Source organism: Aristolochia californica, unplaced genomic scaffold, assembly GCF_029961685.1.
Source record: "Aristolochia californica isolate CCGP_79_NKW_82.1479 unplaced genomic scaffold, dmAriCali1.0.hap1 SCAF_2, whole genome shotgun sequence".
Classification (NCBI taxonomy): domain Eukaryota; kingdom Viridiplantae; phylum Streptophyta; class Magnoliopsida; order Piperales; family Aristolochiaceae; genus Aristolochia; species Aristolochia californica.
In genome coordinates this window covers 13131933-13204021 of record NW_027181881.1, presented here as the reverse complement: position 1 = coordinate 13204021, position 72089 = coordinate 13131933, and the positions used below count along the sequence as shown (strand labels likewise).

The window sequence follows — 72089 nt, the reverse complement described above, 5'->3', positions numbered from 1 at the left end:
TTTGTAGTGGAATGTGATGCTTTAGGGGGCGGTATTGGCGCAGTGTTGCACCAACAGGGCCACCCAATTGCTTATTTTAGCCGTCAACTGGGCCAACACCACCACAAGTTAGCAGCTTATGAGAGGGAATTGATTGGATTGGCGAAAGCTATACAGCATTGGCGCCCTTATCTTTGGGGACGTTGTTTTTTGATTCGCACTGATCATTGCAGCCTCAAGTATCTTCTTGAGCAGCGTCTCACTACTTCACCACAACAGCATTGGTTAAGTAAGCTTATGGGGTTTGACTTTTCTATCGAGTATAAACCGGGAAGTTTGAATGTAGGGGCTGATGCCTTATCTCACCGGGACGTTCCAGAGTCGCAATTAAACGCCATCAGTCAGCCCAGAGCTCTCTTGTTGGATTCTATACAGGAAGAGGCACAACAGTACCCAGATATTATCTCCTTATGCAAGGATATCCAGCAGGGCACAGCGGCACCACATTGGACGGTTCAGGACAATCTCGTCCTCTACAAAAACAGAATTTGTCTACACCACACATCCCCTCTGATTAACAGCATTTTGGCCTCCTTCCATGACAGTACACATGAGGGCCGACAGAAAACATATTTTTGAATCAGTAGGGAATTTTATTGGAGGGGCATGAAGCGCAGTATAGCTGATTATGTGGCCGCTTGTCATACTTGTCAACAAAATAAAGCTGAAACATTAAGTCCAGCGGGGTTGCTCCAACCACTTCAGCTTCCGTCATAGGTCTGGTCTGATATTTCTATGGACTTCATAGATGGACTTCCCTCTTTGTCAGGTAAATCTGTTATCCTGGTAGTGGTGGATCGTTTCTCTAAATATGGGCATTTCATTCCTCTGGCACATCCTTACACTGCAACGCAGGTAGCACAACTTTTTATGGATAACATTGTACGATTACATGGGATGCCTAATTCAATTACCAGTGATAGGGATGCAATCTTTACAAGTACCTTCTGGAAAGAACTCTTCAAGTTACAAGGCACAACATTAGCCTTTTCTTCAGCCTACCATCCATAGACTGATGGTCAGACAGAGGTCCAGAACCATTGAAATGTATCTCCGCTGTTTTGTGGGGGACTCACCTAAGAGGTGGGTTAAGTGGCTCGCCTAGGCTGAGTTCTATTACAACACCTCCTACCACAGTGCTCTCGGCACAACCCCATTCAAGGTGGTATATGGTAGAGAACCTCCCCGTCTTTTAGCCTATGAACCAGGGGCCTCTAAAGTCGCAACTTTGGACCAAGCATTGGCTGAAAGAGACACATTCATCACAGAGGTGCGCACTCATCTACAGAAGGCACAAAATTCTATGAAACAATATTATGACAAGAAGCACTGGGAAGTCTTCTTTTCTCCTGGAGATTATGTTTGGTTGCGTCTCCAACACTACAGGCAGCTGTCATTGACAGCCTCCAAACGTCACAAGCTCTCTCCAAAATATTATGATCCCTTTCAGGTGATGGACCGCATTGGGACAGTGGCCTACAGATTGCAACTTCCGCCAGAGGCCAGAATTCACAACGTCTTTCATGTCTCATAATTAAAGGCCTTCCACGGTGATTCGCCCATGCTGCACACCCCGCTGCCACCACTCCATGAGGGACGTGTACTTTCTACCCGGCACAGGTATTACAAACTCGTCATATTCACAGTGATTGGGAGATCTTGGTGCAATGGGCTGATGCTGACCCCAGTGACACGACATGGGAGCCATTAGCGGCCTTTCGCACCCTCTACCCATACTTTGAGCTTGAGGACAAGCTCTTTATCCAAGGGGGGGTGATGTTATGGACTCCATAGCATCACGAGTTATCCATAGGCATAGGAATTAAATTATGTCAATTTACTTTTCATGTAATTTCAATTCGGTTTGGTTTACTTTATTTGGTTTGGTTTAATTTGGGTTGGTTCAGTGTAATGTGGCGTGAACCACTTGACCTAATGGGTCATCTTTGTATTTTCGTCCTCAACCCTATTTAGGGGGACGTGAAGGAAAAGAGAGGCAAGTATTGAGAAAATTATATTTTACAGGTCTGATTCTCCCTCAGAGGTCAAGGTCGGATTCTCCCTTTGAGGTCCAAGGTTGAGCTTCTTCCAAATCTCCTTCATTCTAAATTGAGTTCCACCATTACTCGTTCAAGAAACAAAGTTTCTCTTCCAACGTCAAGATCAACCATGGAGGGAAGAGAGGAAAGAAGGGTGACTCGATCCTTGGCAAGGGAAGAACCTAACAGGTCTTCCCAAGTTTTGCTATAAACCAAGATATCATCAAAGAAGACAAGTACATACTTACACTAGAAGTGGCTAAATACCTCATTCATGAGCACTTGAAATGTGGAAGGGGCGTTGGAAAGCCCAAATGGCATCACCAAGAACTCAAAGTAACCGTGATATGTCCGAAATGTTGTTTTCTCCACGTCATCCGAATGGACCCGAATCTGATGGTACCCAGATTTCAGGTCGAGCTTGGTAAATATTTGTGCCCCATGTAACTCATCCAATAATTCATCCACCACTGGAATAGGGAATTTATCCTTGACTATGTGAGCGTTGAGCTCACAGTAATCCACACAAAAGCTCCAAGAATGATCATGTTTATTCACCAACAAAATCGGGGAAGAAAAGGATGAATGGCTAGGCTAAATAATACCATGAGCTAACATCTATTGACAGTGCCATTCTATCTCATCTTTTTGTACATGTGGATAATAGTAGGGGCGCATGACAACTAGCTCGGTGCCCATCTTCAACCGAATACGATGATCACAAGCACATATGGGTGGAAGAGCAGCTGGGTCCTGAAATAAGTCTGCGAATTCAGCCAATAGTGAGGTCAAGTGATCGCGATCTGACTCACCAGCAGAGAGAGTCTGGAGAGTGCATGGTAGCTGAGTGTGGGTGCCATGGAGTGTGAGCAGTTGACAGGCCTGTGTAAAACTCATGGTAAGGAACTGGAAATCCCATAAAATCGGACCCAACCTCTACATCCATTTAATTCCCAAGACGAGATCGAAGCTAGCAAGTGGTATGACCAAGAAATCCGTGACAAAGGTGTGCCCCTCTATAACAAATGGAACTGCTGAACAGAACCCCACACCGGTAACCTTGTCCCCATTAGCCACAAAGACTGAAATGCCTGAATTATGTTAAAGTGGTAAGCCCAACTGCCGGGCTGCTGGTTGGCTGAGGAAATTATGGGTGCTGCCCGAGTCAACCAGTGCCAGTAACATGAGATGCTTGATGGTGGCATGGACGTGCATGGTGTTTGTGTTGTGCAACCAAGGCATGGCGTGGAGGGAAATGACTGGTTCCTCCACTTCAGTTTCCTCCTCCTCCACTGGTAAGACACTCTCTTCAGGATCGTCCACTTCTAACGAAAAGAGTCTTTTGTACAGATGGCCAGTCGTATATTTCTCATCACAATTGAAACACAACCCTTGAGGTCGTCTTTGGTCCATTTCGGCTTTAATAAGACGTTTGATAAATTGTGGTGGGGGAATGGGTGGGAAGGTTGTGATGGCGTAGATGGAGTGGTGGGCTGGCGTTGGGGAATGGAGAATTGAGATGGAACACTAGTGGGTGCTTGGCCTGGCCATGGGGGTCTCCAGCCCAGTGAGTCTTTGAAGATACGCTGCTTGGTATCCAGTATGCATGCGAAGTTCATGGTGTGGGCTAAAGAGGGGGGATCTTGCAATTCCACCTCGAGGTGAAGTGCCTCAACGAGTCCAGCAGTAAACAAGTGGACATATTGATTTGGGCGCACCAAATGACTGGCGCGGGCAAGCTTTCTCTGGAACGATTTCTGGTACTGTGCGATAGTCCCAGTTTGTTTGAGATTGACCAAATCTCCTAGGGGGTTGCTGCGTGCTGGAGGACCAAACCATAGCATGCAAGCATCTTTGAAAAATTCCAAATCATACACATGGTTCTCATTTTTAAACTGATGGTACCACAGAAGTGCTTCATCGAGCAAGTGGAAGGCACCTAATTGAACCCTGTCCTTGGGCTGGGTTCTTTGGTTGGAAAAGAAATGGTCACGCCTATGTAACCAAATCAAAGGGTCTGAAAACCCATCATAAGTTGGAAAGTCGAGCTTAGTGTACCTGGGTACCATCGGATGTGCTGGGCCCTGGAAGACCCCATGGGGAGGAGGTGTGTGGCACAAATGAAGAGATGGTGGAGGGGGCTGGTGGGGGGATTGTCGGCCGGCCGGGAGGAGGAACCCAGCTGCGCTGTGATCCTGGCAAACCCATCATATGAGGCATCATGTGTTGTAAATTTTCCTTGAGACCGAAAATCTCCTAGTTCATGGCGTCAACCTGAGATTGCATTTCAGCACATTTTTTTTTCCACATAATTTCGAAAATCAGCAGGGGAAGAGGAATCGCCTATGGTGGTCCTGTCTAATACCACGAGGTTGGGTTCTCTGGCCATGGATCGTGTCACCCAGTGATCTCCTTTGGCTTCCAGATTGGAGATTTTGGATGCTTCGAATGACCTAAGCTTGAGGAACGTGAGCTTTTGAAGGAGCTCCACCCTTAGGCCTCATGAGAGAGAGTACCTAATCTCATTTAGACTAAATTGGAGTAATGCTTACTCATTTCATTAATCTCACGTCCCTATATAGGGAATTAGGGAAGGACACACATGGTGTTAAGCACCTAACGACTACTACCCAAAAGACTGACCTGTTAGGAGCGGAAGGCATAGGTACTTAACCGAGGACCATAACATCACAGCAGGGTAACATGGGGGATACTCTTAGCAACGAAGAAATCCAAATCAGGATACAAAAGATAGAAGATAGCCTTTAAACAGCACAACCAGTGTTGGGGAAAGTTTGTGGTTTGGAAGAAGAGATGAGTCGAGTCATCAGCATGCTAATGGAGTTGAGGGCAGAGAGACATCAGAGTCCAGAGGTGAGAGAGGTTGCTCAACCATATCACAGAAGAGGGGAATAGTGACCTGGGCGCACTGCTATCCAAGGACCCCAGCATGGAGGCATAGTTCCAAGGCACACCAAGTTAGAGTTTCCCTTTTTCAATGGTTCAGTTGATCCCTTAATTTGGTTGCATAGATGTGAAAAAAAAAAAATTTGAACCAAGGGACTACTGAATCGGATAAGGTGCAACTAGCCTCTTTCCATATGACAGATGAAGTCATGTTATGGGTTACTCAAGTAGAGAAAGAGAGACCAGGGATGACTTGGGGAGAATTTAAAAATCTATGCACAGTTAGATTTGGCCCTCCCGCCAACAGCAACCCCCTGGGGGAGGTAGTCTTATTGCGACAAACTGGTTCGGTGGAACAATATCAAAAACTATTCTAGGAAAAGTTGGCTCATGTTGGTGAGAGGGTATTGGTTGACCAATAGGTCTTCTTAGTCACAGCTGGTCTCAATGAGTATCTACGACTAGAGGTAGAACTCCTTATGCCTACGGATTTAGCACATGCAATGAATATGGCCCGAGCAATGGAACAATGACAACAGTTGCGTAAGCCGGGTTGGTCGGGTGAGAGGAACACTTCCTCCACGTGGCAAGGGCGCCGCTATAATTCATCGCAGGGAGCATCTCCAACAGCACCATTCAGACACACTCCGACTACAACTTGGGTAGCCGATCCCTGCCCTGGTAATCCCCTACCGAACTTTATAAAAAAATTAATGAGTGCGGAGATGGCAGAAAGGCGGTCCAAAATTTTATGTTATAACTGTAATGAGCAGTATCAGGTAGGGCACCAATGTAAATGATTGTTTTGGCTCGAGGTGGAGGATTCAGATGATCCAGAGGAGCCAAAGGACATTATTGAGGAGGAACTGATAGATGCCATATTCTGACATGAGAACTAGGTTAATTATAATATAATAACCTTTATAATTGTGTTATAGGTGGTTATTTATCGGTTTTCAAATGAAACGTGCATTTATTGAATTTGGCATTAATCACTGTCTATATTGCATATTTTTCTCTCCTGAATTATATTTCATTGTTTTTAGGGTTTATTTCTTTCTGAAATGTTTTTTATGGATTCAATTATGGAATTTTAGGAGAATTTTGGTGGAGAAGGAGATATTTACCAAAATGCCCTTAGTTTAAGGGAGGTATTTTTTAGGGCAAATCATATTAAAGAAAAAGGGGAGCGTCGACTGAAAGGGAAGGAGTGTCGACCAAAATAGAGCACCGTGGACCGAAACAAGGGAAGACCCGAGAGGATTTTGCCACCGTCGTTCACCGTCGTCCGGCAACCGAGAACAGACACGAGGAGAGCTCGAGAGAGTCTCCATCGCAGCGAGTTTGACAGTGCCAGTTTATGCTTGCCAGGCCGAGAGGTGACCCGAGAGGGCTTCTCCGGTGCCAATACCGCATTCCGACCATCCTCCGGTGTACATTACCTATTTCCAACCATTCCCGGAGCTATTCCAACTCCGACCGAGACTCGAGAAAGCCGGTTAAAGGACTTCAGCTCCGTTTCGTTCTTTGCCGGACGTCACCTCCGTCCGTAGGCTTCTATCCTTCTTCGCCGGTGTCGTCTCTACCTCCGGCCACTCGCTCTTGCTACTCGAAGCCATCAATTTTGGGAAATTGCAGCACCCGTGAGAACGAGTCTGCTTCCCGAGCGAGAGGAAGGAGAAGGGGAGTAATCCGTCATTTTGGAATTTAATTTTTCTATAGTTTGAAGTTAGGTTTTGAATGTTTATTAAATGTGATTTGATAATTAATGTTTAATGAATATTTGTTTTTCGGATATTTGATTAAATTAGCTAGTTAGGGTAGGATTATAATTTAGGTTGGATTTTGGTATTTTAATCCGATTTCTGTCTTTCACTCTTTGCCCCCGAGAGGGGCTAGATGCAAGGATTGAGAAATCGGATCCGTGGTTACGTGGCGCTCGAGAGAGGCACGAATCACCGTAAAATCCAGAGTTGACGTTTCCTGCTGTGCAAGTAGTTAACCAGATGATTGCTTGATAATTTAGGATATAATTATTGTTTAGTTCAGATTAATTCATCATATTTGGTTAGGCTAGTTGACTAAAGAATACACAAAATTCAGTCCTCCTTGTGGATATGACCCTTGCTTCCCGCTAGATTATACGCTTGCGAGGTATAAAAGCCGATGTAATTAAATTTCACATCAATTTTTTGGCGCCGTTGCCGAGGAGGCACGTATTAAGTGTATTTCTTTGTTCTCCATGGTCTTAGGTTAGATTTATTTTTATTTTATTTTATTTTATTTTTTTGCTTACATAATTTTGTCTTGGTGATTTTGTATGAAATTATTTTTATTTCTTCTAGTTAGTTCGTATTTTCAGTAGTGAGTTTGTTAGCTTAATTTGATAGTTCATTTTGTTTTTTTTTGTGTTTTTATGCACGGGTGCCGCTCCCTAGGTGGACCATTAGCTCTCTTTGTTGAAGAGGTAGAACATATTTGTAGGAAAACACCCGAAGTCAAGTTAGGAGCTACCATGGCCAATCAGGGTGAACCATTACAGTTACCTGCAGCAGGTGACCGTAGAGCCCTGAGGGATTATTCTATCCCATCCCACTTCACATCACCTTCTTGCATTATATTGCCACCCACTACTGCCGCCAGTTATGAGTTGAAATCGGGTGTGATCCAACTCCTCCCTACATTCTATGGGTTGGAGAAGGAGGACCCTTATTACCACATCAAGGAATTCTTAGATATTTGTGCAACTTTCAAATTCCAGAATTTCTCAGATGACTCTATCCGGTTAAGACTTTTTCCATTTTCACTTAAGGATAAGGCCAAGTCTTGGCTTAATTCCTTAGAGGTGGGTAGCATTACTTCATGGGACACATTAGTCACGAAATTTTTGTCCAAGTACTTTCCCATTCAGAGAATTACAGCCCTCAGAAGAGAAATCTCCAACTTTATGCAGTAGGAGGGTGAACACTTTTATGAGGCTTGGGAGAAATGGAAGGATTTGATCCGTAGGTGTCCGCATCATGGGTTTGAGAAATGGCATTTAGTGCAATACTTTTATCAAGGTCTTACACCCCAGGTTAGATCCATGGTAGATTATTATGGACTCTATAGCATCACGAGTTACCAACAGGCGTAGGAATTAATGAATGTGTTTTTCAATTTCCATGTAATTGTTTCTTGGTTTGGTTTTGTCTTTGGTTTGGGTTGGTTTAGCATTTATTGGTTTGAACCATAAACCCAAGAGGTCTTTAGGGTTTTGGACGTCCTCCACTCTATTGAAGGGGACGGATAGGGTAATGAAGATTATGAATTGAGTTCACTTTAGTTAACGTAATTTAGATAAACAGGTCAAGAGCTCCTTCAAGCTCTCTTCCGTTTTTCCCCCAATTCTCCTTTCCAAAAATCAATTCCCTTCAACCCCTCATTCCATCTCAACGTCAAGCAAGGTAATGGAAGGAAGAGAAGAGAGGAGGGTGACAAGATCCATGGCTCGTGAGGATCCTAACAACGTGGTGTCAGACAGGTCCACCCTCGGTGATTCCTCTTCTCTAGAGGACATACGTCAAGTCCTTTCAGAACTTCAACAACGATCCACTCTTCAAGGTACTGAAATTTCTCACATCAATACTACCTTACAAAGTCTAGAATCATCTCTACAATCCATCCTCCGACAACTTGCTGCACTTCAAGCACCAACGCCACCACCAGCAACCAATTTTCAACCACAACCAGTTCCCCACCAACAATTCACACCACCACCAAATCCACCCCTGCACCAACCAATGGGTTCAATGACCACTCACGCACAAGCACCATCAATGGTTCCCAGGTACTTTAAACTTAACTTTCCTACATATGATGGCTCTAAAGATCCTTTATTGTGGTTCACGAAATGTGAACAATTCTTTTATCATCAACAAACGGTGGAAATGGACAAGGTTACTTTGGCCGCCTACCACATGCTCGATGAAGCGCTCATGTGGTTCCATCACTACCGAAATGTCCATTCCATTCAGGATTGGCTGCACTTTAAACATGCTTGCCAGTTGAGGTTCGGACCTCCAGCTAGCAGCAACCCAGTGGGGGAATTGATCAACTACAAACAGACCAGCACCTTAGAAGTTTACCAAAAAACGTTCCAAGAAAGGTTGGCCAGAGCTAGTGAATTTGTTCCTCCTCACCTACATGTTCAGATTTTTAATGCTGGATTGACAGAGGCAGTCAGATTGGAAGTGGAATTACTGGGTCCGAAAAATTTGGACTCAGCAATGAATTATGATAGGGCTGTGGAGCACAAACAGAGAATTCTAAAAGAGTCTTTACAAAGAAAACCATTTTGGCAAAACAGAATACAGGGTACTGCATCTGGTCCACGTGTTTGGGTCCTCTGCCCCTAACCGAGCAGATCAGGCTACTAGTGTGCCTCCACACTCTATGCCACGTAAATTTTTTACTAAACAGGAAATGGACGCTCGAAAGGCAAAGGGCCTATGTTTTAATTGTGACGAACAATTCCTGCCCGAACCTGCCTGTAAACGTTTATTCAGTATTGAATTGTTGGAAGAAGATTCATAAGAGCTTCTTGAAAATGAAATTGTTGAAGAGGTACAACAGGAAGCAGAGCTCTCCCTCCATGCCATGCATGGCCTGCGTAGTTCTAATACCATGCAGGTAAAGGCCAGGTTACATCATCTCATGCTGCTTGCTTTAGTTGATTCGGGCGGCACACATAATTTTATCAGTGAACCAGTCGTGCAACAATTGGGATTGGAAATTCAACAACAAAGGGGACTCTCAGTTTCAGTGGCCAATGGGGCCAAAATTGCTAGCGTGGGGTTATGTGCTAACACCCCTTTCACCATTGAGGGGCATTCCTTTCAGGCAGATTTACTAGTCATTCCATTGGCTGGATTTGATTTGGTGCTCGGGGTCAAATGGCTCCAGTTATTAGGACCGATATTATGGGACTTTCAGGCTCGGACTATGACATTTTCAGCACCACAGGGCCAGATTACATTACAAGGCATTGTGGCACAGGTCCCTAACGCACTTCACACTTTGCATATTCAACACACGGGTGATGATCAGTTAGCTCCTTTACTTACAGAATTTGTGGATTTATTTAATGACCCTACAAGTCTACCACCAGTGCATCATTACGATCACCGCATTCGTTTAAAGTTGGGAACTGATCCAGTAGTGGTGCGGCCTTATCGTTACCCGCATATCCAGAAAGATGAAATAGAACGACAGTGCATGCATATGCTCGCTCAGGGTGTGATCCAGCCCAGTCGATCTCCTTTCTCCTCACCAGTGTTACTTGTACGTAAAAAAGATAAATCTTGGAGATTTTGTGTCGACTATCGGCAACTCAACTTGCACACAGTTAAGGACAAGTTCCCCATTCCAGTCGTGGACGAGTTGCTGGATGAGTTACATGGTGCTACAATTTTTACCGAATTAGATTTGAAATCGGGCTATCATCAAATACGAGTTCACCAGGGGGATGTGGAGAAGACTGCCTTCCGCACACATCACGGTCATTTCGAGTTCCTCGTCATGCCCTTCGGTCTCTCCAATGTACCATCCACCTTTCAGGCCCTCATGAATGAGGTCTTTTCATCACTTCTGCGCCACTATGTGTTAGTCTTTTTTTATGACATTCTGTTCTACAGTAAAAATTGGGAAGAACATCTCCACCACCTCCACCAGGTATTTACCATTCTATGCTTCATGGGTCCTTTTCCTGTCTTGTTCGGTTATCAATACATCTTTGTTACTGTTGAATATGTCTCTAGATGGATTGAAGCTATGGCATGTAAGACAAATGATCACAAAGTGGTGGTAAATTTTTTGTACCCCGAGAGCGATCATCAGTGATGGGGGATCTCATTTTTGTAACAGAGCATTTAAGACCTTATTGAAGAAATATTCCATCACTCATCGGGTGTCCACTCCGTACCACCCGCAAACTTGTGGTCAAGTGGAAATCTCTAATAGGGAGATCAAACGGATTTTGGAGAAGTCGGTTCGCTTTGATAGGAAAGATTGGTCCACTCGATTGGACGATGCTTTATGGGCCTATCGAACCACTTATAAGACTCCTATTGGGATGTCTCCATTTTGCCTAGTGTTCGGCAAAGCATGTCATCTACCTGTTGAGCTTGAGCATAGAGCTTATTGGGCCATTAAGGCTTTGAATTTTGATTTGACTCAAGCGGGTGAGGAGAGAAAATTGCAATTGAATGAGTTGGAGGAGATACGTCATGATGCTTATGAGAATGCCAAACTGTATAAGGAGCGAACAAAGCTTTTACATGATAAATCTATTTTTCGTAAGTCTTTTACTGTTGGGCAGAATGTTTTACTTTATAACTCACGATTGCATTTGTTTCCAGGGAAGCTAAGATCCAGGTGGTCCGGTCCATTTGAAGTTACACTGTTAGTGGTTTTCAAATTACTCCTCCTAGTATGTGGTTAACGTTAGTAGAGTTAAAATAAGTTGCTCAAATGTGTTTCAAAAAATTTCGTAAAACTGTGTAGAATATGCCTATTAGAAATCTGATATCATTTGTTGTGATCCATGAAAATATTCAGTGGGATAACTTATTATTGCATTAGACTTGGAACTTAGTTTCAAAAGAGAACATGTAAATCTAGTGTTGATCTATGTTAGTCTGAATAGTCTTGTATGCCTGTTTAAACTCATTCCTTTTTATACCTCAGTGAAATTCCTTGTTGTAATGTATGAATGCAAATGAAAATGCTCTTGCTTGCAAAAGACAGATAATTTCAGAAATAGCCTGGGCAAACTCAGGGACATGCACCGGAATAGTCGGTTACTTACAAATAAGTGCATGTGCAGTGAAGACAAATAAAAAATGGTGGTAATACCAAAAGTATTCAGTGAAACAAAAATTACGCTGGTAATAGCAAAAGTGCGCTTGTAATAGCGTAAAATGGGTTTAAATCTGGAAGCAATGAGTTTCCTTAACTTTGATGATGAATTGTAATTTGAAAGAAGTTGCAGGTCAAGATTGAAATTGGTATATTTCTTTTGTGAGATTGTCAAACAACAGGCTTACTCTACTATTTTCTCTTAATTGTGATGTGACCAGGATTTTATTGTTATTTGTTGCCTCTTTGTTCTGTTGAAGTAATTGCTTATGGGTCACATTGGTTCAGATGGAGTAACAATAAGTGTATTTGGATTGATAATATGCTATATTTTACACAGGTTTTCAAATTGCGCAGGATCTCATATGATTTTCAGATATTTTACGACACTAAGTGTTAGTCATATGCTAATGAGGAGTAAATTTTCTTCACTTTTCTTTTTATATTATTGATTTAGATGAATTTTGTGGGTAAATTCCATGCAAACCCTCACAAGACATAACTCGTCCACTACTGCAAAGTAGGGGTTTAATGGCTTGTTGCATGCGCTAAATGCAATCGTGCTCCCTACGAAAGTGGCATTTTGTTTTCCTAGGCTTAATTTTGGTTCGATTGTTGTTTTGCTAGGGACTAGCAAAGATTTAGGTTTGGGGGTGTGATAGATGCCATATTCTGACATGAGAACTATGTTAATTATAATAGAATAACCTTTATAATTGTGTTATAGGTGGTTATTTATCAGTTTTCAAATGAAATGTGCATTTATTGAATTTGGCATTAATCACTGTCTATATTGCATATTTTTCTGTCCTGAATTATATTTCATTGCTTTTAGGGTTTATTTCTTCCTGAAATGTTTTTTATGGATTTAATTATGGAATTTTAGGAGAATTTTGGTGGAGAAGGAGATATTTACCAAAATGCCCTTAGTGAAAGGGAGGTATTTTTTAGGGCAAATCTTATTAAAGAAAAAGGGGAGCATCGACTGAAAGGGAAGGAGCGTTGACCAAAATAGAGCACCATGGACCAAAACAGGGGAAGACCCGAGAGGATTTTGCCACCATTGTTCGCTGCGCCACCGTCATTCGTCGTGCCACCGTCGTCCACCAACGTCCGGCAACCGAGAACAAACCCGAGGAGAGCTCGAGAGAGTCTCCGTCGCGACGAGTTCGACAGTGCCAGTTTCTGCTCGCCAGACCGAGAGGTGACCCGAGAGCGCTTCTCCGGTGCCAATTCCGCATTCCGACCATCCTCCGGCGTCGATTACCTATTTTTGACCATTCCCGGAACTATTCTGACTCCGACCAAGACTCGAGAGAGCCGGTTAGAGGACTTCAGCTCCATTTCGTTCTTCGCCGGACATCACCTCCGTCTGTGGACTTCTATCCTTCTTCGCCGGTGTCGTCTCTACCTCCGGACACTCACACTTGCTACCCGAAGCCATCAATTTCGGGAAATTGCAGCACCCGTGAGAACGCGTCTGCTGCCCGAGCAAGAGGAAGGAGAAGGGGAGTAATCCGTCATTTTGGAATTTAATTTTTCTATAGTTTGAACTTAGGTTTTGAATGTTTATTAAATGTGATTTGATAATTAATGTTTATTGAATATTTTTTTTCGGATATTTGATTAAATTAGCTAGTTAGGGTAGGATTATAATTTAGGTTGGATTTTGGTATTTTAATCCGATTTCTGTCTTTCACTCTATGCGCCCGAGAGGGGCTAGATGCAAGGATTGAGAAATCGGATCTGTGGTTACATGGCGATCGAGACAGGCACGAATCACCATAAAATCTAGAGTTGATGTTTCCAACTGTGCAAGTAGTTAACCAAATGATTGCTTGATAATTTAGGATATAATTAGTGTTTAGTTCAGATTAATTCATCATATTTGGTTAGGCTAGTTGACTGATGAATACACAAAATTCAGTCCTCCCTGTGGATATGACCCTCGCTTCCCGCTAGATTACATGAACGATCCGTACGCTTGCGAGGTATAAAAGCCGATATAATTAAATTTCACATCAAGAACCACCGAAGATATCCTTGCATGCTATTACTGGGCAGAAATCACCTAATACAATGCAAGTCTGAGCTCATGTCATCGACCTAGAACTGGTGGGACTAGTGGACTCGGGGAGTACACATAATGTTTTTGAGTTTGACAGCCGCACAACATCTCTAACTCTAGATACACACTCCTCCGACAGCCACCGTCTCAATGGCCAATGGCGAGAAGGTCCCTAGCTATGGGATTAGTAAGGCGGTAACTTTTTCCATTGGCTCTACTTCATTTAATGCTGAATTTTTTGTTATTTCCCTGGCGGGATTTGATATGGTATTAGGCATTAAATGGTTACAAACGTTGGGGCCCATTCTGTGGGACTTTTATGCTTTAACCATGAGCTTTGATTCGGGTGCTCTTACAGGCCTGTCAGGTGGATAGGGCCCATCGCATGCACACTTTGCAGACACAGGATCAGCCTGACAGTACTAGTGATGGTCTAGTTGAGGAGTTCTCTGACCTCTTCCAGGAGCCTTCGGGTTTGCCTCCCCTGAGGCACTATGACCACAGGATCTGTATGAAACCAGGCTCTGAGGTAGTGGTCGTGTGACCGTACCGTTACCCACACCTTCAGAAGGACGAGATAGAGCATCAATGCCAGGAGATGTTGAAACAGGGTCTTATTCGTTCCAGTCGCTCCCTGTTCTCTTCACTCGTCTTACTTGTGAAGAAACGTGATGGGACATGGAGGTTCTGCGTGGATTATCGGGAGTTGAACGTGCAGACAGTAAAAGACAAGTTTCCGATTCTGGTAGTGGATGAGCTATTGGATAAGTTACATGGGGCGTGGTTATTCACTAAACTCGACCTTCCTTCAGGATACCATCAGGTCCGAATGCACCCCTCTGATATCGAGAAGACGGTGTTCCACACACACTATGGCAACTTTGAGTTCGTCGTCATGCCGTTTGGGTTATCCAATGCACCCTCCACTTTTCAAGGTTTGATGAACGAGGTATTTAGCCCCTATCTTTGAAAATTTGTTTTTGTATTTTTCGATGATATTCTTATATATAGCAAGTCAGTTGAGGAGCACTTGGCACACTTGAGGATTGTTTTCGACTTGTTACGAGCACATCAGCTCTATTTGAAACATTCCAAGTGTTCTTTTGCGGCTTCACATGTGGGATATCTAGGACACATTATCTCACATGCGGGGGTTACGGTGGATCCTGAGAAGATCCGAGTTATTCACGAGTGGCGCAGCCACAGTCTTGTTCTGTATTACGGGGTTTTTTGGGTCTTGCGGGCTACTACCGCAAATTTATTCAGAACTATAGGCCGGTGGCAGCACCATCGACTAGTCTACTCAAGAAAAATTCCTTTATTTGGAATGAGGAGGCCACCAAGTCGTTTACCGTACTCAAAGTTGCCCTTGCATCCGTGCCAGTTTTACAACTTCTCAACTTTGACGAATTGTTCGTAGTAGAGTGTGACGCTTTGAGCGTGGGCATTGGGGCCGTTTTACAGCAATTGGGCCATCCTATTGCATATTTTAGCAGACAGTTAGCAGTCCGTCCTCACAAGCTGGCTGCCTATGAGCGCAAATTAATTGGGTTGGCCAAGGCGGTCCAACATTGGAGGCCTTATCTCTGGGGCCGGGCTTTTCTCATACGCACGGATCACTACAACCTTAAATTCCTACTAGAACAGCGTTTGACAATGTCGCCACAGTAGCACTGGATCAGTAAGTTGTTGGGGTTTGACTTCTCAGTGGAATATCGTGTGGGGAGATTAAATAAGGCGGCAAACGCCTTGTCACGGTATTTTGAGGATCAACAATCAGTCTATTCGATCAACCAGCCGAGATTTCTCATCCTGAACTTGGTGAGAGATGCACATGCCACTGACCCTGCACTACAGGACCTGCATCAGAAGATTTCGGAAGAGACAATGAATTTGAAGTGATCCATCCAGGATTCACTTATTTATTAAAAGCAGTGGCTTTTCCTTCCACCTGAGTCCGAGTTGATTCCAGCTATTCTCTCGGCATACCATGACAGTACACACGAGGGGATACAAAAGACCTTGCACAGAATTCGAGCTGATTTTTACAAGCAAGCCATGAAACCCTCTATTGCGTTTTATGTGGGCGACTATCAGGTATGCCAGCGCAACAAGCCAAGCACTTGAGTCCAGCTGGTCTTCTCCAACCTCTGGCCTTCTTACGCAGGTTGGGGCCGACATTTCGATGAATTTTGCGGAAGGTCTACCCCTGTCCTCCGGCAAATCCGTACTTTTTGTGGTGGTTGATAGATTCTCCAAGTACGGGCATTTTATACCGCTGGCTCATCCTTATACACGGGTGGCTCAGCCTTTCCTGGAGCAAATAGTCCTCTTACATGGCATTCCAGAATCCATTGTGAGTGACAGAGATGCAGTTTTCACGAGCACCTTTTGGTAGGAACTTTTTGCTTGAGGGGGACTAAATTGAAGTTCTCCTCCGCCTATCATCTACAGACAGACGGGTAGACAGAGGTGGTGAACCGCACCATCAAGATGTATCTACTGTGCTTAGTGGGTGATCGTCCGCGGCAATGGGTTCAATGGCTTCCGTGGGCCGAATACTTTTACAACACTTCTTTCCACTCTGCCTTGCAATCCACTCCTTTCCGGGTTATATATGGTCGGGATCCACCTCGCCTTCTCTCGTACAACCCAGGGTCCACCCGCGTGGATGTGATTGATCAGGCACTCATGGACCGGGATGTGCTGCTACAGAATATCACAGAATTGCTACGATGTGCCCAAGCTCGGATGAAGGATGTCTACGACAAAGGCCAGCGTGAGGTCTCTTTTGAGGTTGGGGAGTATGTGTGGCTACGGCTCCAGCCCTACCGTCAACAGTCTCTTACGAGACTCCACGTCATAAGCTCTCTCCCAGATTTTTCGAGCCGTTTCCCATTCTTCGATTCGTGGGACCAGTCGCCTATTAGTTCAAATTACCAGACATGGCCAAAATTCATGATGTGTTTCATGTCTCTCTTTTGAATCCACATTCCGGGGCGCAGCCTACATCCACTCCTTTCCTACCACCGGTTGATAATGGCGAGGTTATTCTTAACCCAGCTACGGTGTTACGGGCGCGGCTTACCAATGACCATTGGGAGATTCTCGTTCAGTGGACGGATACTGACCCCGATGCTACAACATGGGAACGTGTGGACATCTTCAAACAAGTCTACCCAACTTTTGAGCTTGAGGACAAGCTCTTTCTCCATGGGGAGACAGATGTTGTGGACTCAATAGCACACCGAGTCACACAACGAAAGAGGCAACAACAACTCACTCAATAGGATTTATTTCTTATATTACTTTGAGTAGGATTTATTTCTTATATTTTTTTAAGTAGGAGCTATTTCTAATTACTTTTATATGTAGGGGCATTAGGGGGAATTATTGTAACCCTAACCCTAAAACTCCATGACGTGATCTATTTAAAAGAAAGAATGAATGGGAAGCTTTGAGATTTTAGAATAACCTAGTGTAAACAGGTTGAGATCACCTCTTGATCTCGAGTTTAGGGTTTACTCCAAAAATCCAACCTATCCTTCACCCTCCATCCTCATCCAATTTCGTCCATCTTCATCCTTCATCATCCATACTAAGAAGAGGAGCTTCCTGCCCCTTTTTCAAGCCCAAAGAGAGGGTCTTCCCTCCTTCTCAGTGTCAACAATCAGCAAGGGTTCTAACCCTCTTGACGAGTAGAAAAAGGAAGGATTTTCTGGTTCTCCACGTGAAGAGCTAGTGCATCCCTTCCTAGCTTGGAAGCATCACTAAAACCTAGCCTCAACGACTACCAAGGTGAGCCAAGGGCTACACATAAGTTAGGGCTTCAATCCTAGCACGAGCAGGAACAAAATCAGGGTTGAAACCCTGATTTACGTGAGCAAGAAAAGGTATTTCTTCCATTATCTCTCCACTTGAATTATTTCCATTCTAGCTATAACTTTAGCACTAGAGTGGGTTCATAAAAAGTGAGACTGATCACTGGTGGAAGATTAGCCAAAGAAGGGATCTTTAACCCTCCTTACCGGGTCCAACAACTCAATACCAGTGCTAGGTTCACAAATCCCACGCCGTGTTACTCGATCCATGACCTGGGACCGTAACACATGGGCCTAAGCAAGGGCCATAAACTTGAACCAAATTAAAAGAAAACCCATTAATGAATTAAAAGTGCAAATTACACAATCTATCCTTTTCGTCGACTAGCCACTCTAGATGTTATGGAGTCCATAACACAAGAGCTATAATAATCGCAGAAGAAGAAATAATTAAGTACGAATGCATATTATTTATATAGGTTCGTGTTATGGTCCTGGGGTTAAGTACCTATGTCTTTCGCTCCTAACAAGCCGGTCTTTTGGGTAGTATTGGCTAGGTGCATAACATTTGGTATCAAAGCGGGCTCCCACGTCGCGAGTTCCAGTCCCTGGGTGTGCAAAGGCTGGATTAAAATTACTGGTAGGTTCGGAAGGGGCGACCTAGCGGAGGGGGCGACCTGGAGAACTGCGAAGGGGCACTAGGAGTTGGCCACCGCTAGAGTAGGCCACCGGATTGGGCCAGTGTGGTTACGCCGCCGTGGTCGTCGGCTCACGAAGGTGGGGTGTGATGTTATGGTCCTGGGTTAAGTACCTATGTCTTCCGCTCCTGACAAGCCGGTCTTTTGGGTAGTATTGGCTAGGGGCTTAACATTTGGTATCAAAGCGGGCTCCCACGTCGCGAGTTCGAGTCCCAGGGCATGCAAAGGCTGGATTAAAATTACTGGTAGGTTCGGAAGGGGCGACCTAGCGGAGGGGGCGACCCGGAGAACTACGAAAGGGTACTAGGAGTAGGCCGCCGCTAGAGTAGGCCACCGGGTTGGGCCAGTGTCGTTGCGCCGCCGTGGTCATCAGCTCGCAAAGGTGGGGTGTGATGTTGTTATGGTCCTGGGGTTAAGTACCTATGTCTTCCACTCCTAACAGGCCGGTCTTTTGGGTAGTATTGGCTAGGTGCTTAATAGTCCGCCTCAAGGTGAGACTACGTCATGTCCTTCCGCCGTTGCAATCATTCACTATGATGAAGAAGAAGTTTACAAGAGAAAATCGCACACACCATTCTCTCTATGTTTTTCTCTAACCTCTCTCTACACAACACATGATTATTAATCACTGTAATAATGGTGCCCCCAAATGCTAGGAGAAAACTAAGGCAACCGGAATGCAATTTTGAAACCCCCAAACTACTATTAATGAAACAATAGTCAACAAGCAAGTGTTGACTATGCATAAGGCATTAATTAGACTCCACAACTTAACACAATGGTCAAACTCAATGCAAGGACTAGCACAAGGAAGTCCACTAGGCTGATAGTGTTTAAAAAAAATTAAGATATTTGTCCAAAAGGTGAGCCAAGGGGTCTTGATCATAAGCAACAATAGCATAACAAAGACAATTGAAAACATGATAAGAGCTAGAACTAAAAAAAAAAAAAAAAAAGACCTTATAATCATTGTCGAGAAGGCAAAGCTTGATTCATCATCTCTTTGGGTTGACATTAACTCAAAGATCTTATTGGACAACTTGCTTTTATACCATGTTAGAATTTAAATAAGAAAAGAGATAGGAGAGATCCTGTTGTGGACTCAATAGCACACCGAGTCACACAACGAAGAAGACAACAACAACTCACTCAATAGGATTTAATTCTTATATTTCTTTGGGTAGGATTTATTTCTAATATTGTTTTAAGTAGGATTTATTTCTTATATTGTTTTAAGTAGGAGTTATTTCTAATTACTTTTTATGTAAGGGCAGTATGGGGAATTATTGTAACCCTAACCCTAAAACTCCCTATTTAAGGGATAGGTATGAATGAAATAGGTAAGCTTTGAGATTTTAGAATAACCTAGTCTAAATAGGTTGGGATCACCTCTTGATCCCGAGTTTAGGGTTTACTCCAAAAATCCAACCTATCATTCACCCTCCATTGCCATCCATCTTCACCCAAATTCATCCACCATCATCCCTATTAAGAAAAGGAGCTTCCTGCCCCTTTTCCGAGCCCAAAGAGGAGATCTATCCTCCTTGGCAGCAGCAACAAGAGAGGCCGAATTCCTCCCTTACCAAGCAGCAAAGTGAGGATTTTTATCCTCAAATCTTGAGCAATTCCTGGTGCAACGTGGGAGCTGATCATAGCATCAAAGAAGAGGTATTAATCTATCCCAAACTCGTGTTTCAAGTTATTTAAGAAAGAAGGATTGCATTCTTAGCTAGAGCAGCAACAAAGAGGGCCAAACCCTCTTTGCCGTGACCAAAAAAAGAGAGCACCTTGCTCTAACAAGGTCAGCATTGTTGTGGGGTCTTCTACCTAGCACAACAACTCGGTAGGACCCTCAAAAGAGGATCTTTCCTCCTGGCCAAGCATTGGTTAAGGAGAAATACTCATACACAGACCCTTGACGTGACGTGAGTAAATTCTGAGTGCTGGATTCACAAATCCCACGCCGTGTTACTCGATCCATGACTCGGGACCGTAACAGATCCCTCTCTCTTACTTATAACTAAAACTTAGGAACCCTTTTTTTAGGCAACAACTTTGCTAAAAATATAGAAAACTTAATCAACTCAAAATAATTTCTAACATATTCTATCATATCATATGATATATGATTTTGTATAAATTATGATTATATCACATTGTCGGCAAGGTGGGGCAATATAAAAAATTTAACCTGTCAAAATTTAAAGTTTAAACAGAAATCAGTTATCCAGGTTGACCATATTTGTTGCTGTCCTCTATCAAAATCCACAAAATCCAAGATGACGTTGGTTAAAACATTATCTCAACTGAGACAAATAACTGAACTTGTCACTCAAAATAAGACAGTTAAATTGATTCAAGTTGACTTTTTGCATGATAACCAAGTTGATCCAATAAACTAATTGCTCAATCCAAATTTAAGCTGAGTTGATGATTCACAAAACTTAAATTTTCTATTATTTCTTTGGAAGTTATACTAATAACTATTAAGAAAATCTCATTAAATTTTTCGGCCTATCAAGGCAAAAATTAGATTTTAAAATTTGAAAATCTCAAAAAAACTTATTACCACAAAGTAATTTTAATTTTTCCCTAGGTACAAACAAAGGGAACCTTACGGAATTAGTTTAAAATGTGAGTTGTACACCCAAGGAACGCCGACCATTTTCAATCACAGGTAGAATAGATCAGTCTTTCAGGCCGATTCCAAGAAAATAGAAAGGCTCCGGGCTGGTTTTTTATGGACAAACGAATACGAAATCTGTTTCTTTAGTAATGTAGTGACCAGTTTGTAAATTCAAACTTGAGGGGGTAGGGCTTTTCAAAAGCTAAAATAGGTTCAAAACAATAATGCAAGCAAAGCATTTCTGAAATTCATCCCCTTTATATAAAAAACAGCCAAATCAATCACTACTTGGAAGAGGAATAGCTAAAAGGAAGAGTACACTGATATATAAGCAATGGGTAAAACACTGATATATGGCGCAAGACCTCTGTGTGTAAACAAAGACTTCTTAGTATGCCAGGTAGATAAAAGAGAAGAGATGGGTTGGAAAAAAATTAGTGATTTAATGCTTACATGCCAAGAGAGTCCAATCAATTATCTAGTAGGAAAGGAGCAAGAGATAACGGAAAACGATATAAAAAAAACAGAGGGTTACAACTCTTACAGGTATCAGCAATTTAACTAGAATACATAAATAATCACGTATCAGCATCAACAAATAATTATAACAAAGCCTTGCCATATGTATTCACACCCTACAAAACACCCTGATTGAATCATAATGGGCCAGTTCCCTATAGTGGGAAACACCCTGATGAGTCATAATGAGTCAGTTCCTGCAGATGGATTCGTGTTGTTTTCATCGCTAAATGCCCATAGCATGATTGGCTTCAGGTTGGAAGCTACTTTACAGAGGACTAGATCCACAAGATGACTAAAACTAAGTAGGGATCGTATTTGTGAGAAACAAGCTGATACTTCAAAAGGGGCTTTCTCAAGGCACAAAGACGTGATCTCCTCCAAAATAATGGTGTCAATTCTTCCCAAGTCACCAACTTAGTGCAGTAAAGAGCAACTTTTAGAAAGAAGCAGCTCGCAGTGAGTCGGCAAATAAATCTCATCATTGTTAACGTTGGTCTTGGACTTTAAGGGAAACAAGCTCACTCTCTGCTTGTTGTTGGTCTCTAAGTTTGACATAAGACGACAACCATGACCGATATCTCTCAGGCCAACACCTAATTAAAATGATGCATAAATCAATAACATTAAAATTGCAACATAAGTTATAGATTAGTAAAAGTGAAATATAGATCCTGAATCTTCAGCAACTTGGTACTCATTAAACTATCCAATCTACTTATCACTTACAACTCAAGTCTCTCACAAATTGCTCTGCGTACTGAAGAGTTTAGCCCATAAGCAATGGAATTGAACAAGCCCTGAGATAAACAACCATAATCAAGACAAGTGAATCAAAACATCAACCCAAATTTACAAAGGGGACTAAAGGAGCCTTCCGCTGATTTTATAGAAACAGAAGATAAACAAATTTATGTAGCAATTTATCTCATGGATTACACACAATTTCATAATAGTGATGGTATTACGGCCCCCAGAGAAAGATAATTTGACTCTAAGGAACAACTCAACAGTCAGGACTAGTAAAAAGTGCACGAGAATAGGAATGACAAAAGGAGCACAAGAATGAATTTTCAATAATGTACAATTTGATGTCTAATCCAGAACTTAAAATAAACAATCATAGGATCTGGTCAAAATCCAAAGATAACTGTGAAGCCAAAATCCAAGATCTCATACTAAGAGTCACAGGATCTGACCATTCAAGCAAAGGATCTACCCGCTAGTCAACAAAAGTTTTGATTACATAGAAATGTTTCTAGAGATGTTTTTTCTTTTACCCACAACAATTTTTTTCTCCAATGATAATTCTCTGCATTGAGTAAAAACAATTCATAAGTAGGTGTTCAACTTTATTGAATTTCTCTATCAAAACCTTCAAAATAGTGCCATCGTCCTTATTTTCAGAATCCTAGTTTGTATGTAATGACGATGATTTTTTGGATGCATGTGGCGGAGTTAAATACTAAATATATTTGGAATTGTCAAAACCAAAAAACTAAGAAGAATAGTAACAAAATAAAGTTTAAAAAGGAAGGTAGATTGGTGGCACAATAGGTGCTAAAAGTTGTGAAACATCAAATTGTTAGAAAATGTAATTGCTATTTAGGTTTCTAGGAAAGTATTTCTCATAGAATCATATATATCCAAGGGTGTAAGGAGAGCAGAGGGACATTAGTCTCTTTTTACTATCTATGTTTTATGTTATAGATAGTAGGAACTCATCTGTTGTTGAGGTTTTGGATCATGTTATTGGCTCTTTCTCTATTGGAATCAAATTGCGGGACAGATGGACTGGCTTATCTGGGGCCTCGCAGGTATTTACGGGCCCACCCACTACAGGGAGTGTCAGTCCTTTTGGGAAGAACTCACTGACCTCCTACCTCATTGGCCCATTCCCTAGCTTCTCGCTGGGGACTTTAATGTTATCCGTTTCTGCTGAGAAAAGTCTCCTCCTGCCACCAGAATCTCATTTTGGGAACTTAAGAAGGCAATTTATGGGCTGAAGCAGAGTCCACATGCTTAGTTTAAAAAATTCAGCCAGGTTGTGGTATCTATGGGGTTCTCGAGGAGTCATTATGATCACTCCTTTTGTGATGAAAAACTCCTCTGGAAATGTGGTGCTTTTAGTTTATGTAGATGACATTATATCATCAAGTAGTGATATTATTGGTATAGAGTATGCTAAGTCTCATTTGTCTGCACATTTCCAAACTAAAGACTTGGGACCGTTGAAATACTTTATGGGCATTGAAGTGGCGAAAAGTAAAGAAGGTGTTGTGATAACACAATGTAAGTATATCACAGATATGCTTCAAGAGTATGGTTTGTTGGGAGCCAAGCCAGTCGATACCCCAATGGAAGTGGGACATGATCTCCATCATGAGCAGAGTGATGAATTAAATGACAGAACACAATATCAGAGGTTAGTGGAAAAGTTAATTAATGCAATAATTACTAGAGCTGATATTTCTTTTGCAGTAAGTGTAGTGAGCCAGTTTATGGAACGCCCTCAAAAAGTACACTTAGAAGTTGCACAAAGAATTTTGAGATATTTGAAAGAAGCACCAAGAAAAGGTCTTTTCTTTAGACCTAACAATCATATGAAGATAGAGGCTTTCTCTGATGCAGACTATGCAGGGTCCAAATTGGATAGAAAATCAACCTTTGGATATTGTGTCTTCCTAGGAGGAAATTTGGTGTCTTTGCGAAGTAAAAAAAGAATTTCGTAGCCCGATCTAGTGCAGAAGCTAAACACAGGGCGATGACTCACACAATAAGCGAGTTGATGTGGGTTAGGTCAGTCTCACGAGAGTTGGGTTTCAACCAGGATGGGCCGATGAATATGTTTTGTGATAATCAGGTTGCGATCTTTATTGCTAGTAACTCAGTTTTCCATGAGAGGACTAAACATATAGAAGTGGATTGCCACTTCATTCGAGATGCGGTGATGAAAAATAAGGTAGTGACTCCATTTGTTCGGTCTGGAGATCAGTTGAGAGAGGTCTTTGCCAAGGCCCTTGGCAAGCGAGAATTTATATCATTCTGCAACAAGGTGGGACTCTTGGATATATATGCTTTAGCTTGATGGGAAGTATTAGAAATTAAATCAGGGGTATTTTGGTCATTTTACCACTTCAGTGGTTAATTTTCTATGTAATCTTTTTTTGCATGTTAAATTATATTAGTGGTTAAATTTTCATGTATATAGGATGTGTATTTAGGGAGATATAAAGAGATTAAGGTTTATTAAGTGTATAGGGGCATTTTTGTAATTTGTAATTCATAACACCTATTTAAGAAGTCTGTGAATTTGTGCATAGTTCCCAACGAAGCTTTTCAGGCTCTTCAAAAATTTCTTCTTCTCCTTTCTCTTTTTCTCTCAATTTTCTCCTCTTCCTTCACCCAAATTTGGATTTTTACAATATCAAAGCGGACATGTTTTTGAGACGGAGAAGGAAAAAAGAAGAAGAAGAAGAAGAAGAAGAAGTAGAAGAAGAGGAAGGAAAAGATAATTTTACTGGTTTAGATAAGTTGTGCTCTCCTCTCTCTTTGGGTTTCAGTCCTTAGAGTTTCGTTATATCCTTCTTTTGATTTATTCCTGTTTCTTGGTAGATTTTCTCCTTCCAATTTAGTTCCAAGTTCTTCTTTTTTCTGTTTTATGCTGTCATTGGTAACAGTACTCAAAGTCTCAACAACCCTGATGCAGTATACATCCAACAAATGTAGTTATCAGCATGAATCTGAGTTTTTTATCTTTGATTCCGAGTACTCTGACCACAGTGTTCTGTCTAGAGTGAAAGTACTCATAGATAGGCTCCAAGGTTCTACACAACTAGAGTTCTGATTTCATAAGTCCATGTTCTGGTTACAGCATGAAAGAGAACCAATAATATTGTTTTTTCTTATTCCACGTCTGTTCTCTCTTGGACAGTAACTATTAGTTCCTGGTTCCTGATGTTAGCTGGGTACTTAGTCTTGTATGACATTGTTTTAAGTCAGAAACATTTGCCATGAGCTACTTTAGGGGCGGCTGTCCCTTTTGCCCCCCACCTCATGATCATAGAGATGGCTGCTGCCACTTGTATCGAGTTTAATGGCTGTATGCTAGGAGTGTGCTCAGAACTTGCCGTGTGTAGTGCTACTAGGTGTACAAAGGGTTGTTTTTTGTCAAGAGTAAATTCTGCATCTGGTGTTATATGTTAGCAGTATTTGCTTAATTTCTAGAAGAGTTTGTCCCTTCTGTGTGGTCTTATTGTCCTTCTTCTGTTCTTCCTTAATCGAGTTTTGCTAGGAAAGAAATTACAGCAGCATCTTTTTTTTTTTTTTTTTTTTTATGAAATGATGCTGATTTTTATTAAGACAAGCTCAAAAGAGCAAATTACAAAGGAGGGAACCCTTCCCATACAATGAGAGATTGCTAGGAAGTTCCGAATTTTGCCAATTTATCAGCGAAAGAGTTGGCTGATCTAGGAATGAGATTCCAATTACAATGCATAGAAGATACAACGTCAGCAATACTGTCAGTGATGGGCCAGTGGTGCCAAGGGGGGAGGCTATCTTTGGAACACCAACTAATAACCGTCTTCGAGTCTCCTTCAATGATTAACTTGCCATTGAGACGATCCCTGAAGATTTGGAGGCCGAACAGTAGAGCACTAACTTCGGCAATATTAGAATCTGCAATGCCCACCACACCAGCATAAGAAAAAATGGGGTCTCCATTGTGACCTTTGAATATACCACTAGCTCCTGCTAGACTAGGACATCCAATAACACTACCATCAAAATTCAGCTTTATGCAGTCGCAAGGGGGAGGATCCCAGATAGCCATTCTAGGAGTTTTGCTAGGGCCAGACATGTGAGCGATCAAATTTCAATTTTCCCAAAGGGAAACCCCTGATAGAGTGGCAAAATCCTTCTTAGTATGAAGCCAGCTCGAGATGAGGCCGACGGCATGAGAAACCGTGTTGTCTGGGGTACTAGCTTTGGAATTGAATCTCCGGTTGTTCCGCTTGAGCCAAATGCACCATGGAACATGCGCAAGACAGGCCGAAAGAATTAACTTGCCCAGCCGAGGAAGGAGAATCCCTCGAACCATCTCAAACGTGCCAAAGAGGTCCTGATGTAGCCCCAGTTGGAGCCCGATTTTTTGAAATATCTTCATCCATACTTGCCACGAAAATCGACAGTGTAAGAAGACATGTTGGACTATCTCTTCACACTCACCGCAAAAGGGACAAGAAAGATCGGGGGAAGTGAAACCTCTTCTATGGAGGTTGTCCGAAGTAAGAATCTACTCTCTGATGGCTGATCACACGGAGAACTTGATTTTGCTTGGCGCTGAGAGTTTCCAAACCAGATTTGCCTTGTGCTCATGAGGACTATAGTCTTGCTTTCTGATATGAGAGTAAGCCAAAGTGATAGTGAATTGGCCATTATTACTGGGCTTCCAAATCAGCTTATCAACTAAGTACTCCTAAATAATAGTCCTGCTGAGTTTAGTAAGGAGAGAACAAAAAGCCAACAATTCCTCATCATTTAATCCCCGACGAAACGGAAGACTCCATGAGTGATCACTCCATGAATTAGCCACAGAGCAAGAGAGGTTGTTTGCCACCCTATACAACCCCGGAAAGTCCTATGAGAGAGATCGGGGGGCCACAACATTCGTCCGACCAGAAGAGAAGGGTCCTTCCGTTGCCCGTGTGAAATGCGGTAGCATCTCTGAATACTGGAAGGAGCTTGAAAACTGATTTCCATATCGGGGATAGGAGGCGAGCAGCACCACCCTCTCTCCACCATGCACCCGAAAATTGAAGGTAAAATTTCACCATATTCTTCCATAAACTATTGTGCTTGTTGTTGAAATTCTAAATCCATTTGAGCATAAGAGCTGTGTTCATTTCTTTTGTAGGCCAGATGCCCAATCCTTCCCTATTATGGGGCATACAAATATCCTTCCAACTAACCAGATGGTATCTGAATGTATCTTTTGAACCCCTCCACAGAAATCGTCGATAGATGGCATCAATTTTGGAGCAAATGGAGGTCGGACAGTGCATGAATGATAACAGATAATTTGGAAGCCCCGCCAGACAAGACTTGAGGAGAGTGAGACGCCCCGTTGTTGATAAGAGTTTACTCCTCCAAGTGGCTAGCCTCTTTTCAAATTTCTCAATGAGGGAGGACCATAGTGACGCCGAAGGCCGAGAATCAAAAAGTGGGAGCCCAAGATACGTAGCTATCATATTTCCCACAAAACATCCCAGAGAGTCCGCCATATTCCAAAGCTTAGCTAGATCAATATGATAGCCAAGGAGAGTGGTTTTTCTCCAGTTTATGCTCTGACCAGAAGCCAATTCAAATAATCCCAGCACGACACGCACTTTTTTTATCTTATCCATAGTACCAACCCCGAAGCAAATAGTATTATCTACAAACTGGAGAATCGGAATAACAAATGTTGTGCAATCAGTCGTGGGTAGGAGCCATCCCATGTTCTTAGCCGAGTAGATTAAGGAGGATAGGTATTCTGCCACCATGTTGAAGAGCAAGGGGAGAGGGGGTCTCCCTGTCTGATTCCCCTAGTTCCCATAAAATGCCCGCAAATTGTGTCATTGAGAAGGACGGAGTAGCTTGCAGAGGAGATGCAGCTTTGGATCCAGAAGCACCATGTTTCTCCGAATCCCATCTTCCCCAGGAGGGTGTCCAGAAACTTCCAGTTAACTCTGTCAAATGCCTTTTCGAAGTCAAGCTTGAGGATGAATCTGGGGAGCTTTCGGACCTTGAAGTGATGACTAAGTTCATAAATTACTGCAGCATCTTGCATGCCTTTTACTGCTTCTTGTCACCGAGTTTTATTAAAAAGAGGTATTTCGGTCTCTTATTCTTGGTGCCAAAAGCATACATCTCTACTCCTTAATTGTCAGAGTTTCGTTCTTTTTTGGTTTTTAATATGGAAAGGGGTCTTTGTTTCAACTGGAACTGTTGACTACAACATATCTGCTGTCTTTGTTGTTTCTTGCTGTCAATGACTGTTGAGATCTCCTCTTGGCGCTGAAGCAACTGATAAACGATGATCGCCCAAAAGCACAATGAAGAATTCTTTAATTTTATTCAAGAAAAACACATTTTATTAAGCCCAAGAGGGACAAAAAGGCTTAGGAGGGGAGGGGAGGGGCCTTATAACAAGGGATTGAAGAACAACCCCCTCTTTGGCCAAGGAATCAGCAAAACAATTAGCTGACCTAGGGACATGAGACAAAAAACAAATAGATGAACTAGGTCCTGAATCTCAATAAAACAAGACCAAAGACGCCAAAGAGGGTCTTTTTTCTGCAAGCACCAACTAATGACAACAGCTGAATCACCCTCGAGAGCCAACGAGCCCTGGAAGCGATCTCTGAATATCCTCAATCCATGCTTTAGTGCGTGGAGTTCAGCCGCCATAGAGGCAATCACGCTGAGGGGGGCAGCCTAGGAAGTGAGCACGACACTGGAAGAGTTGCAGAAAACACCTCCGAAGCCGGGGCACCCAGGGTCACCCCAGGAAGAGCCATCAAAATTGAGTTTGATAAGACCTTCACCGGGAGGCAGCAACTTGACCACAAGGGATTGGTTAGGGACAGAGAGCCCAGCAACGGAGGACAAGATGCTTCTCAAGAACTGTAGCTGAAGGCATAAAGGGTATGAAGCCAATATAGATGCATGCCAAAGTTCGGTTAGAAATGATTGAACATGGAGTACTCTTGTTCTAGAAAAATTGTCTGATTCCTCTTGAACCAAAGACTCGAAGGACTGGGCAAAACAAGCTTTCATTGATGATCTTCCCAAGGCATGGAAGGGTGGTGGCCAAACAGAGATCCATCAAGCTAGAGGAGCTAAGGGAACAAACTGGTATCTCGAAAGATTGAAGAAGAAGCACCAAATGTGCCAGGAGGAGGGGCAATGAACAAGCAAGTGATCAACACTCTTGTCGGACTACCCATGTAGCTTACAAGAAAGGGAGGCCAGACACCACAAGTTGTCTCTGGGGAGGATCTTACTATGAAGAGCACTCCAAACAAAGAATTCCGTCTTGTAGAGGCCAAATAGGTCCAAGCACGGCTAGCTCTAGCAGTGGCAGAGGATGGCTCGAGCAGATGGGCGGCATGGAGAGAGTAACAGGATGAGACCGAGGCAGTGCACCAAATGAGCTTATCATCCTGTGAGCGCTTAAGGTACAAGCTTTACAACGCCTTGAGTAGGCTGCTAATCTCAATAGTTTCAAGGTCATTTAATATTGTTTTTTTAAATGATGCTGAATTATATTAAAAGGCTCAGAAGAGCAATTCCCATACAATGAGAGATTGTTGGGAGGTTCCAAATTTAGCCAATCTATTAGCCAAGGAGATGGCTGATCTAGGAAGGTCATTTAATAGTGTTCAAAAGATGGTAGCCCAATCACTGTTTTGCAGACTTCTGCTCCCAATGAGCATATCTGGTTAACTGCCACCTAGAAGATGTGGGAAATTCTTTAATTTGTTTGTCCTCATCAAGTTTCCAACTTCTAGTCTTTAATTATTCTCCCGGTTGTGTTCCGTTTTTGGCGAAATTTAATCTTCTCTTACAGTTGCTGCCAATTTCAGAATCTACTTGCTATAATTCATTTGTCCTTATCAGGTGGTTGTCTTATTTATTCTCTTGTTTAGTTGGTAGCAGGTCACAGCAGCTGCCTGTTTCCTTTGCCACCTAGTTTTGTAAAAGCAGGTCTCATAGTTTTGTCCTGCTTCAGTCTTTGATAGGCTGTAGTTTAATATGAAAGAGTCTTCTGAATTTTCCTATACTCCACTTCAGCTAGCAGCATATCTCTATGAATTTTTGTCTCGACTCAAAAGAGGCCAAAATTTGGAGGATTCTTGCAGTTGTGATTGATGCAGGAATTTGAGCTATTAAAGAAAAAGCAAAGAGAGAAATAGAGGATAGTTGAGGAAAGTTGGTGCACTCAAATAGTTTTGGGCTGATGAAACTTGGAATAACTTACTCATTTTTTTTTTTTTTTTTTTTTTTTTTTTTTGCTCTCCCTGTCTACACCTGCAGTAGGGTGAAGGGTCTAATTAATGATTTGTCTGACAGTAGGCTGTAAAACCTCTATGAGTATCTTTAATTGGTTATGTTCTTTTAATCACTTTGGAGCAATGTCCACACACATTACCCATGGAAGCCCTTTGTGGCATGCCTCTGAAGATTTGAAGCGTGTACAAATGCTTTTGTTGTTGTAGGAGTATGTCTAACTAGAGTCAATGAGCATGGCCTTCTTCTTTAGCTTGGGTTTTTGTCACTGGAAGGGGTTGTGGTAAGTAAAGAAATCATCAAGGGGTTGAGTTTTTACGTCAATGCTTGGTAGATGTCGATTCACTTGTATGCTGGGAGTATAGGATTTCTTATTTAGCTAGGAGTGATGATTCTTCTCTCATATATAATTATTGGCAAGTTGGATCTCTTGGTGTCATGGATCTCCAAGTTGAGGGAGAAGAGGAGAAGTACAGAGGAAGGAGGTATTTGCAAGAACCTACAATGAAGTGTTCCTAGAGGTGGTGACTTTTTTTATCAATGCTGGTGACCAAAGTCAAATTTTCTCAAGACATCCAAGGGGGAGAATGAAAGATGCAGATTTTGAGAAGTGGCCAGTGCAAACTGAAGCTGAAATTTTGACAGCCCATTGCTTTATTAAAGACATTGAAGACCTAATTATTGAAAATTTTACGATTTTTTATTTTGATATGCTATGTAACAAGTTGAAATAAAAAAATCTAGCTTGAGGAGGAGTGTTAGAAAAATAATTTCTATTTATTTAGGTTTCTAGGAAGATATTTTCTCATAGAATATTTCCAAGGGTGTAAGGGGAGTAGGGACATGAGCGTCTTTTTATCATTGTTTTATATTACAAATAATAGTAGAGAAGAGGGAACCTTAATTATCCTCTTCTAAAATTCAATGAGAAAAATTAATTTTCCTGCTCTCTCTTCTCCCACATTACCTCTCTCTTTTTTTGTAACTTCATGAAATTTCACATAAATAATAGGAAATAGGATGTCACCTGTCATCCAAACATTTTTTTCCAAACATTAATAAGAAAGAAGCTTTCATTTCCACTTATAAACAAATTAACATTAGAAAATTTGATACCATTAGAGCAGCCATTCCCACATCAAGAAAAGAGAGCCAAAATATCTCGTGGCCTGGCTCGACAAAATCATGGATCCGATTGATTGTACCAAATGCCCAAGATCCAATCAAAATTAAGGGATAGTAGCCCCACCGATTCAATGCCTGTAAAGCATCAACACAATTATTAGAAAAAAAATACAAATTGAAAAGGATGAACATATAGAATGATTCATGTTTGAGCTATGCTCAAACATCAGATAAAAGAATTTTTGTTCCATGATTGCGTACTCGAGAGGATTGAAAATCAATTCAGACAAGTCATGAGAAAGAAACAATCATAACTACCAGAATAATAGGAAATGAAAATAGTTCACGTAGTGACAAAATGTCATTGTAAACATAAAACAATAAAGAAATTGATAGGAATCATTTAAGGAACTTCTGAAATGCCAAAAGAAACAGAGAGAAAATGATTTAAGAACTTTAATATCCAAAAAAAATTAATAAATATTATAATAAATAATTTCAATGTCTAATTACTAATCAATTCTTATTTTTGTCAGAAAAGTTTGTAAGTTGCAAGGGTATTTTGGGTATTTTATATACTTGATTTTCTCCTTTAGGGTTGAGAGAGTATTCATCTATTTATGATGTACATTGGGTTCAATTTTCAGGTTTATATGATGCATATACTAGGAGATAATTGAGTCTAGAGGGGCCTTTATTTCATTGTACTAAGTTTTCACTTAAGTGACCTATTTAATAAAGGATGAGGTTGAATTTTGACTTCAGAGAAGAGTGCAGCACACTATAGCACTTATGTATTCTCTTCTTCCTCTTCTCCCTTTCTGCTTTCTTCTCTATTTTATCTCTTCTACTTAATTTTACAAGGTATCAGAGCCAAAGATCCATCTAAAGTGAAGTTCTAGTTAAGTTTTCCTCCCCTTCTCAGCCTGCATTCACTCCTAGAAGGGAGTTTCTCCAAATCTTTGTTGATTGGAGTTAAAGGTTAGATCGTTTTTACTTATTTCAAATCAGAACCCTAGGATTAATGGCTTGTGCTGCCTATTGAGAAGGTTGTTGTGGTTGCCTCCCTATTTCTGTGTCTGTGCAAACTCCCTGACAAGTACTTGGAACTGTGTTATCTCCTTTTTTGCACGGAATTGTGTGATTTGAAGTGATTTAATGCTTTTACAGCCTCTATTGTGCCTTGCTATAGTGTTGGGGAGTTGATGCCAAAAATTTATCAATTCAGTGTGGGCCCCACATAATTTGTGCAGGGAATTTGGTATGTTTTTGTATGATTCTCGTTGGAATTGTCAGGCTGAATTACAGTTTCTCAAATTATTTGAAGTATTTTAAGAAGCTATATCTGATTTGAGAAAAATTATTTCTTTGGTAAAAGATAGTATGCATTCGGAAGAGAAGGATGTGATTATCATTAACACTAAAAAGTTGGGTGGCTCAAATTATTTGAGTTGGGCCAGATTTGTCAAAATTTACTTAAACGTCAAGAGAAGCAAATTATTTGGGAGAAGACCTTCCCCAACCACTTGAGATAATTGGGAGGCTGAAGATAGTCAGGTTATGACCTGACTGCTCAATACTATAAAACTAAGGTTTAAAAGAGGTCATGAATCATAAGACTTTAAAACTAATTTAGATTTTTTATATGCTCAAGAGAGCAACCTATCCAGAGTATATCAGCTTTATACTCAGTTTTTTGCCTTAAAAAGGGGAGATAGATCTTTGATAGATTACTTTGGTGAGTGTCATGATCCTTCTCCTGCGAATTTTGGCTTTGTTTTGCCAGTTCTAGTGGGAAACATTCCTACCCAAAGTTCTACTCCGACGTTACCGAATCCAGTGCAAGTATATCAACATAGAAAGACTCCAATACAGCCACTGAAGGGCCCTTTCCTTCATCCCTACCAACACCCTCTTTATTCAAGGCTCTTGAGGTAAGTGATTCGGACCTTCCCATTGCTCTTCAAAAGGATTTTCGATCTTCTACTCAACAGTCATTCTCCCACCATGTAACTTTTGATTCTTTGTATCCTTCTTTCAAGTCCTTTGCCTTGCCCTTGTCATCTTATTCCATGCCTAGTTCGGTGCAGAATGCTTTGGCCTCATCTACTTGGAATAAGGCCATGGATGAGGAGATGGAGCATTAATTGCTAGAGGTACCTACACATTTATGTAATCCATAGACATTGCTATTGTTGGCTGCCATTAGGTTTGCACTATTAGCTACAATGTCGATAGGTCTATCAAAAGGTATAAAGCAAGGTCGGTGGCTAAGGGTTATACTTGGACCTGTAGAGTTGATATTTTTGAAAACTTTTCTCCAGTGGCCAAATAAGAGAAAAGAAGTGTAGAATTAACATAGAAAAAAAGAGAAAAAATAAGAGAAAAGAAAGAAAGAACTTGGTGAAGTACTCACTTGTTTAGCAGAGAGAGTTTTGAGTTAGGGGTGAAACACAATCCCTAGTCAGGTTTAAAATTCACTTCAGTAAAAAAAGTTACAAAAAGACAGTAATGCCCTTCTCGCTTGTTACATATTCCACATCACTTCTAATTTAATAAAAACAGCATAAAACTCAGCAAGAGTAAGCTACATCATATTTATTCTCTAATGTAAAAAGAACAAAATACCCTTCACAGATAATAAATTATTCAACAAGTTCCATAGATATCCTAATTTTTGTGGTAGTGAAGAAAAGCTGGACTCTCTTTCAATTAGATATCAAAATGTCTTCTTATATAAAAAGTTACATGGGGAGGTGTACGTGGAGGGTATGTTGCTCAAGGAGAGACTGGGAAGGTTTGCAAACTAAAGAAGCAATTTATGGCTCAAATGAAAGCCGAAGTACTTGGTTCAATAAATTCAACAGTGATCATGTCCTTTGGTTTCTCAAAGAAGTCTTTACAACTAGTCCTAGTTTGTTATGAAGAGATTATTAGGGGTTATAGTCTTGATAGTATATGTTAATGACATTGTTCTATCAAGAAGTGAAGCAAAAAGGTTTATATTCTTTGTATGCTTCTAATTATATTAAGCAATAAAGCATCAGAAATCCGAACCATTTAAAAAAAAAGGATGTGCATGTCAATAGGAAAGTTGCCGAAAACACTGATAATTCATATGGTTCACATATTTTTGGAACTGACATGGCAGGCCAAAAATGAATGAACTTTACATTTCTCTGTGAATAAAAATATAAATTAAAACTATATAAAGAAGTTATTAACAAATCGCACCTTCATGTCTGCCCTTGCATCAAATTGATATGACCTATCTGACATGCCAACTGCCATCTGAAAGTTCCATATAGTCCAATCAGGAAGTATTTTATGTTGTGAATTTATCATAGCATCTAACCTTATATTGACTTAAAGACATTGTCAAAGTAACATTTGTAATAGAGAGGGTCAACATACACGAGTGGCATTATTTATCATACGGATCACTTGGAAATATGTAACTCCATTGAAAAGTATTGCCCCCCATAGTGGAGCATAAAATGTCATAAAATGAATTACCTGCAGTCATAGATACATTACTTCAGGATAAGAAATGATAACAAAACCAGTACACAGAGAGCAAAGACAGACTAAAGAAATATGCTTCGATTTTTTAAAAATTTATAAAGCTCCATTTCAGAATACGATTAGATGTCAAATTCCAAAAAATATTTCTACAAATATGGGAAAACATAGCAAGAGCTAACAATCACACTTATAGGTATAGTTCTTATTACAGGTACGATCAAGTCTAGTACAAAAGACTTCACAAACTTTTACAGGGTATGAAATTTGTTTCAAATACACAGAAGAGTTCTAAAAATTGCAAACAAGAAATAAGTAGGAGAAACTCAAGATCAATTGGTATCTCCGTATGTGAGTGGCTGAAACCATCTATAGGAAATTGCGTATTCTTAGCCTTCTATTTTGGAAGCCTTAGGAAAAACTCAAGATCAATTGGTATCTCCGTATGTGAGTGGCTGAAACCATCTATAGGAAATTGGGTAATCTTACCCTTCTATTTTGGAAGCCTTCACCAAAGTTTAATATACTGAATAACATAAAAAAAGGCCTCTTCTTTTAATGCACCAAATTTCACTAACACCTGAACACACACCTCCAACTGAAATTTCTGACAACAGATCCGTTCAACCTGCCAAAGACAATCTAAACGATCCATATAGAAAGGAAAGTAAGCTGCTCATACTAGAAAATATGCCCTTTGAATGGCCTAGCAGAGTCATCTGGACGGACATCCCTCACCCAACTAGACAGAAGAGAGAAGAGGCATATTTAGAGCCCGTTCGCCCAAGCAATCAAACTGCAAGCTGGATGAATGCAGAAAAAGAAAAAGAGGAAAACAAGATTATGTTAAGAAGGCCAACTGGACTACCCCTGTCCCACTAGACTGCATTCGTCCAACCAAACATGAGAGAGAAAAGTTTCTATATGTATTAATTCATACAGTCACCTGGCTAGCCAAAAGAAAATCAAGGAGGCTACCAATGAAGGCTGACTAATCGGACATAAACTACCTGACCAAAGATGAAAGAGAAAATATACTGAAGTGCTCGTTGGGTAGTTCGTCCGAATGACCAAGCCAATGAAGCCAAACATCCAAAAAAAGAAGAAAAAGGCGTTTATGAAAACCGTCCGACCAGTCCATAGCCATCTTAACAACTCAAGCTTGGCAAGGTAAGATCGTCTTCATCTCAAATTGTTAGAGAGAAGCTTGTGAGGCCAAGAAGAGAAGGTCATTTAGCCTTATTAGTTACTGTTATGAGTCATTAGTCCTTATGTAGGCAAGCGTCGTTGAAAATCTCTATGCAAGTCTAGGCCAGGTATGCCTAGTGAGTTATTGCTGCAAATCCTAGTGTGGATCTTAGCTTGTGTAGCCTAGTGAGCTATTGGAAATTTCTTTTTGAGGGTCTAGGTTGGATAACTTAGTTTGCTGTTGTAAATCTAAGTGAAAGCGAGCTTATGCAAGTTGGATGTTATTACCAATAAGTGGCATTAGTCCCTATGTAGGCAGCATGTAATTGGCCTTAGAGGCAATTTACTGTAAGTGCGGCAAGGCAACCCAAACATAATAATTGAACACCAAGGTGCAAAATACTTTCAGACTGGATTAACAAATCTCTTTTGCACAATCTGCATATTTCAGTGTGTTAATAGTGTGATGATACTGATCATCCGCAAGTGATATTGTAGATGTTAAGCATCTAGCCAATACTACCCAAAAGACCGGCCTGCTAGGAGCGGAAGACATAGGTACTTAACCCAGGACCATAACATCACACTCCACCTTCGCGAGCCGACGACCACGGCGGCGCAACGACACTGGCCCAACCGCGATAGTACCTAGACGCGACCTACTAGTATTTTAATCCAGCCTTTGCGCCCACGCAACAACACTGGCCCGACCCAGGGCTTATCACAAGGACCTACCAGTATTTTAATCTGGCCTTTGCGCGTCCCGAGACTCGGACTCGCTACGTGGGAGCCCGCTCTGATACCAAATGTTAAGCACCTAGCCAATACTACCCAAAAGATTGGCCTGTTAGGAGCGGAAGACATAGGTACTTAACCCAGGACCATAACAGTAGAACCATGATAGTTTGAGGGTTGAGGTGCGATGAGCAAGTGACGAGAGGAAAGGAACCCCTTCAGGGTCTCTCGCCGCCATGGTGAGAAGGAAGGGGGCGCTCCCCAGTAGTTCTCGACTGCGAAGGGGTGCCCACCTCCCCTTTGTTCCAACCACCCCCAGACTGTCACTTCCGTGGTGCAGATGTGGCTACCGCAGTGGCGCAGATGGGGCACGACGGCAAAGGAACATCATCGGTGACGGAGGAGAGTGGTTGGTGGATGACGGCTAGAAATAGAAAAGCAGAAAAGAAGGAGAAGAGAAGATCTTCGATGACCTAGTGGAATTTCAGAAGCACCGAACTTTCGCTGGATTTGAAATTAGAAAGGCCCGGAATTGTTTTGAGAATCACAATTAGGAACGGGATGAGAAGATCTATTATCTCAATCCCGATGGCTGCGATCCCGGATTTTGTTCGATGCCTCAATGACATTGCAAATGCGACCTTGCTGGGACTGCAAAGATTAAAGTCGGGGAGATCTCCTTCTCCTTCTCGTTGTTCCGGAAGAAAGGGATTCAAGAGTGCAAGATCGTGCAAAGCAAAGGTAATCTCATCATGGCACGAATTTATCTCCCAGAGGCCTCTAGTTCTTCTTTCAATTGGGATACATTGCGGGACAGCATCCTCGCCATCGCACAAGAAAGTGATGATTCTCTGCCGACGGCAAAGAATCACCCCCATTGGACCCCCTAAGAAATTGCGATGAACACTCCCTCCCTTCCCCCCCCCCCCCTTATAAAATCCCCCAACCCACTCCACAAAACTACACCATTCAGGCATGAATGCTCTGCGGTCAACAATAGTCGTGGAGGCTTGATTGAAAGGATGGAAGGGAGAGGACATGGCATCATGGTTTCACGATAGACTCCAAACTGAATACATGCCAAAAATTTCAATGCTGAATCCCCGGAAAGGGTTGGTTTTTCTCTAATCAAATGTGGAAATGGATGCTGCTCTCTCAACCACGATTCTGGAACAAGACCAGATACTCTCAATCTCGGAATGGTTGGATACCTCGATCTGCTGCCCCCTTGGACAATGGATTTCGATAAGGGGATTGCGGACAGAGCTATGGTCGGACGATGTGTTTAATAGAATCGTGCACTCCTTCGGAACACCAATACGATGGGGCGAGGACACGGCGGAGAGAAGAACGATGGACGTGGCCATGGCTTTCATCGCTCTAACCTCGTGATGGATTGATCCTTTTTTTCTGAAGATCGTTTTCAGAGAGGATTGCATTTGGATTAAGTGTCTTTCGGTGAGTTGTGTACGATGAGCTCGCCGGAGAGACCTCGGCGCCGAAGGGATGCTCTTCCTTCGGGTTCACTGGCCCGTCCCCGAACTGAGCCATTGCCCAACCAAATCAGCTCGGCCAACTCAGCACCCTTGGGACTGCCTCGGACGAGTCAACCTATTGGGGAGAGTGGTGGGCGGGGAAGGAGCCTTTCCAAAGCTCGTTCAGAAATCTTTTTCTTCTCTCTTTGCGGCAAGAGATTTCGGTGGCCGAGGATTTCAAGGGCGGTGGTTGGAGCTTCCACCCCTAAGGGGTCTGTCAGATACAGAGGTCTTGGAGGCATGTCGGCAGATGGAATCTATTCAATCTTTTCATTTGCAGTCTACCTTGTTGGATAAGCTCATTTGGTGGTCTGATAAGAGCAGTGTCTTTTTTGTGACATCCGCTTACGGATACAACAAAGGTTGGCACTTAAATCAAGTGGAGCATGAGGTAAATTTCTCATGGCGCCTTTGCGCCCCACCCAAAGTGAAATTCTTCAAGTGGAGTGCATGCCTCAATAAAATCCTCATAGCAAACGTGCTTAGATGGAGAGGCCACCCCTCTATTGATCCCCTGTGTCCATTCTGCAATACAGAGGAAGAAACAACCAACCATATCCTCCTTCAATACTCCTTCTCATGTGTTGAATTTAGGACCCCATGCTTGAAACCTCGAGCAAGATGAGAGAGAAAGAAGAAAAGGGAGAGAGAAGAGAAAAAAAGCAAAGAGAGAGAGAGAGAGCTCGGGTAGAGAGGAGAGAAGAGAAAAGAGATTTTAGACTAGAGAGAGATTCTTCCATGAGTTGAGAAGAGGAGAGCTTGATTGAATCCTTCAACAAAACCCCTATTTATACTATTTCCATTACATATTTAGGGAAACTCCTTAATCAATTAGGATCCCTAATATCCCTAATTACATCAATCATGATTAACTAAATTATATCAATCAAGGGAAGATAAATCAATTACATTAATCAAGGAAGATTGTCAAATCTTCCAACTCATGTGATGAGGATTCTAGCTCGTGTGATGACTCATCATGCCACCTCATGCGGTGACTAATCATGCCAGTTCGTGTGGTCATGGGTGGGTTTGGTCCCACCTTATAACACTCCCTCTCAAGTTGGGGATGAGAAAACATCATAAATGCCCAGCTTGTTGCGAATAGTGGACAAGATCTTATGAGTGATTAGTTTGGTGAGAATGTCTGCAACTTGCCCTTGTGAGGAGATATGTTTGAGAGACAATATGCCGGCTTGGGATTTTTCTCGTATAAAATGGTAGTCTACCTCAATGTGCTTTGTTCTCTCATGGAAGACCGGATTTGAGGTGATATGTATTGCCGCCTGATTATCGCAATGTAGATCCATATGAGCTTCTTTATAGAATCCCAGTTCAGTGAGAAGGGATTTGATCCATAGAAGCTCACTAACTATGTGTGCTATGACCCTGTATTCTGCTTCTACACTGGACCTTACAACTACATTCTGCTTCTTGCTTCTCCATGTAACCAAATTCCCTCTAACCATTGTACAATATCCTGAAGTAGATTTTCTGACATCCGGGGATCCGGCCCAGTCTGCATCTAAGAACCCTTCTATGATGAAGTGACCATTGTTCTTATAGAGAAGCCCTCTTCCTGAAGCTCCTTTCAAATATCGCAATATTCTTTCTAGTGCTTGCCCATGAATAAGTTGTGGTTTGTGCATGTATTGACTCACCACACTTACTGCATATGATATATTTGGCCTTGTTACACAGAAAAATGAGTTTCCCCACAAATCTTTGATATTTTCCTATATCTACATCTTCTCCAGTGCCTACAGATAATTTTGTAATTGAATCCATATGGGTGTTTGCTAGTCTACACCCCATCATTCTTGTCTCCTCCAATAGATCAAGGACATACTTTCTTTGAGATAGTATAATCTCATGTTTGGACTGTAGTACTTCAATAACCAGAAAGTATTTAGTCCAAGATCTTTTGTCTTTAATTCTTCACATATCTTTTCCTTGGTTTCCTGAATGCCCTCGAGATCACTGCCGATTAAAACAATATCATCAACATATATAGCCAAAATCACTTTCCCTTTAGGTGTGTCTTTGAGAAACACAGAATGATCTATGGAACATCTGTGAAATCCGACCCGTATCAGTGCTTGGCTAAATTTATCAAACCATGCACGAGGAGACTGTTTTATACCATAAAGGGATTTCTTCAATCGACATACCGACTCCCCCTCAACCACAAATCCAAGTGGTTGTTGCATATAAATTTCTTCCTTTATATCCCCATTGAGGAAAGCATTTTTACATCAAGCTGATAGACCGGCCAAAAAGAATTAGCAGCAAGAGATAATAAAATACGTACTAAGTTCATTTTGGCCACCAGAGAGAATGTTTCCTCATAATCAATCTCATAACACTGCATATAACCTTTGGCAATGAGGTATGCCTTAAGGCGAGCAACTGACCCATCTGGATTGTGTTTAACTGTATAGAGCCCATGTCTGATTCTCATAGAGTGCCTGCATTTCTTCGTCCATTGCCGCCTTCCACCCTAGATGTTTCAGAGCCTCCTGATAGGAGTGTGGGATAGAGATGGAGGAGATAGACGCAAGAAATTAACAAATTGAAGAGGATAAATCATGGTGAGACACAAAATTGGATATGGGGTGAGAAGTAGAGGGCCTAGTGCAAGTTCTAGGTTCTTTTCTTAAGGCAATGGATCGAGTATGATATTGTGGTCCAAAAGGAACAGGAGAAGATGGACTTACCTCGATGGGATTAATAAACTCCACAGGTGTGGTGTCAGCCAGTGCTTCAGGAGGTTGAACAATTTTTGTAGCACAGGGCACAACCAGTCGAGCAGAGGCTGGTTCAGAAGATAAACCTAGAGGGGCATTGTCAGAGTAGTATGAAGAGTCTTAAAAAAAAGTTACATCCCTGGACACAAGTAATCTTTGGAGAGTGGGATTGTAGCAAATATAACCCTTCTGCATGTGAGAGTTGTCAAGAGGCTGGCCAATACAACCTAACAGACTAGTCATTTAAGTGCGGAAAGCCAACCTACTGAAGAGAGGTAGACCGGAACCACCTCTGACACCCACCCCGCCCCTTACCGCTCCCCACGGGATTCGAAGGCGGGACGTGCCGGACCTAGCTCTGATACCATGTCAAATGCCTAGCCAATACAACCCAAAAGACCAGTCTGTCAAGTGCAGAAAGCCAAGTACCTAACCCATCAGTGGACTAGGGGTGGACAGAACCTAACCCAGGTGGACCGGAACCACTTAGCTCTGACACCCACCATTCTCACACTTAACTTCAGAGTTCTGAGTCAGACGCCTAGCCAATACAACCCAAAAGACCAGTCTGTTAAGTGCGGAAAGCCAAGTACCTAACCCATCGGTGGACCAGGGGTGGACGGAACCTAACCCAGGTGGACCGGAACCACCTAGCTCTGACAAGAGTATCCTAAGAAGATACACTTGATAGATTTTGGATCAAGTTTACTATGTTGTGGGGAGGTAATATGAACAAAGCATGTACAACCGAAGACTTTCAAGGGAAGCGAAAAAGGATCAACATGTGGAAACAATAAGAAATATGGGGATTTATGACAGAGAACGGAAGAGGGTAGCCTATTTATAAAAAAGCATGCAGTAAGGATGGCATGCGGCCAATAAAAGTATGGTGCTTTCATGGTATACAATAAGTTGCGAGCTACCTCAAGAAGGTGACCGTTCTTCCGTTCTGCTACACCATTCTATTAAGCGGTGTAGGCACAAGATGTTTAATGGATAATGTCATTCTCTTGACAAAAATAGTCAAGATCTCTGGAAGTATATTCTTTGGCATTATCAGACCTAAGTAAGGATTTAAAAATAGATAGTATTTCAAATCGCTCTTTAAAGAGAAATAGCCATGTGGTACGAGTAAAATCATCAATAAAGGTAATAAAGTCCTTGACTCGGGAAATGTTTAAGACACTTAAGGGTCCCCATACATCTGTGTGAATCAACAAAAAAGGAGCAACACTTTTAAGTTCTGGACGAGGTGAGTATGTGGTCCTCTGGTGTTTGTGAAAAGGAAGATGAAGAGATTGTGCGGATGGATGTCCCAACTGATGGTGCCATAAACTTGTCTCGGTGTCCTTGGTTGAGACGGTATTTATTTGAGGCACCTCCAGGTAGTAGAGCCCTCCTTATTCACGGCCTCCACCAATCACCTTCTTCGTTGTGAAATCCTGAAACACACAGGAAGTGGGTGAGAAGGTAATTGAGCAATTGAAATATTGTGTTAGCTGACTAACAGATAAAAGATTCAAGGAAAAGGTAGGAACAAAAAGAATATCTGTGAGTGGAAATGATGGTGGAACAGAGGTGGATCCTTTCCCGAGAACTTTAGTTTGGGAGCCATCAGCTATGGTAACAAATTTATTCGAGAGACAAGGAGAAACTAAGTGGAGTAGATTTTTGTTAACTGTGAGATGCTCGGAGGCCCCTGAGTCAATTATCTAGGATGAAGAGGAGGAAGTGGCAAAGAGTATACCTGAAGTGGTGGTTGTAGTAGCAGTAGTTGAGGAGGAACTTGGAGGAGAGAGCATCAGAATTTTCATTTTCTGGAATAAGCCATACTCATCATCGGTAAAGGTTTTCTTTTCTGTTGGTGGGGAGCCTTAACCCATAACAGTATGCCATGGATTTTCCAACACTGATCTATAGTGTGGCCATATTTCCCACAATGGGTGCAGTCCCTGCCTTTTGTTTTGAATAAACCATTCCTTCCACCTCTTCCTTGTCCTCCTCTATAATTTCTTCCACAGCCTCAGCCGCAAATGGTTGATGTTCCCCCATGCCCGGAGTACATAGCGGATAACACTTTAGAAGGAGAAGGGGAAAAAAATCTAGAATGCGGAGTAATGTGGCACATATATTATCAAAGGTGGGAATATTAGAGGCGCTAAGGAGTTGACTATTAGCAACCTCAAGATATGGCTTAATATTTGCTAGGCAAATGGTAGTGGCTAAGGTTTCCTTCTGCTTGTCTTGGATAGAGACATCGGTGGAGGTAGGCTGAGCTAGCTTCCATTCTTGAAGAAGGCCTCTAAAAGGAGCCAAATATTCATTGATATTTTCTCTTTGTTTAGTGTTAAACATTCTTTGGAGAATATCATATGGTCTGTGTAAGTTATCAGAGCTAGAGTACAACTTAGCTCATGTCTCCCAAATTTGCTTGGCGGTGTCGAGATGAACAACATTGTTGGAGACAGGTTCTTCCATGTTGTTGATGAGCCAACTAATTACCAAAGTATCATTTTTTAACCACTTAGCATAAGCAACTTCTTCTTCATCAATGGGTGGCCCAAGTTTGGTGAGGTGACCAAGTAGGTCCCTTATCATAAGGAATCGTCGAACCGATGTGGACCAGCTTAAGAAATTTGATATTCCTCGCAAGGATATGGTAATAATCTTGAGAATATCATCCTAGCTACCCATGTATTCTTCAATCATAAGAGGTCATTCAAGGGTAATAATGTACTCAAATTTGAAGTAGCCTAAGTAAGCAGCTTGGAGATTCAAGTGCAGCCAAGACTAGCTCGGGTAGATGGGAGGAGAACCTGAGCTTATCAAGCCTTTAGGCAAGGAGGGAACCCTCTTAGGCCAGTAAACTTGCTGGCCAAAAATTTCTATAATCAATTCTCTAGTCTTCCTTGTAGAGAATAGCAAAAATCAATCAATAAGCATTAGATCAAGTAAGGTGAGGTGGCAATTTCGAATTAGATCTTTCCAAAATTATTCCAAAAATATATTTGACTCGAACTTAGAATAAACCAGTATAGATTCACTTCATCATGAATTAGGCATGATATAAGTGATTGAAAATCAAACAAATCGGGCCTAATCAAGAAGATATTGATTGAATGTGAGATCTCAAAAAACAACAATCTTTCTTCAAATAGATTGGCGCCAACTAAACTTTCCAAATGACCATTTCCTTACTTATTTTGTGTTTACTTCCTTTTAAGTAAAACACAATATTCTCTTCTACATTTTTCAAGAACAATCAACCAATTCTCCAAAAAATCACAAAACCGAGTAGAGTTCTTCAAACAACTCGGTTAATGGAGAAGCATAGCATAGAAGCTAAGTAATTAGATTTCTAAAATCCAATGGATAAAAAACCACTCATAATAGGCTCAAGAACATTTTTCTTCATCAGGAAAATCTTGTTCCCACGAAATTATAACTGCCTTGGTAAACTTCTTCTAATCTGAGATGCATAAATCTCAATAATTTCATAAGATAAAGACAACAATAAAATCATCTCTGAACCATCTTCTAAAGGTTAGAAAACCAAGAGCATTAAGTCATAATAACAAGAATGAAAAACTTATCTCACAAGCTTCAATCTTGCTTCACAAAGAGCTTTCTATGAGTAGTTTTGATCATAACTTCTTAGAGTATTCTTTTGACGTGGGGATCCTAAATTTGATGCTCTGATACCATGATGAATTTAGAACCCCATGCTTGAAACCTCGAACAAGATGAGAGAGGAAGAAGAGAAGGGAGAGAGAAGAGAAAAAGAGCAAAGAGAGAGAGAAAGAGAGAGAGAGAGAGAGAGAGAGAGAGAGAGAGAGAGAGGAGAAGAGAAAAAAGAGAAAAGAGACCTTAGGTTAGAGAGAGATTCTTCCACGAGTTGAGAAGAGGAGAGTTTGATTGAATCCTTCAACCAAGACCCCTATTTATACTATTTCCATTACATATTTAGGGAAACTCCTCAATCAATTAGGATCCCTAATATCCCTAATTACATCAACTTCGTTCGTGACTCATTGGAACTGAATGACAAAGCTTGAAGTGGCTTCCATCGGAACACAGATGAAGGACATCTTTGATCCAACGATAGAGGAGATGGGAATCACCTGTCCGGAGCTCTGGGCGACTTTCTCCACTATAACTCTGTGTTTTCCGTAGCTGAAACGGAAAGGGGGGTTCCTTTTCTTTCGCAGGGAGATCGTCTTCCAGCTGGCGTCGAAACCTTCCATAGGAAGTTCCGCTGGCTTGTCGGAGGGAAGGTTCAAGGTTTTCTGTTTCGGAATTTCTGTCTTCTCGGAAAGTCAACTTCTTTCCGTCGATTGTCATCGAAGGAGTCTACATCCTTGCCGGAAGTCTGCCATCGAGGGTTCCGATCACCGGCTGTAGGGATGGTGACCGAAGAAAGGTCTCGATTCATTTTCGAAAATCGACGCACGTTACGCGTTTCACCGGCGCACAATAAGCGTCGACTGCCGCACGTTACGCGTAACGTTATTTTTCTTCGATTTTTGCCCGAAATCGCCTCTCTCTCACGCTCATAGACTTTAAGAGAATTTATACTTGGATGAAAAGTATTTAAGTCTAGTTTCAGAAGAAAAAAAATTCATGTCAATCTGATATATATTTAAGGATATATTCGCATTGGAAGAATTAAAGGTCATAATGATATCCTATTGCATTGAAAAATCCGAATTTAAGCCATTTGTTTTGCATCACTTTTTGAGTTGTTGTTATTGATCAACTATATCAGGAAAATATCTCACTTACCCCTTTTTCGGTTACTACATCTATGTTATTTGGTTCAAGCTGGGAACATTGCCATTACCTGCTAGCTTGAGGGGGATAAGTACAAGAAGTACAAGAAAGAGGTATTTTATTCCATATGTTATGGTAAGTTTTATGTGATCAAAATATTCAAGAAAGGGGGAGCACAAAAGATTGAAGCTTTTGCATCTAAGAAGAAATTTTTTGCAGCAAAGAAAATTGAAGATCAAGAATCCTGAGTCGCAGTAATAATTGTGGTAATTATTGGTGATACCTGACTCGGCTCGACTCGATTCTATTTCTCTGACTGGATTATTATTTTGAGATATTCGCAACGTATTCCTTGGTCAGCATATTGTATCGGATTATTTCATGGGTCCTTTACAAGGATTTTTATTATTTTGGTTCGTTTTATATAGGCCCAGGCCCATTTTAGCTGCAGCTATTGTATCTCTATAAATGAGACATTATTATTGAAGAAGTGGTGGCCTTAGCATCCTATCTTCCTCTTTACCCATTACCCATTGGTTATTTGGCAACCTTTCTCCTACCATCCTTTATTTGACTCTCACATATATCTTTGGGCCAACCTTTTGTGTTGCTTCAGTTGGGAGTTTAAGTCCATCATGGTTGGGTGTTTTAAGTCCATTGAGACTTTTTTTCATATATATATACCCATGGGTCTTTTATCGTCTTGTGAATGATAGGCATTACCAACTTATCACGTCTATTATTGTCGTCTTGTGAATGACAGGCATTTATCACGTATCACATCTTTTATCGCCGTCTTGAGAATGACAAGCATTTATCACTCATTTCTACCTGTGAGAGTTGATGCCCGGGTTGGGACACCGTGATGGAGGAGCTTATTACTACATATATGTTACCCCCCCCTTAATTGGCATTTATTACTCCTACCACTTGAGAGTCATTGTCCTGTGGAGGGACACGGTGATGGAGGAGTTTTTACTACACTTTTGAGCACTACGTATAGACCCACTACCTGTGAAAGATAGGAGTGCCACTACCTGGTAATGATAGGAGTGTGCCCTACATCCAGCATGGGTTATGACTGAAGTATGGAGCGATGTCATATGACTTGGAGTGATTTTACTCTCACTTATCGTATGCCAGTTGTGCCTCATGGAAGAGAGCATCAGCGTGAGGGAGAGTGTTGGAATATATGGAGGACTGCCATTTTATACGAGAAGACCTTACACATCATTTGCAGCAAGCTAGGAGTTCATGATGTTCTCTCACCCCCAACTTGAGGGGGAGTATTGGAAAATGGGTCTAAGCCTATAAGATATGGACCCACCATAATCACACGAGCTGGTGGGACCCACCATCCCACCACGTGAGGTGGCATTATGAGTCTTACACAATAAGAAGTCTTACAGAGCAACAATTATTATGGAAGGAGGTCTCACAGAAGAGTTTCAGTTTAAAGGTGTTTTAGTCATGTTAGTCTTCTATTTATATTGGGTTATTTAATTATGCTAGGACTTATTTTTCAGTGTTGTTTGGGTGTCATTGGGACAAAGGTATTTAATTTTAATTGGACTCTACTACTTTCCTCTATTATAAATAGAGGTTCATGTACTCTGATTATAAGAAGCCAATGAAGTATTTCTCTTTTCCATAAATTCAACAAGGACAACAAAAAAATTAGCCTTATTCTATTAGGAGTTTGTATTTAGGTATGGTAGCATATGAGAGCATTGCATTTTTGGAGGATCATGACCCTTTTCCCCTCTAAAGTGTGATAAGACCCAATATCAATATCGGGAATATAGAATTGAAGTCTTCATTCAGTCGAATAGCTTAGATATGTGGGAATCCATTTGCAATGGACCCCATTTTCCATCACAAAATTGAATGATAGATTGATAAAATTAATGTCTCCAAATGGGTTATTCCATCACAAAAAATTGAATGGTAGATTGAATGGTAGTATCCTTTGCTGCTTGTCAAAAACTCTCTTCCCCCTTTGCTTCTTCTCCTCTCCTTCATATTTTCTTCATTTTTGCATATTTATCATGTTTTATGCCCCAGCTCTTGCTCCTTAACTAAAGTTTGGACTGCATCACTGATGCTAGTCGATCCCTCCATGAATAGAATATGTAACAAAAAATCATACCCAAGAGATGGCTATACTAGTCAAGTCAGACAGGTTCTAGGAGCATGTTGCATTTGTATTAGGATCTCAAAAAGGTTTGTCCAGACAGACCAAAACACATGTCATATGGTCTTGAAAACTTATTACCAATAACCTCTTGCTAAAGTATTAAAAACATCAATAAACACTTCCTGAAATCTTTCAGAACATTCTCAACATTACATTTGCCAGCACATAAAGTTTTAAGAAACTTCAAACAGAAAACTCAACCAGAAGCTTCCTTTCATAAGCATGCAATAAATAAAGAAGCTTATGTCCTATAAAAACGACAAAGAGAGAGAGAGAGAGAGAGACAGAGAGAGAGAGAGAAGGGTTGCAGTTAGACTTCCCACATGCCTTTCCTGTCCGTCCAGTTTGCGTCCAACACCAGGCACCAAATTGGTCATAGTCATTACCTATAGAACGCATAATAGTCATAGCAAGTGAAGTTCCTGCATAAATAAATCCCTTCATTATTTTTAAAGAAAAAACCATATCCTAAAGTGTCTTATACGGTCACAAAATGGATGTTAATTTTCATGACTTCTTTCTCTTGAGTGGAGCCTTCCCACATGGTCAATAGAAGATTCTCATCCCATGTTCAAAATGAGGTAACAATAGCAAGCAGGTTCTCAAATGCTATCATCTTTTTTCTCTTATATGTTCGAAAGAACATTTTCTTTTATGTTAAGTAAATATTTCCATTTTAATAGATAAAGAACGATCCAAAGTATAAACTCTTAATGGGGTTGGTAAACTTGTTTCCCTAAAACTCAATTCAGAAAGTGAAATGAAAGCTTTCTTAAACATTATGGGAAAACTTGAAATGTTTCTGCTGCAATATATGCTGAGGGGTATTATGATCTTTTTACTTTATATGTGTTTCCTTTCATAGGTCAGATGTCTTAATGATGTTATGACACTTCGTTTCATACAGTTTTTGTTCTATTCTGATATGTAATGAGCAAGTTATAAGGTTTTTAGGTATGAGTGGTAGTTTTGTCTATTCATGCAATGTTATTAAGTGGTTATATAAAAAGGAAGTTGGGGTCAAGTTTCAACCCTAACTACTGCTACTGTTTTTTGAGCTGCTTTCTTTCATCTTCTCTCTTTCTTGTCTCTGTCCTCTTCCTTCCACTTCTTAATCTTCAACCTCTACATGCTATCAAAGCAATAAGATCCTGTTGTGGAGGAGTTTCGGGTACTTCCAGACCTGTTGATATGCAATTTTTCCAAAGAAGGTTCTTTTTCAATTTGCTCAGCTGATCGGACATAAAAGTTAAAACTTTTCTTGACCTATTGTATCATAACGTTAAGTTTGATGGCTAGTGCTGCTAACTGAGCAGCTTGATATATTTTTTTGTGCCCCTAGAAGGTTGTTTGATGTTGTTTCTCTAGACCTGCCATCAGTAAATGTTCCAAATTTGTTCCTTAGTTTGCATCATCTATAATTTGTATCTTATCATTGATCCGAGTTGGATTCCATGATTCTAGTGATTTATTGTTTGTTGTTGTCTATCAAAATGAATTTTTGTGCCCTAATTTTGAGGTGTGTGACCCTCTTCATCTGTGTAGGCAAGATAAGGTGTTAGCGTGTGTGTTTTGTTTTTTTTTGTGTGTGGGTGTGTGTGAGTGGGAAAGGGGGGGGGGGGGGGGGGGGGGGGGGGGGGGGGGGGGGGGGTGGTTTGGGTGCTTTTCTCGAGTTGTTTCTTGTGTTGATTGAGTACCTTTGTTGGATATAATGGCTGATACTGGTTAAGTTGTTACTTGTGTGAAGTCCTTTGACAGGCTTGAGTCTAAAGACTTAAGTTCCATTCAAATTACAATTGATTTTCAGGACTCCATGGATTACATCTTGGGTAAAGAAGAGAAGGCATGTGGGTGAAGAAAAATGGAGGAAAGAATGGGGTTATGGACTTGGTCCAAACCCTCCCCCCCCCCCTTAAGCTTTATTTATAGATGAAAAAAGTAAAATATTACAATTATAACCTTCACCCTAGTAAGTGTGAAGAAGAGACAAGAAATAAACTTTTTTTTTTGAAATAGAAATAGTAAAGATAAAAGGAAGCATAAACTAATTAAATCAATGACACCTCAAATTACATCATATCTTCCAACACTCCCCCTCAAGCTGGGAGGTAATGGCAGTGAGCCCAGCTTGAAACAAGTAACATAGATGTAGTAATAATTTCCTCCACCACGGTGTCCCAAGGATAAGTATGACACCGGGCACAAACTCTCAAAGTGTAGAAATGGGCGATAAGTCGAAACCAACCTCAAATGATTTCGAACAAATATAGTGATAATAATAATCGCTAAAGTGGCTAACGTCTGTCATTCACAAGTCGGCAATAAAAACCTAAGGGTACTAAAAAAAAGTCTCAATGGACTTAAAAACACCCATATATAAAAAGGACCAACCAAAGCAACGCTCTAAAAAAGTTGGCCAAAGGGGTAACTGAGAGTCAAATAAAGGACAATAAGAGAAAGGCTCTCAAATAACAAAAGGGTAATGGGGAATCAATAGGAAGATAAGGTGAAAAAGTCGGGGTCACCATGTGCTTTATTTTCCTAGGTAATTCAAATATCCAACTTATGAACTAATGGCAACAACAGTCAGCAAATAATAAACCCAAGGCAAGCAACCGAGTCCTTCAATAATAAATGTCTCAATCAAAGAGACACAATAGCAAGTACGGTAATGGGCCAATGCCCAAATAACAAGTACCAAATATTCAGTTATATAATAGCGGATAACCGGTAAAAAATTAAAGTCTTGTTTTTTTTCTTATAAAGATATATTTATACTAACAAGAGAAAATTTTACAAAGGAAGAGGGAGCAAATCCCGAACAACAAGAGATTATAGGGTCGCTCCCTGCTTGGCTAGCACATCTGCTGCCGAATTTGCAGATCTCGGTATGTGAGACCAAATACAAGAGAGTAATGAGGTAATATCTAAAATCTCCCGAAAAATGTCCCAATGGCGCCACGGTGGAGGGGAAGCACACCCGCTCCATCCAATGACCACCTTCGAGTACCCTTCAATGTGAAGTGGACCACTGCAATTGTCTCTTAAAATGCGAAGCCCATTGAGGAGGCCATAGAGTTCAGCCGACGTTGAATCAGAAATGCCTAACGGGTCAGCATAAGAGAAACACTGATTACCGGATGGATCCGAAATAACTCCCCCAAAACCAGCGATCCCAGGATTGCCGAGAGAAAAGTCATCAAAATTCAACTTTAGGTAAACAGCTTCCGGGGGACTCCACTCCTGCATGACTTGAACCTTGGTCCCAAAGTGCATCTTTGCCAAATTGCTCCAGCTATCACGAATAGAGGACCCCTTGGAGGAAAAGGACTTCTTAGTCAAAAGCCAAGTGGAAATTTGCCCCGACATCCTGTCCGCTACCCTTACCGCTGATTCACTTCTAGTATCCAAACGTCTCCTGTTACGTTCATTCCAAAACCCCCACAGAACGAAACTGGCACAGGCGGAGATCATCACTTTACCGAGACCAAAAAGGGGATAGCCAATGAGCGACTTGCTGAAGGAGATCAGATCAGTAGACATACAAAATCGCAGCCCCAACTTGCAAAGGACAAAGGTCCACACATTCTATGAGAAGGAGCATTGTAGCAGAATATGACTAGTGGTTTCAGCCTCAGTATTGCAAAAAGGACACAGGGGGTCGATAGATGGGTGGCCCCTTCTTCTAAGCACATCTGCCGTGAGAATCTTACTTTGGCAAGCACTCCACATGAAGAATTTTATCTTTGGTAGTGCACAGAGACGCCATACAAAGTATATTTCATGCTCCCTTTGAATCGAATTCTAGCCATTAATGTATTTGTATGCAGATGAAACTGAGAAGGTGCTGCTTTTGTCAGGCCACCAAATATGCTTGTTAGCATTGGAAGGTCTAATTCTGACAGAATTCAATGAATCCAATAAGCAGCTTGCTTCCAAAGGCTCTGTGTCGGAGAGTCCCCTTTGGGGATGTAGGCTCAGAGCACCCCCCTCAATAGCATCGGCTACTGCTATCTCCCTTTGTGTAGAAAGGAGGAATAGATTCCTGAAGGAGATCCGCAAAGGTTCCTGCCCTGTCCACCAATCATCCCAAAATTTAAGGGATCTACCGGTAAAAAATTAAAGTCCTCAAGAGTAATAAGGACACATGAAATAATCTGCAGCGAGTCCATCCTTGAACAAGGAAGTTGTACACCAAGTAATAGGTTGATGATGTAATTAGTTTATGTTTCTTGTCTCTTCTTCACTCTTACTAGGGTGAAGGATAAAATTATAATATTGCACTTTTATCATCTATTAAAATAGCTTAAGGGGGAGGGTTTGGACTAAGTTCTTTCCTCCCTTTTTCTTCTCCAACTTGCCTTCTCTTCTTTACCTAAGATGAAATCCATGGAGTCCTGAAAATCAACATGGTATCAGAACTTTGATTTTCAGGACTCCTAGCTATGATTTTTTTAATTCCAAACTTGTTATTGCTCAGTGGATGAACAACTTGTTGATGATATCTTGTCTTTGATCATTCTTTGCTGTCTTTGCTACTGAGTCGAGACAGTTGTGTATCATGTCTCGTTCAATCCCTTCCAGTTCTAGATATGGGTCAGACAGTTGCTCTTAAGGTTGGTATGTCCTGTGAAGATTGAGTTGGCACCCACCGTGGGGCTGATAGGACTCTTGTTCTTGGGTCGAAGGGTCTAACTCTCATGTTCCTGTGTGTGGATTCTTTGTCTTCTTGATTTTCACCTGGCCTCCCCAGAGGACCAAGGGAAATTCATTGTCAAATACTACTCCAGGTCAATAGCCTATGTTGGTGGTGCCACCGTACTGCACCCACCAGTTTACAGTCTTTGGATCCAAAGCAATGGAAAGTGGTAGTACAAACTCATACCCCAAAAGCATAAAAATGTGATCAAAAGCAGCACCCAGTGAAATATCTTTGTTAGTTTGCACAAACCCAGGACACAAAAGATCAAAACACCCAGTGCCCTGTGATCCATCAACCGTCCAATATGCGAAAAACCGTGTTCAACTATCACCATATAGCTGAGGATACACAATCCATCCGCTCTCTATTGCAGTGAACATCAGGTAAGTCAGAACAATTGAAACTCAGAAGCAGCATTTTTTTCATCGTGATCCTCGCAAGCCTGTCGTTCACCGCTGATGCTCCGGCTCTGGCTGTAGTTCCTACCTTCGGCTGTTAGTAATCTGCTTAACTTGATATTCAGTTGATCTTGAGCCACGCTGTTTTCGGATTTAGTCGACACATTGCTATCCTTCTGGCTTGTCTCCTTTGCTGGCATGAGATAGTTGCTGCTGGAAGTCTCCCATAATGTTCTGGCATTCTGTTGACACATCGTCATCTTACAACCTTGCAATCTTCCCATAATCTTCACCTGCATTAACTTGCTCTGTCTGGTGGACGTGCTCTGCTCTCATGCAGCCTGTCTGCTCTCTTCTCAATCAAGAAATGTTGCTGTTTTGGATAACTTTCGCTGCTGATTTCTCGGTGTTGTTTTGACAACCGAACCTTAAGATGGACATCGTCCTTACGTTACGACGTTGATTTAGCTTACCTTGGTTTCATTTGGCTGTCCTGATCTATTGATCCTTATCTTCGGCATCCACTAGGTATCCATGAACTGCTCCCTACCTATTTGGCTGATCTGATCTTACTGCTATCTTCAGAAGGCTTACTGCTGTTAATCCGGGAAGATACTTCCGAGTTACTGATTTATCCTCACTTTGCCAGGTTCGAACTCGGACCGACTATCTCTTAAGTCTAGCTCTAATTCTATCTCTGGTTTTCTGCTGAAAGTTGCCATTGCTGCTATCCATCCCAAGTTGGCGAAGATCGCATATTGAGCTTATTCTTCGCTGGCCTTTCCATTATCCAGCCAGATCAAATTTCCAAGAAGCACTCTGCTCTATCCTCATTCTGCCCGATTTATCTCAGATTTCGAACCAGTGACATACATATCAGCCTATATTAGCCAACTCGTTTTATGACTCGGACTCGACTCGGTCTTGACCCAGAACTTATTACTTGATCCCGAGCCACACATACTGGTCTGGTAATGGTATTTTACCGTTGACTCTGCTCACTCTAACTCGGATTGACTCATTATCCAGTGAGTACTGATCTGGCTGACTCGGTACTTAACTCAGACTCATGAGTCAGCCTAACTTGGTCGTCTCAACTCGATCTCTTGACTCAATCTGCGTCTTCCACTCTGCTCGGATTGACTCAATACCTTACTCGTTTTTTTGTGACTCAACTTGACTCACTCATTCACTGTCAAATCTGCTATCTGCTACGACTTGAATTCGGCTTACTAATTACATCAATGACAACCAAATTACATCATATCTTCCAACAATTACCTACATTAGATTGAATGAACATCTATTTGAATTGGTCCCAATCGATTAGGATGTTTCTTAAGGCCAAAAGGAAAGGTAAGTACCTCCAAGATGATCACTCCCTTTCCAATGACTGAAGATTAGGAGGCTTAGGACAGCAAGGTTATGACTTGGTGGTTCAACAGTACGAAACCCTATATTAATCAAGTGATAGGGTGTGAGACAGCAAAGGAGATATGGAAGTCCATTAGTCCACTTATGCTACGACCCTTAGAGTCAGCAAAGGCAGCTACCTCAAGCCAATGAGATCTCCAAATAGTGCTAGTAAATCATTGAAATGATGGCAGTTTACTAATCCAATAATGATTATAACAAATAATATGTTCTATAACACCAACAATAGAATTTGAAAAAATTTCAAAATACTCTAGCCTTTCTTTCTTCCATAGAACCCAAATAGATGCATAAAAAGCAATCAACCATACCTCCTTCCTAGATTTAGATAAAGATTATGCAAACATTTTTATCCTAAGTCTGGAAAAATAATTAAAATACAAAAAGGATAAGATTATAATGTACTACTTAGTTTATTCTAATGTTTATTACCTTGGTTTAATCGAATGTTTGAGGTCCATGTAGGACTGAGAGTCTGTTTGGGTCAAATATATTGCTGTTATTTTGTTGACGGCTATAGCAGGGTGACCTGGATCTATTTGATAAAAAACATGATTAAAAATTTTGAATGCATTCATATCTTTTATAGAGAATAAAAATTCAGCCTAGTTTTAATATTTACATTTTCCAGTCTAACAATGCTCCTGACTATATGTATAAGAAATTTGATGAGTTTTAATTGTTCTTAGTATTTTTCTGACTTCTTGTATAGCAAAAACATAGATTTGTTGAAAGAAAGAATGGTCACATATTGGATATAGCCAAAATATTTATGTTCTAATGAAGGTTCCCAAAAGATTTTGTAGGGATGTTATACTTATTACATTTAAGCTTAGCACTTTCAACACCATCATCTTTGTTCTCACGTCTTTATTTGTACTTGTTTTTAGGCTCTTTAGTGGACAAGTTTTCTACTTGTCCCATTAAATCTGTCTTCATGGGTCATTCTCATAGACAAATTGTCTCCTTGTCCCATTAAATATATCTTCTTAGGTATTTCTCGTATTCAAAAATGTTGTAAGTGCTTTCCCAATTAACAAAAAAGTTGTACATTTCCACCAAAGTTACATTCTTTGAGAGTCCATCCTACTTTTTGGAGTTGGTAAAAGTTTCTAATGAGTTTTTGCCTTCCTTGGATCCACTTAAAATTTCTGATGATGTATCAATTTCTATAGGAGGAACAAAACAAGCCACTATTGGTATACACAAGTTAGAAGAAGAGAAACTTACAGGAAGAGTTGCAAGTTGCTCCTCAACCACAATCATCAACTTCACTCCGAGATCCATGAAGTACTATTTTATCTGACCTTTTCTTTTTTCATCTAATCTACCTATTTCACTTAAAAAAGGGGCAAGATCTTCTATTCAAGATCATATTTTTATATTTATTTTATTTGACCATTTGTCTCATCTGTATCAAATGTTGAGTGGGAAGAAGTCCCATACTAAAAAATGAGAAGAAAAGTTAATAGATAATAAGGTTGAGCAATAGGTCTCCTAAGTGGCTAGTCATTTGGGATGGAACCAGACTCAATCCAAAAACCCAACATGGTATCAGAGCAGGTTGTGCGTGTGGGCTAAGGCTCAGTTTGTGTTCCCCAAGTTATTTGGGTATTGTATGCTCTATAAGGTAGGAGTGTGTGTTGTGAGTTCCATGGAGGAGTCTGTGCCCCCAATAGAGGGTCTCAGGCCAGTTATGTGTAAGCTTAGACATCAAGGGGAGTATTGAGTGGGAAAAAGTCTCAAATTGAAAAATGAGAAGAAAAGTTAATGGATTATAAGGTTGAGTAATAGGCCACCTAAGTTGTTAATCATTTTGACATGGAACCGGACTCAATCCAAAAAAACCAACAAGTTTCCTCTCTATTCTTTGTATGTTATTCAAAATCCTATCATGAGGTCGTAGAGCGTCCAAAGTGGATACACCCTACGATTGAAGAATTGCAAGTTGGTGAACACATGGGACTAGGGTGAACACCTCAAACATATAGAAGTAATTAGAGTATCAAGTTGGTTATATGGAAAACCAAGAAGCAAATAGTAGTAGCCAAATCTAGTGCCAAGAATAAGTATACTCATACAATCTATGAATTAATGTGGGTTAAGTCTTTAGTGATAGAATATGATTTTCAAGTGGACAAGCTAATGATGGAGTGTCATAAGCAATCTTTATTGTAAGCAATTTTGTGTTTCATAAGAGCAAGTACACTGAAGTCAATTGTCATTTTATCTTGAGATTTTGTAATGAGTTAGATAGCTACTCCATATGTGAAATTTGTGTTGGCCTCTAGATCCCCATTGAGACAAGTTACTAATGATGTCAATCAAGAATGCTTTGCAACTCAAAAAGCCTTCAACAGAAATTTTTGCCAACATATCTGTTTGACCGGCCAAAGACAGTCTAAACGACCCATATAGAAAGGAAACCAAGAAGCTCATTCTGGAAAGTATATCGTCCAAACGCCTTGGCAAAGTCATCCAACCGGACATCCCTCACCCAACTAGATAGAAGAGAAAGGAGGCTTAGTTAGAGTCCGTTTGCCCAAGCAATCAAACTCCAAGCCTGATGAATGTAGAAAAAGAAAAAGAGGAAAACAAGATCATGTGAAGACGGTCGATTGGACTACCCCCGTCTGACTGGACTGCCCTTGTCCAACCGGACACGAGAGGGAAATGGTTTTACAAATACCAATTCACCCAGTTGTTTGGCTAGCCAGAAGAAAATCAAGGAGGCTACTTATGAAGGCTGACTGATCGGACAGAAACCATCCAACCAAAGATGAAAGAGAAAATATACTAAAATGCTCATTGGATCGTTCATCCTAATGACCAAGACAATGAAGCCAAACACTCAAAAGAGAAGGAAAAAACATTTAATGAAGACCGTTTGACTGGTCCATAGCCATCCGAACTATTCAAGAAAAGTTGTGAAACAAGATTGAAGGTTTTGATTCAGCCAAGATAGGTCTTCAGAATATGTAAATGACCTATCAATGTTAATAGTAGCTCATTTCAAAAATTTCTTTTACTCAAGAGTTTTAATTGAGATTACATCAAGATATACAAAAGACAAAAGGTCCCTTTCCAAGCGCGAGACTTAAAAAATTTGAATGTTGTGAACAAGGCTATTTAAGTAGATTTCGTCCCATGTTTATTTCTCTCTCAATTCCTAAGCAAAATTGACTACTCCTAAATGCTCTAATAGTTTCAAATCAAATTTGAATATAGGAAAATTCTTTTGAGCTCATATTTGAAATATTTATTTACTTAGCATTTTTCTTTTTTTTTTATGAAATGTGAATTTATTAAGAGAACAAAAGGAGCTAACTCCTGACAACAAGAGATTGTAAGGATGCTCCTTGCTTGGCTAAAGCATCTGCCACTGAATTCGCTGATCTCGGAATGAGAGACCAGAAACAATCAAAGAGCTTAACAATATCCAGAATTTCAAAAAAGGCATCCCAATGGCGCCACAGAGATGAAGAGGTATTTTCGCACCAAATGATCACCACTTTAGAGTTTCCCTCAATCAGGATAAGTCGGAAGCAATGATCGCGAAAAACACGAAGCCCATTAAAAAGGCTTTGAAGCTCAGCCGTCGTGGAGTCTGCAATACCAAGAGGACCAGAGAAAGAGACAATCTGGTTCCCAAAAGAGTCACGAATCACACCACCAAAACCGGCTAAGCCAGGATTAACAAGAGAAGATCCGTCAAAATTCAGCTTAAAGACTCCAGCAGTAGGAGGTGGGGTCCATTCGCAGATGACAGGAGGCTTCGAAGAGATATGGAGCTGGGATAGGCTTCTCCAATTATTTCTGATGGATGAACCCGAGAAAGTGGAGAAGGTCTTTCCAGAGTAAAGCCAAGTAGCAATATTGCCTGAGATGGTGTCAATGAGTCTATCTTGAGTGCTGAATTTGTTATTGAATCTTCTTTGATTTTGCTCTAGCCAGAGACCCCAGGGGATGAATGTAGAAAAAGCAGAGATCATCAATTTCCCAAGACCTGGGATAGGAGTCCCATCAAGCATACGACAAGTGGTTGTCAAGTCCTCAGGGAAGCAAAATTGGAGCCCAATTTTGTTAAGAATCGATGTCCAAATCCCCCAAGAGAAAGGGCACAAAAGAAGCAGGTGGCCAACGGTTTCTTCCTTTGCATGGCAGAAAGGGTAAATGGGGTCAACTCCGAGTTGGCCACGAATTCTGAGGTTGTCAGCAGAGAGAATCTTGTTACAGCAACCACTCCACATGAAGAATTTTATTTTTGGGGGGGGCGCTAAGACGCCATGTGAATTCTATTGCATGCTTGGGACCACGAGTGATCCCTCCTCGAATAGAAAAGATAAGCAGAGGAGACAGAGAAAGAGCCACTTTTATCTGGCCACCAGATTAATTTGTCTGATTTACTTAGCATTTTTCATGCAAGAATATTTGTCTTCATACTTTGAAGTCACATTATACATTCTAGCTTATTGATTTTTTGGGGCATTTAAAAGGGTATTTGAATAGCCTTGAAATCTTGGGAGTAGCATTATAAAAATCCAAGTATTAATGTGCTTTAACTTTGAAACACTTTGTTTGAACTTGGTCGAGTACAATGAACATGAGTCTTTGCACTTCAAAATCACTTATCGAAGTGCAAATCACTACTTGTTGCCTAAACTTTGAAAGCATTTATTATATCGAGCCGTTTTATGCGTCATCCCTCTATTTGAAAAACCAATCCAATTTATCGAGGTTCAAACTTTGAAATCTGGTAAAATTAGTACTTATTGAGCTGTTTTGGCATTGAGTAGATACTTAGGATTAGTGTACCTATCTAACAGTGCTTGAATTGTGAAATATGGCCATTGAGAGGTTTTTATATTGGGTTGAAGTGTAAGCAGGTAACTCTTGCAATTTGGGTCAAGCCTTGGCAAGACCAAATCATCCTCATCTCCAGTTGTTTGAGAGAAGCCTGTGGCACTGAGGAGAAAAGACAATTAAGCCTCGTTTGTTACTGTTGTGATCCATAAGTCCTTATTTAGGTAGGCAATGTTAAAAATTTTGTGTTCTTTGTGGGTTTGAATGTTTGTGCGTGTACCTTTGATTGTGAAATTAATTTTTTACAATGAATTGTAGTTAAAATTGTGAAGGCACATAAGACAATTAAAATTTGAAAAGAAGTCAAAAATAGCAGCAAATTTTAACAAACCAATGCAAACCCCCACCCCCAAGGTTTGTTCTTCACCGAACCTAACAATTCGAAGACCAACTAGGTAATATTTTTAACCAAGCCACAAATAAGGAATTTTATAATTCTTTTAAAAAGCCTGGGTTGTTCGACATATATGCTCTATCTTGACGAGGAGTGTTTAATAATACGTGTTAAGGAATAGTGCCACATGGATTAGTGAGATCAAAGATCTTGAACCATGATCTAACTAAATATTCAGTGAAAAAAGAAGAGAAGAGAGAGTAAGAAGAATAAATTTGATATAAATTAATCACTCAGTGATCTAACTTAATCACTCAGCTTTTTGTCGCCATCAGTTGGTACTCCAATTCAAGCTCCCCCCTGCACCAATGGCCAATCATTTCTTGAATTGCTGACATTGTGTCCACAATTTATTGTACATGGAATCACATTCCTAGATCAGTCAACTCCTTGGATGATAGGTTAGCTAAATTTGGAACCTCCCAGCAATTTCTCATTGTTTGGGACAGTTTCCCCTCCTTGTAATCTTGCTCTTCCAAGCCTATTAATATAACTCAGCATCATTTCAAAAAAAAAAAAAAAAAAAAAAAAAAGATGATATGAAGGAAGAGAGAAGTGTGAAGGAAAAATAGGAAGATGAACAGGTACAGAAAAAAACCTTAGGAGGAGGGATTCACTCTTAGATGGATGAGCCCTCCTCCTTATGTTATTTATAATCTCAAAAATGAAAGAAAACTATAATTGCCCTTAGGGCTACATAAAAGAATCTGCTTCATTGTATTACATATTTATTTCTCACACTTTTCTTCAAATTTTCTTTAATTTTCTCTCTTTTTCTCTTATTTCTAAGTTCCTGAATTGACTTTCAAGAACCAATTATAATTGAATTTGTGGAAGCAAGAGGAAGGTCCTCACCAACTCAACATGATGGCCATAACACAATGGACTTGACAAGACTACCTCTAGTAGGGGACACAATCACAGATAAAGCATCTTTTCTGTTTATACAAGCTCAGAGTGGCTGGCAGATGAGGATGAGGTGTAGTCTCTTATCTAGAAAGTCAGGCAATCATTCGTAGTGTTAGTCACATATAAAGATGAAGTTGAAATCCCACCAGACTTCTGACTCATTGGACTAATTCCAGCCTGTAGCAAGCTCGCTAGTAAAGTCCATGCTATCATATTCACATGTGATCTCCATCACATTATCAATGAGTGAAAACCATAGATTGCACACTTATAATGCTCCAAATTATTGAACTGTAAATTGAAAAAGGAAACCAATGAGCAATAAGAAGCAGGACATGAAAAAGCTTAGGGACAAAAATGGGCTTCAGAGATAAATGAAGAGGGTAGACATTTAGTTGTGTATCATCAATGGCTTACTTTATACTTCTAAATGGCACAACAAAAGAATAATTGATGGGATCTAGAGGCCTAAAGGCATGAAGATCCACTGTCCCCATCTCTTCTCAGTGCTGCCGGGGAAGCTCTTTGTTTCTATTTTGCTCGATGGCCAACAGCACGGTTGGGTCTGAGGTTTCAGCTTTAATTGCGAACAAGGGGGGGGGGGGGGGGGGGGGGGGGGGGGGGGGGGGGCAATGCATCAAATCCTCAATGTTAAAAGCACTACACAATCTCTTTTGGACAACATCGGGTTGAAAAGTCAACTGAGGCAAATCTAGCAGAATTGGTATAAAGATCGGTTCAACAGGGTAGAAAAAATGCCTGAGATCCTAGAATGCAAAGTAATATACCAGCCCCTGTCCTGCCTGAAGCTACCACTAAATAACTAGGAACTCCCATCATCAAAAGGTTTGAAGAAATACATGCAAGCAGACTCCTCTGACCATAGCCACACCCACCATCATAAGGTCATCACTAGAAGGACTACTTAATTACTTCTCACCCATAAGCTTTCAAAAAGAAAAAAATGAAGTATACATTAAAAATCAAAAGTCAACAAACTTGACCTTCTTAGCCAAATGGTTTACAAGTACAAATCCAAGTAACAGGTATTATTGAGGAGATTTCTGAATGCAAGGAAAAATTTATTCCAAACAGTTGGGTTTTCCTCAGATGCAACTCCAAATAGATCATGCCTTCGACCTGTTAGGAACAAAATGCCTAGTTTAACAGCAACCTAAGATTTCAAGTAAAAGATGATGTCCATATCAAACTTTGGATTAGATACTTGGATTGGCACTAGTTCACAGTGCTATAGATTTCCAATGATCTATACACTATCCACAGACCAGCTAATCATAGTCCTCAACTTGAGACCCAAAAAGACTCAGCCTTGGGATGAAATTTCAACTTTAGAAGGGCCTTGAACAATTTAGAACCTGATGAGATGATCAATTTCTTGTCTAACAACTTGCTCACTTTATTAGTCGAAGAGGTTCCGACAAGCCAATTTGTAGTCAACCACACCCAATCAGTTTTCTGCTGCTTCTTACCATGAACTACTCGTCTGGTCATCGTTATGGTCCATCTAAGTTGTATGTTCCAAATGCACAGGAGCTCATTCAAAAAATTCCTGCCAAGATGACCAGGGAAAAGAGGGGTTTCCATGTGGTTAACAATCTTTGCAAGCTCGACAGGTAAATAGATGAAACAATAAACCAGATCCTCACCTGTTGCCATTAAGCTTCTCAGTATGAGCGCAGATACTAAATAAATTTGAAGTGGCATATCCCTAGCTTCTCTAGTGACAATCCCTCTGCTGCCCATTTGCTTCCCAACCTCTTCATGTATCAGCCAACGTCACTCTTCGCCTTTCCCAAAACCTAACTAAACACCTTGAAAGCTGGCCGTGGCTGCTGCCATAAAGGGCTTTCAGTGCAAATACACCAAGCAAACTTTATGATGATTTAATCGAGTTATGCTTGCATTGAGCCACCTCTTGACTCCATGTTCTCTGTACTGCTGATTTTATTTTAGATTGCTTAGAGAAAGGTGATTTGACAGCATATGGCTGAGGGCAATACACTCCATTGTATCTTGAGGTTTTAGATTGATTTCCCTCCATTTTTTATTCTTTCTTGTTGAACTCAAAGCAATTATGAAATTCTATATAATCACATGTATACAAACCTACAGATACCAAAGTAAAACTATAAGCCAGTGCATAGAGGCCATTGTATGTCTCATGAAATGGAACAAATAATATTCATGAAGTTGCATATCTATGTAACTTGTAATTTGGCTCCCCAAGTGCATTTGAGCCTCATAGTTGAAACTCCACCAATTTTGTGTTCTAAAACAAGGAAATGAGATGGGCCTGGGCCATTTTACAAACTAATTCTAAGCACAATCAATTCGAACACTAAAAATTAAATGAAGCGTACCCCAAACATACAAGTGAAACATGGGCCCAAGATCTTCGACATCTGTTTTATGCCTAACCACTGTGCGATGAAGAGTGAAAGCTATTGTTGTGGTCCACATAAAAGAGGCTACACAGAAGAAATGTGTGCTATAGCCCTGAGCATAGCAGAAGAAACCTTTTGAGGGATCCCTGTAGTAAAATAAAAAAGAAAAAGGCAGAACAACCAAAAAATTGATATTCAAAAGACCAGTAAATTAAGAAGGGACAGCAACAGCTTCTAATTAGTGCTACACATCGCTCAGCTCTCTAGCACTGAGGATAATTGAAGAAGCATGCAAGAAGTATGATTATAAACGTGGTTTAATTTCAGTTGCAGTTTGGGAAGAAGTACAAAAGAACTATGGCGAAGTAGCAGTGCTACAAGTACCATGAACAATTTTGGAGCAACTGCACTATCACCATCAATAACATCACAACAGATGAGAAAAGCTTTTAATGCATCTACAGGATTACAAATTGACACAAACAACAGAAAGGTATATCCTTCTTACTCACTATTTCAGGATTCTACAGAAGAGTCTTAATTTTGCAACTAAAGAATATACCTGAAATTCCATAACTTCATAAACCCAATAATTTCCAGACAAATGCCATTGTGCATACTATATACATCATGTAAAACTGCCCAACCTCCATTTTAACCCTGAACTAAATGAGTACTCCCCAATGGCGACCTAGATAAAGCCTTTCAAACAGGAGATAAAACAAAGCTTTCTCCTCTTTAAAATTTCTGGGGAACTTAAAAACACTTGTTTAAGTCAAAACAGTTCGACAGAAAAAGTGTTATCCGTCTTAACAGTCCCAAAGGTAAAATCTGTTGCCCATAGAAGTCAAAACATGCTAGAAAATTGGTACCTCCGAATTAAATAAAAATTCATACCCAATTATGTTGAACAAACTGCAAAACATATCCTGCAACGGCAACACATTGTATCAGCAGATGACATGGGAAATTTGAGTCAGACATTCTAACAGTAAATTTAGGATAACTGATAGCAATACATTTTCGTCAAAAGAGAATTTCATTCCTCTGGTATCCAAGACTAACAGAATTCAGATCTAATAAAAATATTTCCCAATAAATAAAACATCGATTGCTCTAGAGTGTTGACACTAAGGTAGTCTGGTTGAATGTTTTCTAGAAAACATTGATTTGCAATATAGGGTGACACGAAGGTGTCAGAGTAAGATAATAATAAAGTTGACTTACAGAGAGAGCAAGGAAGAACACGAGTTTGAAGGGGAATTTGCGCAGATCTTTGAATAAAAGGTAGCAGAGGACGATGAAGGCCGAACCGGCGAGAGAAAGAGCCGAGGCACCGGCATTAACCGACGTCAGAATCCGGCGCTCCCTGACGGTGAGACCGCTGGAGGACTGGACTGCCGCACTCACCACGAGCTTTCGAGAATCCATTGAAGAGAAGCTACAGAGACTGAAGCAAATAACCGACGTCAGGTAAGAAGAAGAGCTCAATATTACTTTATTATAATAATTTTCCCAATTTTTTTCATTACCAAAGGGTTGCTTGGGCCGAGTGGTTAAGGCGTATGCATTACAAGTCACGAATTTTTGTGTTTTTTATATTTTCTTCAAATATTATAACTGTTTGCACTTTCTAAAATTGAAATCTTCTCTGTTCTTTTCTTTGTGATCAGCAAATTACCTTCTCAGATGTCATATTTAAAATTCAAATAATTCCAAGCATAGCTAGAATCCAAACACAGTTAATGCAATCTATTAATGGTAAACTTGTTATTAACTTTTAAAAATAATTTATATTAAAAATAAAAATAAAACAATCTCACGATAGAACCACTTCGGAAGAAAGATTGGGAGAATTTCCTTTCGAGCACACAAACACAAATACAAGGAAAATCACGATTTAGTGAGGTATTTATAATTTCTCCAAATCAAACTAATCGTTATTTTCCCATTTGCAAAAAATAGTACTTTGATTGATCATAATGGCTACTTTTCTTTCAGATAGTGACATCGATCGATAGACTAATCAATCAATATGTTATTGTTGGTCCTAAAAAATCAAGTTGATGGATGATTATCAGTGGATGATTGATCAATCGAGATTCCCACTGGTTGTGCAATGCAAGTATGATCAATTAGTGTATATTCCTATGATCAATCATGTTTTATATCCCTTACTAACAAGTTTCTGACTAATCGATCATTCCATGAAAATTCTACTTGCCTGAACAATAATGATCGATCAATCCAAGTGGGATGGCCGATCATGTGTTATAGCATGAAATGGTCATGTCTTGGATTATTGATCAATCGACTATGCTTGCTTGATCATGTTTTATATTTCTGGCCTACACAGTTCTAGATGATCGATCATTACAAGTGGTTAATTGATCATTCCAATGCCAGTTTAAAAGTGTAGATTTTTTTAAGCCTGGGAATTTTTCTCCAAGTGCTCTAGTATGTTCTAAATGATGTTTATGATGAACCTAAACATGTCTGTATGAAATTTATAACCTGAAGCTCTAATTTCATAAATGTATGTTAAGTACCTAGCCAATACTACCCAAAAGACCATCCTGGTAAGTAGCGGAAAGTCAAGCACTTAACCCAAGACCATAACCTGGCTCCGATACCAAATGCTAAGCACTTAGCCAATACATACCAAAAGACTAATCTATTTGGTAGCGAAAATCCAAGTAGTTAATCTCAAGATCATAACAATACTCCCACAGTTATGAGCCAATGTCCACGACAACCCACTCTAGCAACACTGGCCCGACCCACTTTTTTAGCCTACCAGTAATTTTAATCTGGCCTCTAAGTCACCGCCTCCGGGATTCGAACTCACTACAATGGTATAACTCTGATACCAAATGTTAAGTACCTAGCCAATACAACCCAAAATACCGGCCTGGTAAGTAGCGGAAAGCCAAACACTTAACCCTGGACCATAACATCACAAATGTTATGAACTCAATAACAGGCCGAGTCATGCATAGGCACAATGGCTAAGTAATTTAGTATTAAGTTAATTGTTTTTTCTTTCTATTTACTTTTACTTCATTTTTATTTCAATTGATGAGTTATTATGTCGTAGAGGCATTATTGTAATTCTTTCTCTTGAACTCTCGTTTGCGTAAACCCTACTTAAGGGTGTAAGGAATGAGAAAAGGTAAGTCTTGATTTAGAGTAAACAAGGGTTTTGAGTTCTCCTAAACAAGCTAAGGGGTGTGCGTTCTTCTTAACGAAACTAGGGTTGTCAAGTTTCCCTTCTTCTTGATTTTCTTCTCCTCTTCTTCTTCCTTACGAATCGCTGTGTTAGATCATGGACTGTAATAACTGGTATTAGAGCGGGAACACAATGATCGGTTCTTCAACCCAAGAAGAAATACTTGCCATACTCTAGGATTTGCGCACAACAGCATGTTAGATGCATCAAGATTTGTGCACAATAGTATGTGAGATGCGTCAATCTTCCATTAAAATGTCTGATGAATGGGTCGCAATCGAGACACATCTGACTAAGGCCGCGGAGATGAAGGTTGTTCGACCTTAAATCTTCGAGCAGGGAAATCCAGAGCCAATGTCCAAAGCCTGAAAATCCAAAATCGAGAAGCATCGCGTTAAGCCCTCAAAGGGGAAGGCACCGTTCTAGAAAGTGAATAGTTGTTGCCCATTGTTCCACCTCAATTCTTGTTGGAACTGCCTGATTTGGGTTCAACCTCAAAAAAACCCTTCTCAAGGCAAGCAAAACATCTCCCAGAACAGGAGACAGAAAATTTTCGAGTTGCCTCTGTCTCGATGAATTAGTTCGGCCATCCCGAAGAGGGTTGACCTAACTTCTCCAAGTGGAGAAGCACCATGTGGCTGCTGTTCGCCGTTGGCAATAAGTCAGACTTGACTTTGTCAAGGGGCATAAAAAAATTCTACATAGCAACTTCATTTTTTCACTATTGATGGTTTATGCAAACTGAAAGGCAAAAAAATCCAGAGCCTTCGATTTCAAAATGGAAATCGTTGCCCTGGCAGAAGATGAGAAGTCAGTTCTAGTGGGTTTCAATCTGAAATTGCTACCATCGTGCTGCAGCCTCTCGATCTTGGCCTTCAAGCCACAAACCAACTTGAATTTTTTTTTGTAAGTTTATGAGCCAATTTTCTCTGAACTTTTGCTTGCCCGTTATCCAATCCCTCAATTTTGTAAGAAAAAAACTCTTCAATGGCATTCAGTTGGGTTGAGAACTAGCAAGGTTGCTCGCACGCTTATGCAAAGTGGGGTAATATGGCGTTTGAAGAAGGAGAAATACTCTTGGTTCAAAAAAATGAACCACCTTTGGACTTGGGGGAGGAAGAAGTGTTCTTTAAAAATAGTGCAAAACCAAGAATTGTTGAAGGGGAAATTACTCTCAAAGAGATTTTAGGAGGACACATGAAGACTGAGATGATGACGAATTTTAAAATTGCTGATGTTGTTGCGGTGAAGAAAGGTGCACAACAACAAAAGATGAAAATAGATAGTAAGGATTTTGATGCAGCTGAGCAAAACATGGAATATGTAGAGAACAAAGTGGAATCGCAGGGTGCATCTATAGATCATGAGAATCCTGTAAATGCCAAAGTGAAGACTGTTGATAAGATCTGTGAGCACAATTTGGAGAAAAGAAAGCTAATAGGTCAATATTTAGGACAGTTCAACGGACAATCTCGTTTCTTTGGTCACAAAAGAAGATGTCGGTTGCCTAAAAATTTTGATTCCACCTATTTTTATGCATTAGGTTATGTAGTAGGTGCCCTTCTTCATTTTGGAAAGACTGGCTTAATTTCATCGGTAGCAAACTTGGGTCCTGCAGTTGAACAATGGATTGTTGGTGGCACTACATTGACTTCACCTATGGATATGGAGAGGGGATAGGACAAGTTCAAGGTTGTCCACAATGTCTTGTAGTTGTGTTTGGCCTTGAGAAAGTCAATGATTGACATGGATCCTACGTGTGGATCCATAGAGGAAGCTGCTGATTTTGCATCACATAGGTTGTAAAGAGATTCACTTCAATTGTTTGGTAAAATGCAAACTCATGGCGTTGGACTAGATGAGGTAACTTACCTGGGTCTGTTCAGTGGTTGCGCTCATGGTATTTTAGTACAAAATGCGGGGCAATTTGATGAACATGGACTGGCTCCAATGATTGAAAACTATGCCTGTAGGGTGGTTGTTCTTAGTCGAGCAGGTCAGTTCCATGAGGCACTTGAGCTTAGTGACCAGTTCACTCCAAACTCTTCCAACAAACCAAAGATGTGGACTAGTATGATTGCCAGGTATGCCTAGAATAGGCCCCTTGCAGAGGCTATTGGGTTCTTCAAAAAAAAATGATGGCTGTCAGTGTTAAGCTAGATGGTGTTGCTGTTATTTCAGTCCTCTCAGATTGTGCCCAACTGAAGGAATTAGGTATTGGTATGTGGATTCATGCCTTGGTTTATAGAGCCAATATTCCTATGAGTGGCAAGTTGGTAGTGACCTTAGTTGACATGTATGACAAATATAGAGAAATTAAAGTTGCTCATTCTATTTTTGTTAGCACGGACCAGCAAGTTCTACCAGCATGGAATGCTCTCATTGCTGGTTACTGCAAATTGGGGAACCTTACTAGTGCCCGCTCAATCTTTGATCAAAGGGACACGAAGAAAATACTGATCTCTGCCTTGTGTTTGAATTTTTGTGGAGTCATAGCCACTATGTATTTTTCAGCCTGTGTGCTAAATCTTCATGCAGGTGCAGGGCTTCTCATCTTCTTTGTGGTTGTTCTCATGGTAATTATGTTGACATGGGACTATGGAACCATGAAAGAGTATGAGTTTGATTTACACAACAAGGAATGCATGGACCAGCTCATTGATCTCGGTCCAAGTCTCGGAGTTGCTCGTGTCCCAGAAATTGGATTTAATTACACAAAATTAGTCAGGGCCGTAACAAGTACTTCCGCAACTACTTGTGGAGTTCAAAAGGATATGTAGAGTGATCCTAGAACAACAGTTTATGCACAGAAAAGTGAGGCTACACTGGAAGAACTTGGGCAAACAACAGTAATTATTAATGTTTGGATTTCAAAAATCAGAGTTGTGTCTCAAATTGAAACAGCCCAACCATTGGTATGTAGGGTGTATGATGCCGCCACCCAGTTTCATTACATGCCTGTCAAAGCACTTAAGGTGGATGATACTAGAAGAGTTTTTTACCAAATCTCACCGAGGAATTTAATTTGGTTGAATGCACTGATGTGGTGGGTTGTTGCAGTGAGTGATGCTGGTAGTGTTGGATTCTCACACACACACACACACAAAATCTTATAGAATATTCTGCAAATGGTGGAAACCAGTGGAGGATTTTGGGATACAGCAATCTCTCCGTCTGAGGTATTATATTGCAGCGATTACACTGCTTGGGTCATCCAGTGGGTTGACGTGGATGCCATAGATTCTACTTGAGGAGATGTGGTGACGTGTTGGCCCACATCCCTACCTTCGAGTTTGAGGGCAAGCTCTTTCTCTAGGAGGGGTGTAATGTTATGAACTCAATAACAGGTCGAGTTATGCAAAGGTGCAATGGCTGAGTAATATATTATTAAGTTAATTTCTTTTCTTTCTATTTACTTTTACTTTATTTTTATTTCAATTGATGAGTTATTACGCCATGGGGGCATTATTGTAATTCTGTCTCTTGAACCCTTGTTAGTGTAAACCCTACTAAAGGGGTGAAAGGAATGAGAAAAGGCAAGTCTTGATTTAGAATAAACAAGGGTTTTGAGTTCTCCTAAATGAGTTCAGGGGTGTGCGTTCACCTTAACGAACCTAGGGTTGTCAAGCTTCCCTTTCGACTTGATTTTCTTCTCCTCTTCTTCTTCCCTACAAAAGAGCTTGAGGGCAAGCTCTTTCTCCATGGGGTGTGTGATGTTATGATCCTGGGTTAAGTGTTTGGCTTTCCACTACCTACCAGGCCGGTCTTTTGGGTGGTATTTGGTAGGTACTTAACATTTGGTATCAGATCTATACCGTTGTTGCAAGTTCGAATCCCGAAGGAGGCAACCTAGAGGGGGCGACCTAGAGGGGGCGACTTAGAGGCCAAATTAAAATTATTGGTAGGCTCAAAAAGTAGGTTGGGCCAGTGTCACTAGAGTGGGCCACCGTGGACATCGGCTCATAACGGTGGGAGTATTGTTATGATCTTGGGTTAAGTACTTGGCTTTTGCTACCAAACAGATCCATCTTTTGGTAAGTATTGGCAAACTGCTTAACATCTAGGTCGCCTCCTCCGGGATTCGTACTCGCAACAACGGTATAGCTTTGATACCAAATGTTAAGCTCCTAGCCAATACTAACCAAAAGACCAACCTGGTAGGTAGCGGAAACCCAAACACTTAACCAGGACCATAACAATGTACTTAAGGAATATAGTTTGGAATGCTCTCTTACAAAAGTGACTAAGTTTAGATGTTTGTCTCTAATTCTTGAACTTGAGTCTTCTCATTGTCTTCATCCTTCTGGGTGCTTCTTCAAGAGATGTTCTTCAATTATGCTTGAGGTCTTGAAATTGATGCTTTAGACCTTGAGATGCTCTTGAAGGTGAAGTATTTGAAATACTTGGATTTCCATGTTATTAGTTCGATTAAGTTTTGTTATCATTAAAAGCAATGTGAAATTCAATCTATGGTCAACAAGCTGAACCTAAAGCGGAGCTCATCAACATTCTCTCAATTTAGCACCTTCATCCCTTGTCTTCTCTCTCAATATCACCTAGTTATTGTTGAATTTAGGATCCCACGAATAATACCTTGAGCAAGGGGAGAGAGAAACAAAAAAAGGAGAAAGAGAAGAGCTCTCTGGTAGAGAAAGAAGAGAAGGAAAATAAAAGAGAGTAGAGAGAGAACGCTTCACACGAGAGAGAAGAAAAAAAATAAGAAACTTGCTTGATGAATTCCGAGTTACAACCACCTCTATTTATAGTTGAGGAGGTGATAGAGTCCATGTACAAGTAATTTTAGGACTCCTAATTACATTCCAACTTGAACTCTCCAAGATAAGTCTATCATGATAAGATTACATTATCTATTTAAGAGACTAATTTAACTCAACTACAAACACCTTCTTTAAGGACGTGAATCAAGCTAGAGAGCCAACTCTTGGTCTTATCTTGTGGGTCCCATACGATCTTCTAGCTCATATAGATAGAGATACCAGCTCACGGTATCTTTGTGCATCCCACTTGATCTTCAAATCTTCTATTTAATTCCAGCATATGTTCCTTATCTCTTAGCTAGAGCCACTTTGTATGAGGACTCTTGTTGACACCTCTCAAGCTCATGGTGGGTCGCACTTGCTTGTGGGGCCATGGTGGGTCCCACATTGTAACACTCCCCCTCAAGCTGGGGGTGAGAAAACATCATAGATGCCCAACTTGCTGCAAATGTTAGACAAAATTTTGTGAGTGACTGGTTTGATGAGAATG

The 72089-nt window shown here is 40.7% G+C and overlaps 1 protein-coding gene and 1 non-coding gene across 2 annotated transcripts; both read right to left on the bottom strand.

The window, feature by feature from the left end:
* Window positions 1–7905: 7905 nt before the first annotated feature.
* Window positions 7906–8012, bottom strand: LOC137957413 (small nucleolar RNA R71). The gene has a single exon (XR_011113379.1). It is a non-coding gene; the product is annotated as a small nucleolar RNA R71 (small nucleolar RNA).
* A 13433-nt stretch (window positions 8013–21445) lies between these two features.
* Window positions 21446–65023, bottom strand: LOC137956161 (G-protein coupled receptor 1). Its single transcript, XM_068803528.1, has 9 exons — window positions 64820–65023; window positions 64490–64521; window positions 63569–63738; window positions 48815–48909; window positions 35208–35309; window positions 35028–35084; window positions 31785–31928; window positions 22344–22414; window positions 21446–22210 (listed from the first exon to the last, which is right to left on the bottom strand). The coding sequence occupies exons 1-9, from the start codon at window positions 65021–65023 to the stop codon at window positions 22102–22104; spliced, it is 984 nt and encodes a 327-aa protein (XP_068659629.1). The 3' UTR covers window positions 21446–22101.
* Between the last annotated feature and the right edge of the window lie 7066 nt (window positions 65024–72089).

Bases quoted from the DNA above. Each gene is read 5' to 3' on its own strand.
- LOC137956161 (XM_068803528.1), bottom strand. From the start codon at position 65,023: ATGGATTCTCGAAAGCTCGTGGTGAGTGCGGCAGTCCAGTCCTCCAGC. The intron at 63,739-64,489 runs GTATGAATTTTT...ATTTTACTACAG, and splicing joins AGTTTGTTCAACATAATTGG to GGATCCCTCAAAAGGTTTCT. The intron at 22,211-22,343 runs GTAAGTGATAAG...CATTTTAATTAG, and splicing joins ATTTGTGAGAGACTTGAGTT to GTGTTGGCCTGAGAGATATC.